Raw genomic sequence first — 70,220 nt, 5'->3', positions numbered from 1 at the left:
ATGCTGAACTCTGGCTTTTTGTTTCCCCCAGAGAGCAAAAGAGGGATTGAGAGTGGCCATCCAGAGCTCCTGTGGCACAGGACAAGGCTGATGCTGAGTCAGTGCCAAAGGTGAAAAGAGAGAGGACTGGCAGCCATGCTGGGAGCTGGATACCAAAATCACAGCAGGCTGCTTTTGAAAGCCTCAGTCAAAACACTTCTGCACCTCTGAAGGGGGCATCTGATTTACAGATATTGACAGTTAAAGAGTAAACTTGGTACCTAACGAGTCCTGCACCTGCAGGAAAAATGATGTGAAGAACAGGAGAGGATTTCCCTGGGGAACATCAAGAGGAAAAAAATGTAGTGGGAACAAACTTGGAAAAATACAGTGCCTGGGAGGGGAATCTGAGCAGGTGGGGGGTGCAAGGTAGAGGGGGAAGGCAGCCCTTGAGGAGCAGTGGTAGAGCAGGGGACAGGGTTCTGGGTGGCTGGGGCAGGTGGGAGGAGTGGAAGACAGAGGTTCAAAGCAGCAGTGGGTGTGAGGAAATTCACAGTGTTTGTGTTTGGTGCTGTGCAGACAAAGGTAAGCAGTGTAGTCTGAATGCCAAAGGATCTGATCCCAAAGTGGAAGTAAAAAATTGATGTTCACAGGATTGTGGAATGTTCTGACATTGTTTTGCACTTAGATCACCACAGGATAGGAAATAACACCAAATCAGGCAGGTATCTATAGAAATCCCTTCTCAGTAAATTAGGCTGAGAAGGGATGAAAACAGGGAGCCAAAGAAAGGCTCTGAGAAAGGCTTCACCTGATCCCAGCACTGGCTGCAGTGAGGTCAGAGTCCTGCCTCGGGATAAAATCTCCCACACTCTCCACTGTGCTGCCCTGGGAGCCCACTCCTTTCTCTGGAAGGAGTGAACATTATTCTCTTCATTCATTTTAGAGGTGGCCTTTTCTGAGAACCTCTATACTCATTCTGGCCAAGGCTGGCTTGGCCTTGGGCTTCTCCTACAACTTGATGGGCTGTTTTTGACACTACTGATAGCTGAGGAAGCACAACCCTTCTTGTATGAACACTCTGAAGAGCCTTGTGCTTTCCCTTCTTTTGTCCTCTCCTGAGTGAAGAGTTCCCAAGCGGAGCGTTGCTGCCTGCAGGTCTCCCTGCAGAGTGCCTCTGAGCGTCTCAGGCCATCACCTGGAGAGCACTTGCTTTCTGATTAAAGAGATGAGGCTCCATTAGTGGAGAGAGGGAGCAGAAAGTGAAGGAGAGTGAGAGGCCTGCCATCAGCCAGGGTCCCTGCTCAGCACTTTAGGCTGTCCCTCTCTCAGTGCCATCCATCAATTTAACCCAATATGATGCCATGGTTTTAAGTGACTCCAGCATTAGAAACTCTGTCAGGCATGAGATTTATGGGATGATGTGTGACAAAGCTGCTGCCTCTGCCAAACCACACATTTTACTCTTTTTCTTTCCTTCCCAATACTTGTGGAGCTAGAAAATTATGTCTTCACTGGCCTCTCAAACTCATTTGTGAGACAGGAGAAAGAACCAGCTTTTCTGCAGTGCATTGAAGGAAGAAAGAGAGGCTATGGAGAATGGACCAGTGTGGGGCATGATAGGGCCAGAAAGACTCAGAATAGACTCAGGACAGTTTTTAAGAATAATCTAGAGCACTTTATTTTTTTTTGGCCCCTCCTTTTCTTTGCTCGCTCCAAGCCCTCTGTATCCAATACTTATCTACAAAGATGTACTTTATGCTGAGACATCACAGCCCTTTTGAGGATCTCCTCAATAGGCTCAAAGCTGTTAGGGTTTTCTCCCTTATTCATAGCAGGAGGCTCACCAGTGCTGTCAGGAGCCTGTTGGCTCCAGCAGTGTTCTGTGATAGCTGCCAACCTGCCTGCCTCTGGGTCTCCCAGGATGGCTGAGGCCATGCGTGCCAATCAAAGCATGACATCAGCTGAGGATGACTGTAGTTGCCTCTCAGTTATTTTGCCAAAAGATATCCAGAGAGCCAGTCCCAATGACAATGGAAGCTCCAGCTTTCCCAGTATCCTGACTGAGTGCTCAGTAGGGTCGCAAAGGGAAGGTACTTTGGAAAAGGATGTGGTGGAGGTGGGGAGAAAGGGGAGGAGCAATGGAAGACAGACAGGAAGAGGGGCCTGGAGAAAATCAGCAAGCCTGAAATGAGTGTGTATCAGTAGCATATGAACCAAGAATTGTGCAGCTCTTGAGTGCTTTGCTTTCCTGATGCTCTTCTGCTTACTGCACACTGTGCTTGTCCCCTCAGATCCCATTTCTGTCGGATTTAGCAGTGGCCTTGTTAGCCTCACACTAGGTAACCAGTTTGTGGTGAAAACATGAAGAGAGGAGCCCCCAACCACCCCTGGCAGAGCAGCTGTCAAAGTAGATTGGCTTCCAGCCCCTTGCCAGCTGCCCCCAGCGCCGGCTGTCTGTGTGAGTTAAGAGGCCTCTCCTGAGCTGCTGAGAAGTGCCAGAGCCAGCCTGTATCATTCCCAGCATGCAGGAGCATGGAGCTGCTGTCCGGAGTGCAGCTCCCCAGGCTGTGCTCAGCTGGTGCAGGGGGAGCAGAGGATATTTGTGTGCACCAGAGGATATTTGTGTGCACGTGTGCTCACACACGCGCCTCAGCTGCGCAACTGTGCAGCCGCAGCCCGCGCCGCCACCTCGCAGGCACAAACCCAAGCTGCCACCTGGGCTTTCACAGGCTCGCATGAGCAAATGGGCACATGGGGAAGGAAGGTGGGCATAGGCAAACACATGCAGAGAGCCTGAGCACATGGGTGATGAGAGCTCTGAGTGCATCGGGGCACATGAGCACAAAGCCCTGCGCACACAGTGAGCAAACGTGCACGGGCACACCACAAAGTGTGTTCCCCACTCCTCCATCCAGTCACTGTAAGCAAAGCTTGTTTTGTGTAGTGTGACATTATGTCCTCCCTTGCCACATGATGGTTTTTATCATCTACTCTCTCAGCTGTATGAAATGTGTTGATTTGGCCCTCTCACAGCAAAACCTCCTGCCACCTCTGTATGCCCATGCACATGGTTCTGTTCCCCTTCCATACTCCTCATCCCCATCCTCTTACTGTCAGCCAGGTGTGTGCCCAGGGATGAGAAGACCTGGCTCTCTAGACCTGGATGGGGTTGTTTATTCCTTGTCAACCAAAAGCCCAATTCCTGAATTCATCTGAAAGAACAAAAAAAATCCTTATGTGCTCCACTTCTCTCCCTGCCTCACACCCCTGCATTTCTCACTGCCCCTCATGGGCTCTGGCTGATGCTCTGGGCTTGAAGATGTTATTAACATTACAGAAAGGGCTGTCACTTCACAGCAGTGAGGCGAAAAACAAAAAGATGTTGCAATTATGAATTTTTCAGGGAAGCCAGAGGGAGGATACACCTATAGGGTGATGGAGAAGCAGCGGGCTGCCCTCATTGCCCTGCCTGCCTTCCCCTTTCCCCACCTCTCCTGCCCTCCCTATTACACTCACCTCTCTCCCCTCTTCTCTCTCTCTCCCCTGTGTGTTCACTCCCTGCTGCTGTCCTGCCGTGGCACTACCTGCCAGGGGCAGCATCACTGCACATTAATTAGGTCCTGCACAGCTCTGCGGATGAATGCTGCTGTCAGCGGGAGAACAGCTTCAGCCTCCCCCACCTCTGCACACCCAGGCTCCTGCTTCCTCCCCATCCCCTGCTAAACAGACCTGTCACACAACCATTTATCCATAATGGCTCTCTGTGATAACAAATTTTTTCTAATGGGTGCACCGAGGAAGTAGAGGCAACAGAAATGAAGATGACCCTGCGGTGGTGGAAATTACTGCCTTGGGTGATGTCTGTGGGGGAGTTTTCTGGGAGAAAGAGCACCAGAGTAAGGGTGAGTGAAACACATGGAAGGCCCAAGGGTTTGTCTGCTGCTGAAGCCAAACCTTGTCTGACTTAGTCAGGAAATGCAGCCTTCATGCCCCAGACCCACTCTCACAGCCTGCCGGTGTCTTGCACAGTGATGGAGGAGGGAGGGAGCAGGGCTGGAAGGTTTGGGGGGGAACTCCCAGGGTAAGCAGGAGGCAGGAAAAATTGTGGTTGTCACTAGATGAGAGGGTTGGGCATGGAACCAGATGTGAAAGGCTCAGGAGCCTTCCTGGTGTGTTGATCACCCACTGATTTTGCAAGGGAACTCCTACTTCCCCCTGGTCTTTCAGTCTGGCAATTGGTGAGGATACTCAGCAAAAGGATGACATTGGGATTTGTTTCTGGAGACCACAGACACAATAGTTCTGGGAAAAGCCCTGGATGGCTCCAGCAGCCATCACAACAGCCCACTTGACATGGTGGGTGCTTGTTCTTGCTCGCAGTGGAGGCAGCCTGGGAGGAAGGATTTCAGCTGTCCCTGTGCTGTCAGTTCCCCTCTCCTGCCCTGTTTTGACCCAGATAAGTTACAGTGTAATGAATCCCTGGCTCCCCTCGGGATTTCACAGTTGTTGCTGTGCTGCATAGCACAACTGCTCACAATTTCACGGTGGTGGCAAGGCTGACGCTCGTGCCTTCCTCCCCTGGAAGAGCCCTTGGGGACAAAGGAAAAGCTCTTTAGGCTAAATTTGAGCTTCAACACGCCAGAGCATGTGTCAGCTCTGCTGTGCGATGTGCGCCTGTCCTGTGGTGAGACCCCACCATCCATCCATGCGCGCCTGGTGTGGCAGGGCAGGGGTGCAGGTGGGCGGGCAGCCGTGGCATGCTGCACTCCCTGGCTCCATCCGTGTGGGATGGGACCAAGGCACGGGCCAGCCTGTCTCTGCAGCTCAGTCTAGATGTAGAAGGGGAGCACAACTCCCATGGATAGCATAACTGAGTCTCGGAGAGGACACAGCCTCGAGCCTTCAGAAGAGCCTGGGGATGCACAACAAACCACAGCAGGCTTGCAGACCCTGTCTCAGCCCTTATACTGAAACTTTCTGTCCCATGAGCTGGACACAGCTGGGATGGCTGTGTTTAGTTTAAGCTGGGCTCTAAGTGTGATCCCCTAAGTATAACATGGCTGGTTAAGTCAGAGATTAAGCATGACCTAGCACAATCATGTGGGAGCACAAATTTTCTTTAGGGTTAAGGGTTATCACTTGTGTACTTTGCACTCCTTAGTCCCCATTTACCTCCCATAAAGGATCAGTTTCTCTTTTCAAACTCTGCACCCCTCCTTTGTCCAGACCCCCCACCTCATTTAACTCCACCTGCCTGGACCATGTTTTTGAACCCTCCCCTGCCTGCTGCCCTGGTCAGTGCTTCACCACTGGCTGAGGACAGCCTCCTCACAGCACAGGAGTGCTTCCTCCTTACAAATTATTGACACAACTCCTTGCCTTCACATACCTGTGGACTCCTCACACCTCTCACTGCTTCTCCTCATGCTGACTGTGCTTGGCAATTACCTCTTCATCTAGCCTTTCTTTTCAAAAATTCTTTTTCATCTCACAGAAACTTTTTATGTTTTCTTTTCTTCACGTGGAAGGGAGTAGGGAAAGAGGTGTGCAGGGAGGGCACTACCCCAACTACTGCTAGAAATACAAAGGCAGCTTGTGCACAGCCTGGCTCTTAATTGGCTGTTTCTGGGGCTTTGGGGCCTATCCTCAGTGATGAAACAGAGATGTGCAGTTTCCTTACAGTGGAGGACATTGCAAAAGCAGAGATTCCTGTTCAAGTGATGGGAGACGGGGTTTGAGAGAATTTGTCCAGAAGCCACAGCATGACCCCAGACAAACCCAGCTCTCTTGTCCTCCTACTTCACTGGAACCAGCTGTTTGCCTTCCTAGGACTTTTCACTGCCCACCCCCTGCATCTGGTGAATTCTCCCAGGAGGCATCATCATTAAGTGTCAATGTGAGAATGAACAGAGAGCTGTTAATTGGCTTGCTTGTAAAAATAGCTTGGTTTCAGCTGGCAGGGGAGGTTGGACCCTGCATCTTGAGTGCCCAGCCCTGAATTTGGGTAAAGTTGTGGGGGGAGTTGGTCTGTGAGACCTAGTTCCAGATACAGCCCTGGAGAGAGTCAGATTTGCCTCCTGCTGCAGCTCAGCTTGACCAGAAGCTTCTAGTGATGGACAGAACTGCCCAGGTGCTGATGTAGAGCAGGGATGGAACCCCCAACCCCCACAGATGGCAGAAAGGTGCAGCAGGGCAGGGTTTAAGATCCCCCTACCCTTTGCCATAGGTCCTGGATAAGCTCAGCCCTGATAACTGACCTGTGTGAGATAAAACTCCCACTAATCTGTGATGCAGCACATAGCAAGATTATGACAGCTTCCTTTCTGCTTGTGAGAGACAGTTTCCCCTGACTTGTACAAATGCCCCTTTAGCTGCTCTCCCAAGTCCCAGACAGGAATCCCATGTAGGGGAGAAGAAGCTGCAGCATATCCCCAAACCTTCTTTTTAGCAGCATGTGCTACCTGATGGATACTATGGCCAATCCACTAGGTAGCTTTCTCAAACCTGTAATAAATGTTTTCGGGGAAGTGACTTCAGGATGTGACAAAAGGCAAAGTGCTCTTTTGAGAGAGTTGCACACCTGAAATGGAGAAATGAGCATTGAAATACATGCAGTGTGCCTTCCATCTGAGGACAAGAATGAGCTTGGGGGTATTGGGGGTATTGTCTCCCAAGGCAGATGAAGTTAATTAATCTGTGTGTTGAATTGGGGGGGGGGGGTGGGGGCATTTGCAAGTGGGAAAGGGTGAGGGGCTGCCTAAGGAAGAGCGGGTTAAAATCTGGGGGGAAAAAAAAGGGTGCAAAAAGCAGGTGGGAGTTCACACCTCAGGGGATCAAGGCTGGGGTGTTTATATCAGCCCATCTTGCCTGGATTTTATTCTGGTGATGAACGTGTTCTGAAAACAAACAGAACGTTGAGGAAGAAACTTGTGGAGCAAATGACTGTTTTTTTGGTTGCTAAGCCATCTGTTCTGCTCCAGCAGCTCACTGAGGGCTCTGTGCGTGTGTTTCTGCGGGGGTGGCTGGTGCTGGCTGGCGTGGCAGGAGGGAGTGTGGGGCGGAGGGGAGGATGTGTGTGTGTGTGTGTGTGCTGGGGAACTCGAATGCTTCGAGCAAATTTGCTTGGGAGGGGAGGAGGGAAGTTGGCTGTGACAGTGTATGCAAACATATGTGGCAGAGGCCAAGCCTGGGAGCGTCTGTGTGTGGCTGTGCCTTCTGTGCCACACTGTGAGGCGTGGGTGTGTGGCCGGGGCTCCAGAATGGCAGGAGCAGGAGTGCAGTGGGGCTTGCATCAGGGTAAAGAGCCACAGCTGCACAGCTCTGCAGCTGTGCACTGCACACCTGCCCGCAGCTGGGGGCAAAGATGTGTCTGTGTGTCCAGGAGGGGCTGTGAAGTGACACTCACAGAGAACATCTGCAGGTGGGCAACAGCCACACATGACCCAGGAGGACAAGGAGGTGAGGTAGAGGCGCAGCCACCGGGAGAGGATGTGTGGCACTCTCTGTGAACGACGTGGCCGAAGTGCAGAAGGAGATGAAGCCCATGCATGTGGAGTTTATGGCCAGCCCATCACTGTGCAGCAACCCAGCTCTCCTGTCCTTCTGCCTGTCCATCCCACAGCAGCCTCCTCCCCTTCTGCCTTGCAGCCTCATTTGTTTTGCAGTGATGAAGGATGATGAATGCGCATTGATTATCTTGAAGCAAGCTGTGGAGATCTTTTATCACCACACCCTTTCCCACCCCTGCCCTCATTCTCATCCTTCCCCTCTCCTTGCCAGACGAGACAGGGTTGCCATAGCAGCTGACAACTTGCACTCTCCTACCTCTCCGGAGGACAGGCAGCAGCAGTAAAAAAGACGAGTTGTAGGAATAAACCCACGGCCTGTTTGTGTTCCTTTCTCCTGGGAAAGCAGCTGGGATGCCTTTGGTAACCTGCTGAGCCTGGTGGCTCCCTCAGAGCATCCAGTTGCCTTGCTGGGGCAGAGCTGCTACAGTACTCGGTGTGCATGGTGCTCCTCACCCAACCAGTTGTGTCCAGCTGCTGGGTTGGATTTCGTGGTGCCCCTCCTGAAAGCTAAACTGTGCTACCACAGCATTGAATACAGAATGGGTCTCCAGACTGCTGCAAGCTGGCAGTGCAGGCATGCTCCACACTGAATCCTACCTCTCCAGGCATCTCATGTCACTCAGACACGCTGCTGCACTGCAGGGGCACACAGGGCAGCAGGTTCCACCCCAGAAGTTGCTGCATTAAAAAGTGACCTGAATGTCTGCTCTAAGCAGCGCCATTTAGAGAATGCACTCAATTGATAGCAGAAAGAGAGCTGTTTGTACAACAGTTGGTATCTGAAAAGGTGACACTCCATTTTGAGGATAATATTTTGTATGTATGTGTTTTTAAGCATTTGTCCCTTAGGACAAAGTTCTAGATCTTTGGCTTTTTCATGCTGGGTAATTTTTACATTTTTACTGTGTGATTATGTCCTGATGCACCTTCTCACAAACACTTCAGTGGCCTTATTTGTGTGACTGAGGACCTTTATAAAGGATATTTTCCCCCTCCAAAATGACAGACCCCATGAACTCCCATCCCCAACAAAAAATCCACCAAGATCTTTGCTCTGCCTGTGGGGCAAACCACATCCCACAGACGTAGAATTAGATTTGGAAGAAGGCAGTAGGACAAGAAAATAAGTGGGGCCTGCTGACAGTGACAGGAGGGGAAAATGGAAAAAGAGTTTGGAAGAAGGAAAGTCATGAGAAGCAGAGGGAAGTGAGGCGTGCAATATGATGGGTTCTTTGTTTGAATAGAAAGTGCAATAATCTCTCCATATTTAGGTGGTGTTTGAGAGAACCTGTTTGGGATTTATTAGAAAATAAAAATGGCCTAATTGAAAGTGAGTAGAGACAATTTGTATTAATAATGGTAGAAATCATCAAATAATGGAATTGTTCAAAATCTATTAGTTTGTTCCATGCAGTGAGAGGAACGGGTTGATTGTCTCACAATAGGAAATATTAAAAGGAGAGCCCAGTCTGCTGGTCCTCTATGCAGATTAAATACATAATTTATTGAAGCAATTTCTTTTCTGTTGGGAAAAAGGGGAAAAATGGAAAAATATGATAAGAGCTGCAATCAAGTCTTGGATTCTTAATTTGAAGACCTACCTCTTATCTGCCTTTTTTCAGTCATTAGGAAAAAATTACTCATTCCTTCATTGGGTTTAAAGCTGCAGGAGCAGAGAGGGTGGCTGGGGAAAAAATAAGATCTCATGAGGGGGCCTGTTATTTACCTCTTGAGTTTTATATTATTGACAGCAGTTGCTTCAAATCCAAGGCAAATCAACCTTGGGCTGTCTGGAATAGCAGTAGGTAGAGCTTAGAGGTCAGCTCCGAAGTGTTGCCTGTCTAATCCTTCCCGAGGAGTAGAGGAACATGTCGCTAAACTAGAGGTTAATTCAGAGCTGCTTAATTTATTCATTCTGTCTGTCTGTCTCTGGGCTACTCTGGCCTTTAAAAACCAGAGTGAAGGAATGACAAATTACTTTAGTTTTCACAGTTACAGTCCTTTCCAATCAAAGGGAATTCAAGTGCCTAAAGAGGAATTAGGCACTCACAGAATCACAGAATGTGCTGATCCTGAATGTCAAGTCCAGCTCCTGGCCCTGCACAGGACACCCCAAGAGTCACATCATGTACCTGAGAGCATTGTCCAAATGCTTCTTGAGCTCTGTCAGGCTTGGTGCTGTGACCACTTTCCTGGGGAGTTGTTCCAGTGCACCACCACCCTCTGGGTGAAGAACCTTGGGAGGGAAAATTTTTGGTCTGTCCCAGGGGACTTGAGCATACCCATATGCAGAAGAAGCAGTTCCAGAATTTTTGCAATCCCAGGGATTTTTCTGTTTGGTGCCTGAACACCATGTTGATAGGAGGCATTGCAAATGCTATCTCATGCTCCTAAGATAAATAGGATTCTGCCTTTAAAAACAGTAGACAGGGTAGAATGAAGACATTGAATTGCAATTTCAAATATTTTAAGAAAGCTATCTTTGGATTCAAGATGAACTTAGTACAGCAAAGACCATGGCTAAGAGTCTTGTCTATAGAAATCCATTACATCCTGTAGAGAGGATAAAAGCCATTAGAGAAGGCATAAAGATAAAAAGTAGACGTGTGGTTGGAGTAGGTCTAAAGCAGGGGAGACAAAACTAAATGCACACTGCTAAGAGAGTTGTGCTAGGTGGAAATTTGTGGTGTGGGTCAGAGGTGGGATCTTAGTCCCAGCCTGAGCCACAAAGCAAGGCTAGGGTCCATGACAAGAGACAGCCTAGAGCTGCCATGGTATTGGGGCAGGGATGGAGCTGCCAAAGCACTCTCTGTTCTGCCAAGAAATTTCTGTGCGAGATACTGATTTTTCACACCTGTGCTTTGCTGTGGAATTATTTCTAAATGAGAACACCTTTGAAAGACTTTGTCTAGCTACTTATTTCGTGTGTGCAGCTTCCAATCAGTTCTTCTTCTGTGACTATTATCCTTTCAGACATCTGTGCATGCTTGGTACCTTAACACACACTCATTTCTTCTCTTCATTTTTACCTCTTTCTTTTACCTCTGATCTGCATAGGGACAAGGTGACAATGTCCTCTGCCTGTAAGGAGGAAATTTTTATTTCCTTTATTTCCCACTGTGAGAACTCCCTAGTATATCCTAATAAAGGAGGTCTCAGACAAAAACATCTCTCCATATTCAAGAAAACACAGTCTTCTTTTCCAACTTCCTAGCATGGCTGCAAACTCTTTAACCATCTGCCCAGCATCTTTCTAAACAGAGGTCACTCAAGCATATTTGTCCATTCTAGTACTTGCCTAGGTACACTGATGGACAGCTGCTTTGATTCAAACTCAGCCAAATACAACAGTTGAGACCAAGAAATTAAAAGGCTAAGGCTTGTCTTTCTGAAAAAGATTCTCCCATCATTAATTTATTTTAAATGGGACAATCAAAGTGGTAAAAATAACTCACTCATACTTTTAGAGCAGACCAGATTACTGGGGGAGTAGATTGAGCAGCTCTGTCAGCTGCAATTTTTTTTTTCCTTTGGATTCAGTAGTCACACAGCTTCATATAAGTATGCACAGATACACTGGGCATGTATAAATCTCTTCATCACAAACACAGGCTCAGATACATGGTGTAACTGCTGCCCACCTACCCCCAGTGACACTTGCAGTAACCAACACACCCAGGGCATGGCATTCAGTGGTGTTAAACAGGGTCAGGGCCCTAAGTGCACTAATGAGCCTCAACTGCTCTGCTGTGGCTTCCACTCACCCATCCTCTGCCCAGGCCCCAGAGGTCTATTTCAGCTCAGGCCAAGGCACCCCCTTCTGGGGCACTGTAATTGTGTGGCTCCGGAATGGATCTGAGGTCTGCTTCATCCTCGTGGTTTATTGGAGTTTGTTAATAGTTCTTGTTGCTGCCACCACCCCCAGGTGACTGCCCTACCCATGCTTATGTTACTCTTGGCTCCTGATCCATCCTTTTTCATGGGCTGTTGTTCAGCCTGGAGAAGAGAAGGCTCCAGGGATGCCTTATTGCAGCCTGCCAGCACCAAAACAGAGACTTCAAGACAGCTCTAGAGGCACTTCTTACAAGGACATGTAGGTAGGACAAGGGGGAATGGTGGTAAACTGAAAGATCTTCATCAGACATTAGGAAGAATTCCTCTACTGTGATCATGGTGAGGCACTGGAACAGGTTGCCCAGAGAAAGCTGTGCCTGCCTCATCCCCAGCAGTGTTCAAGACCAGGCTGGAAAGGACTCTGAGCAATCCACTCAGGTGTAGTGGAAAATGTCCCTGGCCATGGCAGAGGGGCTGGAATTAGGTGATCTGGAAGCTCCCTTCCAACCCAATCCATTCTATATTTTTATAGTTCTGTGATTCTGTTTTTGGGTGCTCAGTAGCCAAGCTAGTGGAGGCATGACAGGGGTGGCTTTGACAACTCATTTTCACAGAGCCTCAAAACCAAATCTTGGCAGAGGATTCTGCTGAGTCCTGCAACGCAGCCAGGAGGGAATGCCAGCATTTGTATTTCAAACTTCCTTCTTCCTTTGCTCCATTTAGTGCTTCCTATCTGTTTCTTGGAGGCAGAAGAAAGGAAGTTTTGCCTTCTGTCCTTTTCTAGGTATGTGTCTGGATATTGGTCCATGTGCATTGCACAGAGAGATGCTTTCCTCAAGATACAAAAATCCTTGAAAATGAGCAGAGTAAAAGATGGAACTGACAGATTTGTTGAACAAGGGGGTTGGACCTGAGATGACTGATGTTGTCAGTACTGGAAAGAGCAGTCAGGCTGGGCTGGGGAGACAAAAGGAGGGATAGTAGGGCTGAGGCTAGGGATCAGGGATGGAACAGTCCATGTATCTTAACTAATGCTCTCTGGCAGAGTAGCAGCGCTAATGGATATTAAAAGTGTCAGCTTCAAGATTTAGCAAAATGGTACCTCTCCTGATGCATCTCATCCTGGCACACAGAGCCCAGAGCAGAGGAAAAATTAGGGCCAGGAGGCTGTATGCACTGAGTGCAGGGTTGCCCTTTCCCCTTGTGAGGGACCTTACTCCTGTGACTCCCAGCCTTGTGATGACAATCCTGTGCTGTTTGCTAACAGCCTGCCTGTTTCTAGGTGGGGAACCACTGTCCAGCACCCACACAGACCTGCTCCCCTTCTCTATGCCCAGAGGTGCCTTTCCCTTGAGAAGAACAAAGGGAGACATGTCCATCCCTCCAAGGGAAGGAAGAAGCTGGCAGGAGTGGCTGGATGCTGGCTGAGCCCTGCTGGGTATTTCCAGCCTGTTCTGGTGGCAGCACCATCCTCAGGCAGGTATGACTTGCCTCTCTGCTCTGTGGCAGAACTCAGGAAAAAAGACACTGTGATCCCCAGCCCTTTGGAGACTGTCTGTAGAGAGGTGGTGTGAGAAAGAGATTCACCTGCCTTTCCTCACTGAGCAGATGGGAAACAACTGCATGTGGGGTACCATAAGGAAAAAGGGAAAGAAAAGAGCATTCAGGAAGAGGCAGAGCACTGTAGCCTTTGCTATTTCCATGCATTCCTCTTAATCTGCTCTGCTGTTCCCTTGTATCTGTGGTGGATCTTTTTTTTGGCACAGAAATGGTGGCAACTGGTGTCTGATTTGGCTGCTGGAAGGGAAGGCTAATGTAGGGTTAAGTATGATGCCCTGACCATTTCCTGCTGATAGGAACATTAGGTTTCATTCCCATCTATCCATACTCCTGCCTCACCCTCCAGAGTGCTGAAGAAACGGAGTTCTGTCCTTCTGCTGCTTAGCAGACTCAGCCTGGCCTCACAGAGTTGGCCTCCATGTCCCTCTCAGGTTTTCCTTGGCTGCATTCTGCTTTGATCCATCTTTTCCTCAAGTGGCTGACTGCCACACTGCCAGCACTGGAGATGGAAGACCTTGTTACCCAGCCAGCAGGGAGCATTGCCCCTGGGGCACACAAGTTGTCAGTGACCCAAGTAATGCAGGTTTTTCACAAGCTTACTCACAGCTGAAGAGCAAGTCCTCAGGTCCCTTCTTGCCTTCCTCTGGGCTAGAAAAGAACAATGTGTATAGAAATGTCTTACAACTTTCTTGAGCTAATATCCACTGTGTCAGAGGTAATCACCCTAAAAACTCCAAATTAGTAAATTATTGTCACTGACAGATCTTCCTTTATTTAACTCACACCTCTTTCACTTCCAGTCAGGCTCTTCTGCACCTGAGCTGCACCCCAAAGTCAGCTCTGTGTGACAGAGACCACAGCAATGCCTGAGGTCTTCTGAGCAAAAACACAGAGAGTGAGGCAGGAACAGGTGCACTACCTGGGTTTCTCCTCTATCATGCAAACCCTCACACTAGCATTTTCCTCCTGATGCAGAGGGTTCTCAGGCACTTGCCCTTTGTGTTCCCCTGTGCCAAGTCTGGGTCTCACCAGAAGACTTGGGTGGCTGTGAGTTGGTCAGGACACAGGCCTGGGAGGGAGCCCCAGGCTTTCCCTGCCCTCACCCCTTCAGGGCAGCTGCAGAGCTGGGCAGATAGCACAATCCACCTGGGACTGTAGCACACAGACTTGGAGTCCCAGACGAGATGGATGGAGGGTCACTCGTGCATCCATCTGTATTTCTCATCTTTTCTTCCCTCTAGGTATTAGAGCCTGAACAGGGGAAGGAGGCAAGGGATTAAGGTCTCTGCAACAGTAGGGAAACAGCTTTGCTAAGTGTTTGTCCTTCAGAAGGCATTTGACCTCCTCACCTCCTCCAGGGCAGAGGATTTAACAAGATGAACTCTCTTAGGTGCTTTGCAGAGGAGAGGCAGATCCAACAGAGCAAATCCCAGATTCCACATTACAAAGTGGATTTTTATAAAGAGAATATACCTTGTGGTGCATATATCCCCTCTAAATGCCCACCACCCTCCTCGTGCTCTCCTGGCAGCAAATCCTTGTACAATCCCAGTGCCTGTCCTCCCATAGCTCCATCTCCTGGTTACACTTCCTCCCAGATCCCTGTCCACATCCTACTTATTCTGAAGGCATCCCTCCCCCAAACCATTCCCAGCTCTTTCCCTGGAGCATCCCTCTTCCTAGTTTTCTGCCATGCCCTTCATTTGTGTCCCATCTGACAATTGACCTCTCTCTTCCCAAGTGTCCTTGACCCACCTTCCCAGAAACTCACTTTCTTTCTCCTCTTCCCAGGAAGCAATCCTGCCCTCTCTCCCTTGCTGATGATGTATTCCCACCTATAAATTATGCTTGGCACACTCCTAAAAGGAGCAGATGAAGAAGCCAACACGCCTATGAGACTTGTGTGGTGCCAAGAGACAAAGTCCCCCCTTCCTCCTGTACAGACAGACATTCTTCTAAAGCCTCATGGCTGGGACAGGCACTGCAGGTGCAGGGAGGGGGGCTGTTCTTGGAGCAACAAGAAGGTATTGAGAGCATCCCTGACAAGGTGACATGCTGAGCTGGTTTGGGTATTCTGGTCACAGCAGCATGCAAAATCCCATTATGGCTTTACTATGGTGAGTTTAATACACTGAGCCTTCATCGTGCCAGCTGCCCCTGCCAGGCATCTCTGGAATTCACAGCAACAAGTTTGCAATCTCTCAGCAATTCCTGTCTCATAGGAGCAGCCTGTCTGCCCTGAGGAGGGAAAATATACAACAGCTCCCAAGCCTGCCTAGAGGACAGCGGCTTTCTTTTTCTCCTTTTTCCCTTATAGCAACAGTCCCCTGGATTTGCAGAGGATTCCCAGTGCCCCATGGATTCACCTGCAGTTCTGGCTGCTCAGGCCAACAAGCCTGGCTCTGAAGGGTGTGAGATAAATGTCACCATGGGGCAAGACAAACATGACCTTTCCATGAAAAAAAATACAAACCAGACCAAAACACAAGGGTATTTCTGTGTGTGATTGCAAAGGACTAAGCAGAGCTGCACGTGGTGCAGGGATATTTGGTGCAGGGGAACACAGGAGGGCAAACACTTGGGGAGATGTAAGGACACACCTAACAGCAGGAGTAGAGCTGGATGACGAAAGCAGTGCATGGAAATGATACAGATTCTCACCATTTTGTCCTAAGCATCCTAAAAATTAATAATTTCCTTAAAACTCCAGCACCTGGAGTCAAGGTAATGAAAAGATAATTTCAATTCTCAGACCAAATATGAAAAGGAATGAGGGAAGCCAGATTCTTTCTCTTCTCCAGACAAACAAATACTCCCAAAATGTGACTAGGCAACATTGAAATACAATCTTGGGATTTTTTTAACAGTTCAGTTTTATGTTTGTGGAAATTGATGATACTTTGACTAACTTGGGAAAGATGACGGTCAAATGGTAAATGGGTATAATGAAGTACTGTAGTGGAAAAAGAATGTGTTCATATGTGCATGTGTTTATAGAATGTTTTGGTTTGAAAGAGACCTTTAAAAATCATCTAATCCATCCCCTGCTGCTGTGGGCAGAGACATCTTCCATTAGACCACGTTGCTGGAAGCCCCTCCAGCCTGGCCTTGAGCAATCCTGGTGATGGGGCATCCCCAGCTTCTCTGGGCAGCCTGTTCCAGTCTCTCACCACCCGCATCACAAGAAGTTTCTTCCTTACGTCCAGTCTAAATCTGCCCTCTTTCAGTTTAAATCTGCCACCTGTAAAGAGCCCTCTGGATGGCATTCCTTCCCATGGTGTGTCAAATGCACCACTCAGCTCAGTGTCACCCACACCTGCTGAGGCTGTACTCAATGCCACTCTCTCTGACATTAATGAAGATATGAATTAATGTGGGTCCCAGGACAGGGAAACCACTCAGTACTGGCTATGGCTGGTTGACTGCTGGTGGTCCACAGCCCCCAGTGTGTTGCCTACCATGACCTGAATTCTACCTGCATCAGAGTAGAGGCACCACTGCAGGGGCACCAAGCTGTGAGGGGTGAAGCTGTGCACGCCTGGGCTTTAGGGCCAGCTGGCATTCCCAGGAACCTGGCAGATGTGCATTTCTCCCCCACAGCACGTGGCTCTGAGCTGCCTGCTCCCCTCTGTCCCTTTCTGCTGCCTCCCTTGAAGTCTCTCTAGCTTTTCTCTGTGCAAAGCACACTTTCTTCTGCTGAATGACCTCTGGAGAGGGGACCAAGCAGGCCATTAGCTCCTGGATATTGAAATCACAGCTCCAGGTGCAACTGCTGAGGAAAGTGGAAGGATGCAGCAAGGAAAACAGTTTTACACAAGAGAGACCCTGTGCTCTATGATAATGATTTCAGACTTGCCAACCCTCCCTTTTTTCCCCTCCCTTCTCTTTCCTGCCCTGTTACCATGCAGTTTATTCTGGGTCTATTATTGGCTCCCACTTTTGGGGCTTTTTTCTCCATCCTACCTATATTCACTCAAGGCCAAGCACAATACCACGAGAAGAAGGGGATATCTCTGATGAAAATTCTGAGGATCTTCTCCCACCCAGGCACAAAAAATTCACAGCATCCTTTCCATGCAGAAAGTGAAAATGTGCAGAACTGTCTCTGTCCCTCTCCCTCCACTGAGGGTTGGAATTTGGGGTGTTTTTCTCAGTCAGAAGGCAGCAGGCAACAGGCAAATCACTGTTATCTGTGTGTCTTCCTTTTCAGGGAGGGCTGAGTGTCTTTTTCATTTAGGTAATAACAGGCTTTTGGCAGCACCTCCAATGCAAACCCAAGCTGCAGGTGAGCAGCAGGAGCAGAAGAGTTTGGCTGAGGTTTAACAGTTCACATTCCACTGGATAATAGGGGGTTTTCCCAGAGCTCTGCCAAGGCAGGCTCAGTCTGTCCAGGGAGCAGGAGGGCAGGAGAGGCAGCATCAGGAAAAACAGGGATTTGTTAAGGCAAGTTTATGGAGAGGGATGAGCAAAGCCCAGAAGGTGGAAGGTACCTTGGGAAAGAGAAGCCAGATGCAGAAGTGAGGTGAAAGAATTTGAACAGACAGGAAATAAAGGAAGAAAATGGAGGATTCTGGAAAGCAGCATAATTTTTGACAAAGTTGAGAACAGTCAAAATTTCTGATGATGACAGAAAGACCCCAGAGTAGTATTTTTTGAGGAAACAAAATACTAGCTCTCTGCACACTTTATGCCATTTTGGGGGAAGGGTCAATTACAAGCTCTGAGACATTCCTGACTGTTATGTGCATTTTCACACAATTGCAGGGGTTTATATTTCTCTCCCTTTTATTTTCTCTCCCATGTTGCAATAGAAGATAAATGAGAGAGCACACACACAAAAAAACTCCCAACAAACAAAAAAGCAAACAACCAAATCCAACAAAACCAAAAGCAAACACCCAGGCTCAAACTCAGCCATGTGTTGTTTGTTAATATATTCAGACTATTTCAAGGTGTCTCTCCCTTGAAAACAAGTCAATTTTAAAACCTCAGTTTTTCTATCTCCCCAAAAAAGGGTTGAATAAAGTTTTCCATGTTCACAATGCACATGTGCCTCCCATGTGCTGCTGGATGGTGATACCATTGTGAGCTTTTGCCCCACTGGGAGGTCTGTGACCCCCAAAGGAGGCTCTGACTTACCTGTGAATGTGATCCCAATCAGATGGGGCTTCACTGTCACTCAGAAGCTTGCTGACTAGCAATAAATATTCATAGAACTGATTAGATGTTAATTGCACAAATCACCACCTCTTCAGCCAACTCCAGGAACCTTGCTGCCACCCACCACAGTTAAAGAGGCAGCAGAAAATGTCTCTTCTCCAGGTTCCTTAAGGTTAATCTGGTAGCTCAGATGGAGGTTAAATGAGTCACCCTGCCATGTCCCTTAACACAGCCACAGCAGGGCTTCCCTGGTTCTGCCCCAGGTGAAGGGCTGTGCTCCTGCTAGTGCAGCCCCCAGGTCCCTCAGAGACATCTCTGCAGCTGTCCTGCCCCCCTCTCCCCACACACTGCTTGCTGTCCAAGCCCACAGGGATTGCCCTTCCCTGCTCCTCTGTTATCCCTGTTCTTCCCATCCAGACAGTTTTGCCAGGTCCCTTCAGCAAGGCACAGGAGCAGAGCATGCTGTGCTGGCAGGACAGGCCTTGCACAGCCTGTGCCTTTGAGGGCCCATATGTGATGGCCACCTTGCACCATCCCCACTGTGTCCCTGAGGTGTTGGGCTGGCACCTCTAGTGACACGACCGTCCCCACGGCAGAGGACAGCTGTCAGACACGAGGTGTCCCCCCGTGGGGTGGCACAGCATCTGTGGCAGAGGGTGCAGGCTGCTCAGAGGGTGTTTGTACCTTGCATCCGCCTGACATTTGTGCTGCCCCTGCTCTGGAGCTGAGGTGGAAGCCCTGTTCTTGTCACTGCCAGCCCTTCCTCGGTGACAACCCACAGAGACCCAGACTCCTGCACCCTCCCTGAGTCATTCCTTGCACCCCTTTGCCCCGCCATGCACAGCCTCCTTGAACTTGGCCCACCAGCCTCCAGCACCAAGCTGCTGTCTGTACACAGGCTCACACACATGGGAAGGTGATAACCTGGGACAGGCAACATTCATCTTCATTGCAGAGAGGCAGCAGGATTGGAAATGGCATGGCAAGATGAGACTGCTGCATGCCCCTGTCACAGGCACTTAGAGCAGAGACACTGCAGATGTGACAGCAGTGACACTCCAAGAAATCCTGGCCAGGTCTCAACCCCTGTCTGCCTGGGCTTCCTCCAGCCCTCCAAATGGGCCCTCTGCCAGGCTGGAGGCAGAACTGATCCAGAGCGAGGTGCAGCAGAGAGGCCATGGTGCCTTTAAGAGCCATCCTGCTCTCTACCTTTGTGCTCTGGCCTTTCTGTGTGAAATGCACACTCAAAACAAAAAAAAATTAAGAAGGAAGAAGTACCTCAGTACCCCTGCCTCAGTGGGTCCCCCACCCTCAGGTACTGAGTTGCTTTCTAACCACCAAACATAAGTGGTGGGAGACAGGAGAAACTGCTCCTGTTGGGCTCACAAATCTGACTGCACCATTCCAACCAGCTCCAATCAGTGGGGCTGTGCTTCTTTCCATACAAAAGACTGGCTCCTATCCCTCTGAGGCCATTGCAATAGCATTTCCAATCCTATGGATTTATGGTATGAGCTGACAGAACTGCTGTCCCCTCTTGGTGTGAATCCCTGCACTGCTGTGGAGGGGTGAGGCACAAGTGCTCACACAGAGGGAGTTAAAAGGCTGGCAGTCCTGGTGCATATAACCCTGTTTAGCTGACAGAAAACAGCTCCTTGATTTTCCTGTTGTGCTGAAGGCTGTGTGATGCACAGCTGAGCAGTTTCAGGCCTGACAGGAATAGCGTCTCTAATGGGTGCTCTCACCTTGCCACTGAACACCATCCTGACCAACTTGGATTCAGTCTTGCCTCTATTTGCTCCTGAGCCCCCATCACCAAGAGCATTCAGCCCCTGGCAAAGGACAGGTTCAGCTAATGTCCTTTGATCACTCTCACTCCATAATTCAGCCCAATGTGCCTCCATTTGTACTGTCCTACCCCTCCACCTCACAGAGATTTTCTCTACCTAAGCTGTACTGCAGGAGGCTGCTGGCTCTCCTCACAGCTGCTCCATCTCCATCAGTGCAAACAATTTCTAGAATGCCTTTTAAAAATGTATTAGCCTTCCAAAAAAGGAGCTAATAAACAGGGGATAGGAGGACAGGAAAGAGTGGGGAAGAGGCAGAATGCAGCAATGTGCTCTATTCCATACATCTGCACTATTCTCCTCCCAGCCCTTTTATGAAAATAGATGGACATTTATTATGAAAAAGAATGGCTGGGTGTGTGCAGGAATCCTTAGGCAGGCAGGGAATAAGTGTCAGTCCTCTGCATGTATGTCTGTGTGAGCCACACATGCTGGCTATGGGGCTACCATAGCCATGCAGATACCAATCTGTCAGATTGAGCACCTGAGGGGCTCTGGGTATGTGTGCCTGTGTGTCTGTACCTGTGTGAGCTGCTGCAGCTGCCCTCAGCACACAGAATGTGTGATGGTGGTCAGCAACACGTTCCCTGGTGATGCCATTCGAGTTGCACAAGTCATTCCTCCCATAAATGTCTAAGGGCTCCAAGAGAGTCTGTCAAAGCACACAGACATGAGTGGGGGGGTCAGTTTTAGAGACCTGTCCTCAGACACCCAGGCCAACACCAGACACATGAGTACTCAGCAGGCATGAGGTCAGGCCACACTCAGAGAGAGGACGTGTTGCATTGCCGGTGGGCAACACCACGTGCCATTGTGTTCATGGCACTGAGGAGGCCAGGGCATCACATAGCAAGGAGTTTAGAAATGCATTTTCTCCACTGGAGCCAAGGAAAGGCAATGGAAACCCAAATTTACTGTCTGTCTCCCTGCCTCAGTTTCTAGGAGAAACAAAACATGGTCCAACCCTTCCTGACTCTTGTGGTTAGCTTGACAGATGGAAGTTACACAATTGCCTGTCTCTGTGTATTGTTTTGCCTCTCTCAAGTTGTACTTCCCACCCTGTAACCCCTGGGAGTAATTTTTCTCTGCAGTATGGGTATCCAGGGGAAGAAGGGAAGAGAAAGGACATATGAAGCCTGAAGAGAATTAGAAGGGCTGGGGATGAGGAGGAATGGGGAAGAGCTTGGATAGACCCTGCCGCCACAGGAATGATCCAGGTAAACTGTAGGGAAGGCTTAGCCTGGATTCCCACACCAAACACCAGATAATTGTGGGTAGAATAAAGAATCCAGACTTCATTTTGATGGCTTTTGTCACACAGAGTATAAGCCTGAGAAGCACTAGAACACTCAGTCCAGTCCTAGGCTCTGGGGCATCTCTCACCAACCAAATGCATATTTGTACTTCTCTTACATATATGGGAGATGTGGGCCAAGATAAGGGGCCATATTCTGCTTTCTCTTCCACCTCTGGACATGAGCCTGCCTCTGCACTGAACCCAAAGCAGGAGTGACTGTGTGTGTGCAAGCACGTGTGCTCCAGAGCAGTGGGCAGCAAACTCACTCTGCATCACATCAGCAACAAAGATATTCAGTACAGGAGACATTTGCAGGCATGAGCAGAAGAAAACCTTCACGCTCCTTCTCCAGGGTGAGCGCATGCTTCAGCTCTGAGATACGCTCCCTGCCTCTTGAAATTAATTCAGCATTCCTGAGGCTTGGGCAAAAAGAGCTGGAATGAATAATCGGGCTCTGCTGGCCTTGCTGCAGATTGCCTGGTAGATACAGCCCTCTGCAGGAAGGAAAAAGCCAAGAGACTGCAGCAGTGCTCAGGCTGCTCTGCTGGGCACAGGAATGTGATACTCTTATCTCACATCCTCTGACTTTATCATGAAAATGACCACGTTACCCTCAGTTTTGGACTTGTTTTAAGCACTTTTATTTCTCTCTTTACACAAGAGACAAAACCCATTGTATGAAGATGGGAATGAATGCCTCTATCTGTGTGTGCTGGTGGGGAGGTAGGTGTATGTACCTCCATTTTTTCATGCCATCTGACTGCAAAACTTTCAGATACAAAACCCAGGCCTCTGAGCTGCTCAAGGAACCAACCTTTGTCAGGGAGCCATCAGCCAGGAGGAGAGCTAGAGTTTGGGTTTCTTCCCTAAGGAAATCTGTGGTGGTCCCTGAGTCTCAAAAAAGAGAGACAAAACACCCAGAGCTTCCTGGTCCCACAGCATCTCTATGCTCAGTTAGCCCTTATGTTGAATAGGGATTCAATTATCTTTAACTTTTTAACATTTATGGCACAGTTACAGAGCAGGGACTTCCCAGGATTACAGCCATCACTACAGGTTTTAGGAAGGGGGAGAGAGGGATTTCTTCTGAACTGAGGGCTTCTTATCTCACCTTGACCTCTGGTTTCACAGCGAGTTTCTAAATATCAGTGGCCTCCACCCCACAATCTTTACACATCTGTTCATGGAAGAGAAACCACTGAGGCCTTTCTGCTCTGCAACTGACTGGGAGATGCTCAGCTCCAAGAGAATCTACACGGTCCCTCACATAAAAACACCCTGGCCTGGTGTGACAACAGGAGTGGCTGGAGACACTGTGCAGACATTCCTTTTTCCTCTCAGATCCTGTCCCACATGTCTGGGGCTACATGGGAGAACCCAAAGGCCAATTGTTGTTGAGCCTTTATGTTCAGACATGGGCAACCCCCTGCCCACAGCTCTGAGAGTCCTCAGCGGATTGCAGCCTGCGCCTCTGCCTTCAGTTTGGAAGGGGAAGAGGCAAAGAGGGCAAGCTGTCCTGTCAGTCATCTGCCTGCCAAGTGGGAGGCAGATGGAACCAAAGCTCCCAAATTTCTTCACTGGAAGAGCCCAGTGTGAGAGGGAAGCCGTCCAATAACCTCCACCTTTCTGATGCTGTGACCAGGTCATGGTTCAGTTTTTGCTGGCAATCTTTTTCTTACGGGCAGAGACCAGATCATAGAAAGGATCCTGTGTGATGCTGGTCCTGGAAATTAGAAGAAATGGGAGCAAAAGTAAGAGATTTAATGATGGAGAGCAGCACAGACAACCTAACTGAACTTGCACAGAGACACCACTTATCAAAATGTAGGACTGGAGATCTGCAGACTTACAGCAGAGAATTTAGCTGTGGCTAGAGATTCTCCAGAAGGGACCTCAAAACTCTTTAAAGTCAAGGAATACCATAGCTGTTGTACTGCAAACATTTCTTTCCACCCCCCTTTTCAAGCTCTGATAAAAGATAACCAAATAAACTTTGTGACCACTTGATCCTAGGGCTGAAAAAAGGCAACTCAAGCCTCAAGCTCTCCTCACCGTATTGCCTCAATCCACTCATCACGCTCTGCTGGAGTGGCTGCTGAAATCTTGTAGGACTGATGCTTGCCTTCAACCACCTTCCCATCCCCATCTGTTTTGCAGGCTTTGATCTTCTGCCCTTTGCAGTTGGGAATGAAGAGTTCAAAGCAGTTCTGATGGAAAGGAAACAAAGTGGAGCAGGAGGATTAGACAGGGGATCAAGAAGACTGCTGCCTTCAACCATGGGTAACAGGCTCAGAGAGCTTTCAATGGGCAGGAGTCTCCAAAATTCAACAGACCTTATCTTCCCCCATCCCAAAAATTTCCCTATGAGTTAGATGACCTTCCTTCTTACGTAAACACACCCCTCCTCTGAGCAACTGGACACTAAACCAGGCTTTATGGAGAGATGGGGCATCAACACTTCTCAAAACACACTTTCTAGGATCTGTCACTCCACTCCACTCCACTCATGAAAATCCCTCCCCCTCTTAAGTAGATGCAACATCCTCTTTTCTGCCTGCCACCACGCAGATAGAAGGCACTTTTCCCAGAGCCATGACACATTGAAAAGTGGGTATCCACAAAAGACACAGAAGAAATGAGTCACTTCCTGGGCAAGTTCCCTAACACCAACAGTTCTGTTTGGTCTACATGAGCTGTAACTCATTATGGAGAATCCCGAGGAGAGAAATTAAACCCACATCTCCTGGTGCAAAATAAGTAGGGAGTCAGCTGTATGCATTCATCTCTGCCCCCCTACACACACATACACACATGAAAACATACAATACAGTCAGCCAAAGCACAGCTCTCTACTCACACCAAAAACATAAATTAAAAACACAGCCATGTCTAGATGGGGGCACAAGGCAGTTTGCAACGGCACCTTCCCTCTGAGAAGGAAGTAGAACATGAGCAATTTGTATAGGGTAGGAGTAATCTGTGTGCATCTTCTCTTCCCTCCAACCATCTGATAGCCTGTGTTGGCAGGGTGCCAGCCAGTGGGCACTTACTGGCTTTTTGGGATCATCCACCTTCCGGACTGATAGATTCTCCAAGGGGATGATGCCCAGAGGCTCTTTGTCCTGAAGGCAAGGAAACATGAATTAACACCCAACATACTCCCCAAATGTATGCCACTGTTCAGAATCTCTCTGATTCCCCCTGTGTGGGCCTTTGTGGAGGTGACAAGGGCAGAATAATGCCATAGGACACCCCTTCCATTGACACAATGGGAAGTTTAGTCAAGAGGAGACCACAGCTGCAGTGTCCAGCCTCTCTCCTCCTCCACAGGAGAGAGTGGAGGTGTGAGATCAGTCTGGGAGCACAGGGAAAATGGGGGAGACTTGCCTCCTACCCTCTGCTCCTCCCTGGCCCCTCAGAGGCTCATAACCACCCAGCCATGAGTTAAGCCCTTACCGTGGTATATTCAAAGTAATACAGGCAGTTATCAGTCAGAATGAACCAGCGGCGTTTCCAGGTTTTCACACGTCCTCCTAAAGGCAGTGAGGTTCAGGAGCCATTAGTCACACATTTTTCTGTCCTTCCCCCAAGCTCCTGACATGCACACAGTCACACCCTCCCAGCTCTCCCTGTAGCTGAGCCCCAAGGAGACACCATGGCACCACTGTGATAGACACTCACACGCAGAGCCAGTTTTGCTCTGATGGGTCTGGGAATGGGGAGGGCTATGTTTTTGAGTCCCTTTTTGAGCAGACAGAGGCTGCAGGAGCTAGGACGAGGGAGCAGGCAGCTGGTTTCAACAGCAGGTGTCAGCCTCAGCCCGCGGCAGCAGACAGGAGTGAAGGACAGCAGAGAGGAGATGACGGTAGGCTCCCGGGGCAGATTTGTGGTGGGAGGCAGGCAAACGGGGAGTCAGAGGAGCTAGGGGAGTCCCCCCCCTTACCTAGTTTCAGCAGCCAGCCTTCACGGTTAGGGTTGAAGAAAGTGTGGGTGAGGTCGTTGCCATCATCCTCTGGTATGGAGAACGGCTCGTTCTTTATGCTCTCAAACAGATTCTGCCACAGAGCATGGGTGGGGAAGGACAGAGAGAGAAAGGCTGATTTCTGATAAAGCTTGTACACACTATCCTAGGTCCTTCTGGTCCACCACTCTGTTTTTACAAGGCAAGCTGGGTGAAGGGCAGGAGAGCACACGATGAGCACTGGGGGTAAAACAGTCCCCAGTCTGCACCTCACAGGGTCTCCAGGGGGGTCACCAGCTCTTTTCTGCATCTTGTGCCATAAAAAGTCTCAGTTTGGAAAACCACAGCCATAAAATGGTGCTCCCGTAGCAAGACAGGCTGCAGTGAGCAAACCCAGCATGTCACAAGTGCTGCTGTGGGTAGTATGAAGGCACTAGGATGGGACTCAGCAAGGCAGAGGTGCAGCCCCATTTAGAACCTGGGTTGGCGGTGCCAAATGCTGCCGGGAGACCAGCACGTAGACCTACATGGCCACAAGGAGGCACATTTCACAGAGCCAAAGCTTTGGCACTGAGGGGCACAAAGGGTGACATTCATACAGCAGTGACAGGGAGGCAGGTTACTGCTTTCAAAGGATACTGAAATGTTGTTCACATCATTATGTCTGCCACCATTTACTACACAAATCCTAACCCAAGGGGGAAAAAAAGAGACTACAGGCTTCTGCACCTTCCCTAAATTGCCTGAAAGAAATAACACTCTGGAGAAAGATCTAAAGCCTCTACCCTGAGGGGATGCTGCTCAGCAAAGCCCAGGTGTGGGATGTAGGCAGCCCCTTTGACACAAGACAGAAGTTTTTCTGCTCAGGCTCCTTGGGTGAAGGCAGACACATCTAAGCAGGCTGCCCACCTCTACCTTGCCTCACAGGGCAGGTCCCATGCCTGCTGAGCCTTCAGGAAAATGCCAGCTGTAGCTTTGCTAATGGATGCATTTCCTGTCTCTGCACCTTTGCTTCTCAGTGGACCCAGGGGATGAGAGAATGGGAATTCCTCTTACCTTTAGAAGCTCTTCTGGCAGGTCCCCTCCATTGTCAATGCCTCTGTTGATGGACACAAACCTTTCAAAGTGGGGTTTGTCTTTCACATTGGGGTTGTGCAGGCTGGTGTTAAGCATGATGATAGAGAAGGACAGTACATAACAGGTATCTAGCAATGAGAAAGAAAAGCAGCATGGGTGGAAATTGTCTTAGAGGGCAGATCAATCCACACCACAGGTGGCTTGGATTTTAGTCACTGAAGAAGAGAGTCATCCTCTCATTTGTAGGAGAAGAAGGGTTCCCTCTGCTAGGAGAAAGAGGGACACAGTTGATATCCTATGAGGGAGGTGATTCCATGCTCTTAGGATAATGGGGAATGTTGGGCAGATGCAGTCTAATAACAGCTCTGCCAGCAGGAAAGTTTCTGCAGACCTACATCTGTCAGTGCTATCCCTGCTGGGATGAGGTAACACCTCATGTGAGGCTGGGAGCCCTTCTCAGTCTGGTGCCCATCAGGAGGGCCTGGAGCATGGTAGCAAAAGGAGGACTGAAGATGCTCAGTTTATTGAAAATCTTCACAAGAACTGGGCTGCCTCCTTTAGCTTAAGGGGAAACACACTTCCTAGTGATGCTGCCTGTGCTTTGTGAATGGAAAAGGAAGGCTCCTCTCCCTGGCAAACAGCCTAGCTCAGCTGTACAGGCCTTCGTCCCCTAACTACCTGTGGACTGGAACACTCCTGGGTTGCACTTGCAGTACCAGTTGGCAAAGGCCTCCATCATCCTGTCAATCTTCTGCGCTTCCCCAGGCAGTCGGAAGCTCCAGAGGAACTGTCTGTCAGGAGCAGAGTGTCACAGCACCAGTCAGATGGGGTCCAAGGGACAGGGGTGCCTCCCCTCAACCCGTGCCACACCACAAAGATAAGAGAAGTCACCCCATCACACTGGGGAGACAACACAGGGCATGGAGCAGGAGCTCTGCGCCTCTCTGGAAATTGCCTGGATACATCATGGTCCAACACCCTGAATGCAGGAAGGAGAACTAAGGCTCCCAGAAATCATGGCTCTGCTCCCCTAATGAGAGCCCTGCAAGGCAGCAGAGGCCTCAGGAGAAAGAGCCTTGCCAGGAGGCAGCCTTAATAAAACAAGTGCCCTAAAATAGAGTCACTTTGTTATTGATGTAACGGGCACTGAGGACAGATGCTTCCTGCTGCCAGAAATAACCTTTTTCATCCCCCAGACACTGAAATCACAGTGACCCACTCTTCTGCACATGGGCAACCGAATCAAGGGGCAATGAAAGTGTTTCCCACCCCCCTGAGAAACTGTTGACACCTCACAGAGTAACAGCCCTGGAGCCAACACACACAGCAGGGCCTTGGGAAGCTCCCACTCCAGCCCAAGAGGGCTTCCTGACCTTCCTGCGTGGTGAGAGCCAGTGGCTGAGCGGGTTCCAGCACTGTCCCCTGCACGCTCACTCACCTCAGCGCCTGCACCAGGTTGAGGTTGGCAAATTGGTGACATGCCACAAAGGCCTGCAGGATCTGAATGTTTGTGGGGTTCCTGGGAGAGGATAGAGGGAAAAGGTCAGAAGAGAGCTTTGACCCTGCTCTGCCTGAATGTCCCTTGGTGTGACAACATGCACCTAGCTCCATCCCAGTCTCACTTCCTCTCTGACCAAGAAGAAGTCAAGGTGCACGCTCCATTCTGGGATGACTGATCCCATTACAGGCAGGAGAAAAGGTAGCCCATACAGCCAGCCTTAGTCACATTCTAAAGACCCTCCCAGGGGTGTCCAGCCCACCCAACCCACTGTGGTTGGAGATATGCTCAGTCTTGGCACCTGGATGAGGTCTGCCACAGGTCATCCAAAATGGTAGCTCAGAGGGGCCAGGCAGGACAGGGCATCCAAGGGGTCTCCTCATCCTGGGTTGCTCACCTCCCACCCAGGTAATCCCCAATGGCTGTCTTGTTCAGGCCTTCACCCTTGTGGAGGAATCTGGCAATCTCCTGAAGGTCTGAGGACAATACCTGGTGCTCTATCAGGTACTGGATCCCCTGGGAAGGAGAAGCAAGATGGGGAAGTAAAGCAGCTCTATGGTCTATTGAGAAAACAGGATCCCAACACTCTGATATCAGCCTTCCTTAGCTTTAGTGTACTTGCTCCTCTCTTACTCCCCACTCCCTTCATGGGAAACCACAGCCATGTTCTCATCTTCATTCAATCCCTCTTCATCCACTATGGGTTGTCAGTCCCATTTTCATTTCATCCCTAGATTTGGCTAAATGTTTCACTGCAATGGAAACTCAAACAAAATAGGGCAATGTAGATTTAAAGTCCAAAAAGAAAAAGTCAAAATAATAAATTTTAATATTTTCAATCAAAATGTCTTCGTGTTCTGTTCCTAAATGTCTTTTTTCCCCCTAAATTAACTTAACTTAAAAGAAAAACTGTTTATTTTAAAGAAGAAGGCATAATAAAAAAAATGTACTCAGACAAAAATATGGGCTTGAAACAACTTGAGACAGTTTTTTATTAGATTTTTCTTCTATGCCACAGAACAGAGAAGTCTGCAATCTTTTCAGCTTCATCCCTCCCAGACAATAAGGATGGAATATGCCTTTTAAGAAATATAGAGGTTGTGAGTTGGGTTGTACAAAGAGTCAATATCCTATTTTAGAGAGAATTTCATGACTTTTAAAGCCAGAGGAAAAGTTGAGGCTTTTTTCAAAAGATTCTTGACAATATCTCACAATGCTGCAGTTCTCTAGACCACACTGCAATTCTCCTTGCAATATAGAATAAAAGAATGAAAATTGTTTTAGATCCATCAACATGTTCTACTTCAAGAGAATAATTTCACTTTCTTTTGCAATATATATGAAACTATTTTTAAAATGCCCCAAAGAAAAAGCAGTTTAAAACAAAGAAATCAAAATTTTTGTGATATTTTTTCCACTCTATTTTCCTTTCTTTTTCCCCAGACAGATTTTCAGTAAGATCAATTTAATTTTGGAAAGCATTGCAGTGATGATGGGACCCCATTTTCCAGAAGAAAATGTTTCTCCCCAAAGCTGTTTATCAACTGGATTCCTAATGCTTACCTCCTCCAGCCTCAGGAACTTTCCATGGGATCTTGGAGAGAGGAACTCATTTATAAGTATCAGCATTGCATGGATGGAGTGTAACCTTAGAAAGGAGGGGCAAAGAAATTTCCTTGCATTGCAGCACCTCCCACTCTATGGCATGTAGCAAGAGGGAGGCGATAATCAGAGATCTGCATTATACAGACACAGAGGATGTAACAGTTTGATCAGTCTGAGTGGCACTGAACTCAGAAAGCTAAACTGGGGTTAGAGTTAGTTTAGGCATTCCTGCACAGCATGGTAGAGAGAGATGCCTCAGGGGCTGCAAACCAAGGTCAGGCAGAGAGGCAAAACAAAACCAACTCTCACACAGGCTCTAAGTGCTGACATAGCTGCTCTGAGACAACTCCACGGGTAGAGGGACGTCCAGGGGACTGGCAAGCACTCCAGCTGGGCTGTGCACCCTGGGGAAGGCACCTTGGCGCTCTCAGCAGGGCACAGAGGAGGCATGAAGAGCTGTCACACAAAGCAGCAGCCACTCAAGATGTTGGCTGTGGTGGTGAGCTGATGATCAGCTATTGTTTGATCACAGCTTGTAGTTTTCCTCAAAGAGCTCAAAAAATGCTCCACTAATGAGAAGGAAGGAAGAGGGAACTTTCTTACATCTTCTCTAGTTAATCATGATAGTTTTAGAGCTTTCTGCAGAGGGCTGAAGGCTATGGAGCCTTGACACCAGTCAAGAGCTCCAGAGCTCCAGAAAGTGGAAGAGCTATGTTCACTCCTGAACAGCTGGTCAGAGCTCCAGAAAGTGGAAAAGCTATGTTCACTCCACAATTCAACCAAAACTGTTTCCAAAATGACAGAGGCATTCTGTCCTCTCCTGTTCTGAACGAGCCCAGGAACCTGACACACTCTCAAAACTTCTCACCTTCTTAGTTCATCCTCCTTTATCACATTATAGCAAGCTCCTAGCCTCTGACAGTCAGAAGGGCTGTGCTGAAGGAAGTCCAGCTCTCATGGCATGCTGGCAGCGTCACAGCATCCTCCCTTTACTTCTCTTAGGTTTGGGTTGAATTGCATGGTGTGGCCTCTAAGCCCATGGTGGGGGGAGGCAACACAGCTTGATCATATCAGAAGACCTCAGTCAGGGGCAGGGTGGATGGAGGCTGCTCCCAACAGGAGCCTCAGTGAGGCGGGAACCCATCCCCACAGTCCCCTGCCACAGTTCCTTTGACATCAGTGGCTGCAACTGGAACAGCAGCCAGCAGAGGCTCTTCCTCCCAGCTTTACCCTCACAGGTGAAATGAACAAATCCTACCTTTTCAGGATCCATGTTGAATTTCTTCCGGCCCAGGGACAGAATTTTATCCCTCTGTGACAGCTTGCTGTGAACACAAAAAAGAAGGAAAAGTCAAATTTAGAATAAAGGACCATGTCATTTCACTCACAAGGTGAGATATCACATGGACAGGTGTCTGACTATCCAGGAATAATGAGAAATCTGAGAATAGAAGGGCCTCATTTCCCTGCCCATTTCCCTGACGTTGTTGTGAACCAAATCCAATCAGAGTTTTTGTTTTTTCAACTTATAAAGAGAGACTTTGTAAGCAAAGGAATACTCATTCCACTCACCTGATCTGCTCTCCAGGATTACTGTCTGCCACTTGCTTCTCCTCTCCACGTTGGAAACACTCAATCTCTGCAAACACCTCAGCAATCTCCTCCTTTAGCTTCTGCAAAAGCAGTATCAGGAAGATGAAGGCAATGGAGGGGAAAACAGCAGACACAGCCTAAGGAAGCGTAAGAGTATGTCTAACTTCTTCCCTCAGTCACAGGAAAAGGACAGGTCAGGTGGTCATGACCAGCCAAGGATGCCTACGAAATGGGCACTGCTCTGGAATGACCCTGCTGGATTCCAGATGAAAGCAACTGGAAAGAGAGACAGAAGGATGTTCTCATGCCTATTGCCAATCAAGACTGGAAAAATCAAGCTTAATCAGTGTGGCAAGTGTCAGAGAACTCGCCCCACTGTCAATTCCAGTTCCTCAAACAATGTCAGATGCAAGAATCCTTCCATTGTGCCCAGTCCTTTTGAGCTTTTACTTTGCATAGCCCTGCTACACATCCAGGAAAGGAGAAGTGGAACTGGCAACTGTGCGATCAATATGAACCTAAAGTGGCTGTATTGTGAAACACAGAATTTTTAATGTACCTGTCATTTAAATACCATTGAGCAGACAATCCTGTTCAGTGGAGAAAAAAGAGAAAAGGAGTAAAGTAATTACTGCCAGATTTTAAAAAAATCAATTGTGGAATTTACTTTCCTTTAGGCCCATGACAGACCATGGCTGCCTTGACTGGATATTCTGTGTTACCATGGAAATGAAAGTGTCTATATCTCCTTGTTTCCATCCTGCAGTTATGTTCTACTTCAAAGCCAAAGTGCACCACAGCTCTCTTCTAGGAATCACCCAAATTCTTCCCCATACCAACCAGAACAGGGCAAGGGAAGAAAGGATCTGTCATAAAATAATCTTTCTCATCAAGGAATGAGGATGTGGATGGAGCACATAATCAGATAGAGAAACTGAATTTCTGCAGTATTCCATAACTTAAAAGAGCTTCTGGGTTTCAGTTTTGCTCTGGCCACCTTCTGTTGTGCTTCATTGGTCCCCAGAGCTGTGAGTGATCCTTACTAAGTTTTAGGTGTTGCACAAATGTAACAGAACCATGATCTTAGCTCATTACTTTCAAATGATTATCAATTTTGTTATTTTATTCACTGCCGTCTTTTGGCAGTGTTACTGGCAAGCCAAGACCCATCCTCTTTTCTCTTCCCTCCTCTCCTTCCCCCAGATATGCTCCCAAGTCTTTGTCCTTAAGGGTACTGATAGATACATTGTGAAAAAAAAAATCCCCTGGGGAAAATGTCTCTTGTTCTATGGCACTCTTTTCATCCAAACTCACTCTGCTCCACTGGCCATTGTGTATTCCATTGCTTAATGGCTTTGGGTTTTAAAGCATGGGTTTGTGCAGTCTAGCAACCCTTCTCTGTCCATAGTGGGCAAAAAAAATGTAGTATTCCTGTTCAAGTATCCTGCTCTTATAGTGCCCATTGCCTGTTGTGAAAACTGAAGAGAAACAAACACACACAAGCAAATCCCAGGCACGTACATTCATATTCTGTTCTGCAGAGAGGGATGAGAGACCATTCTGGTTTGCAGCAGAGAGAGGAGGTCTGGAAGCCCAAGAAGTAACATGTAGTTTGGCTTAATCCTTTATTCCATTCCAGGAAATATTGCAGCTATTCCCTAGGCATCTGGACAGCTTCATGTTGTGGAAAAAAATCAGTCCAAGTCCAATGATTCAGTGCTATAAGCTCTCTCAAACGGGAAACCACATTTCATGGTGGAGGCAGAACGGAATAGAAAGGGCACAGCACCATGCAGGGCTGTGATGCAGTCTTAGTGACTGATTTTGAATCTGTTACTTTCAGACATTTTAGGAGCTGCTGGAGAAATGGTTGAGTCTGCTAAAAAAAAAAAAAAGGAAAACAAGTCCCAGCCACAGACACTTGTGTGGAAGGTCCTGCCATGAGACCTCTTTGGAGACAGGATCCTTCATGGAGGACTTGCTAGAGGTCCACAAAGCAAACAAAAGTTTGATAAACACAGGGGGATGCTGCAGGTAACTAGGACTGATATGCCATTAGCAGGTAATCAGTAATTAAAAAGAATCATAAATGCTGAGCCAGATGCCTGCCAGTACGACTTAGTGAAGACATTTCTTTACTCCTACATATACAATCCCAGCTCAAGATTGCTCAAGCATCCCATTGGGGCAGCTGATGATTCATGCAGCAGAGAGTACCACAGGCTGGATGTACCCTGGTGGCAAACAGGCCAGGGCAGCCTGAAGTTTAAAACTGAAGCTGGAACGTGACTGAGAAAATGTCTCTTTTGCAAGAACACTTCTGCATGGCCTGGACTGTTAAGCAAAGATGCTCCGTGGTGAAGATACATTTCAGAAGGCTAGGCAGGCACAAGGGACAGGATGGTCCTTACCTCAATGTCATCCAAAAGCTCCTGCTTGTGCTTCCTGATTGTCTCTATTTCAGCCTCTTCAGCCCCAGTCAAGCCAGTTGATTCTGAAAGAAAAAAGATTCCTGTGAAAACTCTACTGGGGCCAACATATCATGGAAAAAGCTGCCCCAACCTCTCAGCACTTACCTTCTTCTAGTGTCATTCCACAGCAACTCTGATTTCTGTGCTCCCTGCTGTTGCAACCACTGCACCTCACCTTTGCCTTGCAAATGGTTCTCTCCAGAGTGTGCAGTACAGACCATACCCCCTCTCCTTGCAGCCAGAGGCTCTGCACAGCCCTCTCAGCTGACCCTGCAGGCACCCACTGCCTATTCAGCCAATTCTGCTCACCCTGAGCACGGTGAAGAGGTCTCACTAAGTGCTCTCTGGTGGTTATGTCAGTCATCTTTAGGTACTGAAAATCTACAACGTAAAAACTTCATCTACATCCAAACCTCCCAAGGAAACCACTGGCTTCATGAGTTGATCTGCCACACCTAGAGTCAGAAATTGCTTAAGAGAGAAAATCAAGGTTTTTCAAGTATGAGGGCAGGATCTAGGGGATGAAAGCCTTGCTGAAAAAGGAATGTCTTTGAGTGGCTGCTGTTCTGTGAACAGTTGTTCTGTGAACAGAAAATGCAGAAATATGAGTAGGCTTCCTTGTAATGTACAGGAATTTAAACAAATAGCAGCAAAACCAAGGCAACCACAATATGATTCACAAAAGACCTAAAAAATGGGGTGACAGTACTGCTGCTAAATATAATCCAGGTGAACCACAGCCTCTTCTGCGAGGAGAATGAGAAGGCTGTAGCCCTAGAGGGGAGACAAAGCAGAAGATGAGGCCCCAGGAAAAAAGCAGAGCTTGCAGAAGGCTGAGAGCACTGGAGATCACTGGTGAACTTGCAGACAAGGTCCTTGCTGCACCTAAACACGGTAAGATAAAGCGTCCCCAGGAAGCCAGGTCAAGTCACTGGATGCCCTGCTCCACTGTTTCATAAAACAAAATCCCCTGGGCCTCCTGTCTTCCCAGAAAAAGGGGAAGTAGCACCAGTTGCATTGGAAATTCTCTTAGTGTGGATCTCACATGCAAAACAACTGCTATAAATGTGAGTGGAAGAAAAAAAGGGAAGGAAGCAGCCGTGACAGACAGAAGGAAAAGCAACAAGAGCAATCATCTTAGTATGCTTCTTTCCTGTCATGGCCACAACAGCTCAGAAAGACTCTCCTTCCCCAATCCTAATCTCTCCCTTATCCTCCTGGCTGGTTGGGTTTCCATGTGCTAAGTATGTTCCTGTTACTTTTCTCAGACTTCAGCCTCTTTCCTGCCACTCTTTCTGATGGTTTCAAGCATTGCATTCCCTGCAGAGAGGCTGCTGAGTCTGTGGGGGTAAAGCACAGGATAAGGAGCCAGCATGAAGCCAGGCTGGGAAGGACCCACGTGCCCTCCCAGCCCTGCAAGCAGCCCTTGTGAAGAGCAACAATATTGATGAAGCCAGTCAAGAGGGAAGGAAAAAGGCATCCAAAAGCTTGCAACAGTCAATCTGTAGGTGAGGGGAAAACCAAAGCAGGCAGGAAGGTTAGCAAACAACAAACAAACAAATGAGAAGAAACCACAAAGAAAACCAACCAAAAACATGCAGTGGGTCTGGTGGGTTGCTGACTTCCCTTTAAATGTCAGCCCTACGCCTCTGAGCAGTGCCCAGGCTCTTCAGCTTAATTTCTGTATCCTGCAGTTGTGGTGTCTGCAGGAGATCAGGCCAACCTCTCCATCTCTCCAGCTGTATCTCTCTCACTCCTGTCAGGGCTTGTAATCATGGAATCACTGGGGTGACTCCCTGACAAATTACAACAAAGACCTTTTGCCCTGTATTTCTTTCCACAAAAGCACCATAGGAGGACAACCCTGAAGAACCTTACCTTCCCCGCCCCATCAGCAAACTCTGTGGTGTGGCTGGTTGCTTTGCTTCAGTTGTTCTGTGTCTACTAAAGCATCTCAAAGAGTCATGAGGCTCCCAGGGGATGCCATCTCACCCACACGACCCCCAACAAGGCTGTAATTAATGCAGGCCCCCTTCCTCCTGAACATCTGAAAACCCCAACTCCCGCCTGCCGAGTTTGTCAGAATGAGAAAAGTGTGGGAAGGACTGTGTGTGTGGCGAGGGCAGGGGAAAAAAAGAAGGAGTCATAGAGAAGGGGAAGGAATCAAAGGGTAAAAACATAGGAAAGGGTGACAGAGTTTGGAAAAAATGGATGGATCAAACTTTTAGGGCAATTTAGACTGAGCTGCAGAGACGGTCTTTGTCAGCTTAAGTCCTTGGTTGCTTTAGAAAATGGTCCATGCCTTGTCAAAGTCCTCAGTACCACCTCAGTTCTACTTCCCTCTAGGACTAGATCAGCACACAGATGAAGCATAGCCCTGGTCAGGGTTCTCTGCACAGGGGGAAATTTCACCCTGATGAAGAACACACCACAAAAACACACACAGGTTTCAGAAGGATGTTGTCAGCCCAACCAACACTGAAGTTTTCCAGTTCAGACACACAAAAAATGGCTAGTATCCTCTCCAGAGAGAACATTAGGTTGTTGTTTGGAATTTATTTTCAGAGAGCAAATGTTGAAAGGAAAGTGCATCAGCATCACATTTGTGGGTCTTACACCTGCTCCTGAGGTTGTTTCCCCACTCTCAGGGCAGACCCACATAGAAAGACCTGCCAGTTCTTCACAAACTGACCAGGACTGTATTTTCAGTGCTGTCACTCAGGACACAAACTTCAATTCCAGTTGTGTGGTTTATGCCTTCAGCCTCCCCATCCAGGGGGCAGCTCAGAGTTGCCCAAACATCTGGGTACTTGTGTGGCGAGCAGAGAGTTCTGTGTTTGCTGGTTTCATTTCCCATTGCAAAAGGCTGTGCTGAACCACCCAGGTGTTCAGTGGCTTTCAGTTCCAGGGAAAATTATATGAATAGGGAGATGGCTTTTGAAGCACAGAGGTAAGTGGGAAATGACCACCCAGGAGGGCTGGAAGGACGAACTGCAGGAGCAGCAGGGGAAGGTTAAGAAGAATGATTGTGTCACCGCTGCAGACCCATGTTACACACTGGTGGTATGAGAGCAAAGGTTCATCAGGCTCATTTGCAAGGCACTGGAGGGCTTTGAGTATCGCTGCTAAAGGGTTTGGGCACCTCCACCCATGGCAGCACAAAAGCAGAGCAGCCCAATAGGCAGCTTCTGCTTGAAGGAAGCTCCCTGGTAGAAAAATTTCACCTGAAATTCGTTTTCTTTTTTGATATGGCTGCTGTGTAATCTCCAGTACAGACCACCACCTCCACATATAGGTACCAGTCTAGTAGCAGAGAGATGACAAAGCCTTCCACTCAATTCCCTCCAGCCATGTGCATCTCCCTCCTGCAGCACTCCACAGTTCTCTGCCAGCTCGTGTGAGAAGAAATTCAATATAAATCCCAACAGATTTAATTTGCACATTTCAGCTATGGGGAGAAAGCTGAGAAGAATAATTTATATTGTCTACTGGTCCCCTTATCTCACATGACAAATTACACCCATCCTTCAGGATAGCTTTCCGTGACTTTTGACTACACATCCCAGCACAGGACACCACAGCACCAGTCTGCTCTCCTTTGTGTCATACATCCAGCTCAAGGGCTTGGCACACCAGCTCTGTGGCCTCACTCAGACAGTCCTGAGAGGGTTCTGAAGGAAGCTGGAAGACGAGACACACTGCAGGGAGAACAGCCTCCCCAAGGCATCAAGCCTTACTTGCAAACAGATGTGCACGTAACAGGACCATCACGTCTCCAGGTACCAGTGGCCCCAGAGAAAGGTGTACAGGCACCTCTGACCTTCAGGACAATCATGCCACAACTGAGCAATTCCAAATGCATTCAGTACTCTAAAGCTCACTGGAAAATGCTTCTGGTGGCAGCCTTGGCTCCCAAGGGAGTTCAAGCATCAAACAAACCCACTTTCTCATCCAGCTGTGGAATGACAGGATGGGATTGAGCAAAAACATCAGTCAGAGCCAGCACATCTTTCCAGGCATTGCCTGTCTCCCGGCTCTGCCCCTACCCAGAACTGAGCAAACCCTCACGGTGCCTGACTAGGATTGCATTCTGCTATTGCAGTGTGCATACTTTCTTGAAAGTACACTTGCTCGAATGTGTAACTTTCAAGACATAATTAATACAGTAACACATACCAGTTAGGAGACCCCCAGTTTCTGTCGAAGGCATACCCCAGAATAAATAGCAAAATATCAGTTATCCATCCTCCTGCCCAGTTTGTCCTGCAGAACCTTTGTCCACAGCTGCTTTCAGATAGTGAGGGCTGGGTGATCAGAAGAAACCCATTTTCACCAACATTCAATACCAGTCAGATGCTGGCAAGGACTCAGCTCCTACAGGTACCACCAATTTCCCTGGCAAGCAAGGCTGGTATGTGGTTTGAGCATGCCCTTTCCTTGGCTACGCACCTTAGAGCTAAAAAGCACTCAACAGTTGTTGAAACCAGGCACTGCTTTTTGATTCACTCTCCATATCCTATACATAAAAGCCTGAGGGGACAGAGTCAGAACGAGAAGAGATATTGCGAGGTGATCCTTTTTCTTCCTTTGTTCAGCCTGTTCCCACTCAGCTCTCCCTCTCTGACACACTCAGAGCTTCCTGAGCCAGAAGCTGGAAATGTTTGGTCTGGTGGCATGCCTTTCCTTGCTGAATCCCGACCACTTTATCCACCACCTGCCAAGGCAGGAAATAAAACCTAAGATCTCTCTCAGTTCCTCAGATGCGGTTCATTTCCCCTCACTCACATCTGCCCACTGAGATTATTTCAGGACCAGGCAGGCCCACCTGCAGATCACCTGGAGCTTCCAGAACCCCAACACAGTTGTCTACCTCTAACATGGCCAAAAGCAAGGGAGGCCCCAGTACCAAAAGCCTTGCACAGGTGGGATACCCATGCACTGGGATACCCAACTGCATGAGAGGCTCTGCAAAGGCAAGCCAGCTCCTGGCATCTGTAGAGAAACACCAGGGAGGAGCTTGCCAGAGTTCAGTGAGAGCAGCCAAAGCCTACAATGCTCACCCCAGGTGTCACATATGCCATTGACACCAAGGAGTCAGTTCCCAGCTCAGCCCAGCACCGCTGGCCCAAGGAATCAGAGCAGGAACACTCTCAGCACAAAGGCCATTCAAACCCGTGGGGAAATTTCTCCCGATGGGAAAGGAGAGCAAGTAAAAAGAAACCCATGCCTAATGCTGAAAACTGACAAGCAACTAACTGTACCACCAGGGATCTTCCAGCATGTCATTCCTCCAGCCACAGCATCCACTCTGGCTGCTGGGATTTCATGGTGTGCTCTTCTCCATCAAACTGAGCACAGAGCCCTCACCCCAAAAAAGACACACAATGGTTGAGGCTTACCAGCAGGACAAAGGTCCATCCTGAAGAGCACGATATATTTGCAACACAGCTGGTGTTCCTCCTTGTATTTGGTTTGTTCAGATGCTTAACAGAACTGAAACAACTTGGAGGCAGCAAACACAACCGCAGCAGCTTTGGGGGGGCGGGTTTCCCTGTGACTCCTCCTTCCCCTCCTTGTCCTCCCCCCCGTCATATGTGACAAGCTTGTGGCAGTGCAGGAACTCTGTTTCAGTGAGCCAACAGGGGCTCATCATTTACTTTTAAATGCGAATGCACAAATGCATTTCCATCCCAGCAGCTTTTTGGGAATCTTTGTTTGAGGAGATTAAAGTGAAGGGTGAGAGGCTTTGGCCTGAGATACTCAGAGGAGAGAGAGGGAAAAAGGAAGTTCTTGATTCAGAAAACCCATCTGCTTGGGGAAGTGATTTCATTTTAAAGGGAAGATTCTTCCTATGTTAATTCAGCAGCAGAGAGGGGAGGGCAGGGATGGGAATGAAGGCTCCAGAAGTGGAGGATGGTTGATGGAGAGCAGGATAAGGTTGTCTGACTCTTCTGCCTTGCTCAATGCTCAGTGTATCTTAAAGGCTTGCTCCCTTCTCCCCCCAACAAAGTGTTTTTCATGTGAAACCTTGTAAGTAAGGATAGAGAGAACTAAGAAGAAATGCAGTCCTCTCTCAGGTTTAGCAATATTCCTGATGGTGAGAGAGCTGGAATTAGCAGCCATTCGGGAACAGGAATGAAATATTGAAATTGGAGGACAAAGCTGAACAAACACTCCAGAAAGGAGATACTGTCAACCAAAAATGAAATTGAAAAATCCAAAAAATTTGAAATGGCGTAACTACAACCAATGGTACTGAGATGAAGCTAGGTGTAGGGAAATAGACTAAAGGTGCCAAAATTATGGCACATTTGAAATCCCTAAAATCAGGCAAGAAAGGTAAACAAAGAGACAGAGGTAGAAAAGGGAAAGAAGAGAAACAGAAGAATTGAAATAATAATAAAAAAAAAACCACCTCAAAACAAAAAAATTACCCCTAATAGGATGTGAAAACCAGAAAAGCCAACGGGATGACCTGAAGTGCAGGAATACAGACCAAAGCCTACCCAATTGATCCTCATTTAAATTGCAAGATTCCATTCCCTTTCCTGAACGAAAATTCTTCCTTTCAGGAAAGGGAAGGAAATCTTGAAATCATAGGTCAGAACTTGAACAAACACTCCCAAAAGGAGATATGGTAAATCAAAAATGAAATTGAAAATACCAGAAAATTCACCCAAATGAAATTGAAAAATCCAGAAAATTTGAAATGGAATGACTACAACCAATGGTACTGAGATGAAATTTGGTGTAGGGAAATAGAGCAAAACATGCCAAAATTATTCTCTTTGAAATCCCTAAAATCAGGAAAGAAGGGTAAACAGAGACAGAATTGAAACAGAAAAATTGAAATAAAAAACCCCCAAAAAACAACCAAAACCACCACCAACAAAAACCTGATAGGATGTGAAAACAAAAAAAGCCAATGGGATGACCAGAAGTGCAGGATTATGAACCAAAGCTTGCCCAGTTGATCATCTTTGAACTTGCAAGATTTCATTCCCTTTTCTGAAAGGAAATTCCATTCAGGAAAGGGAATGAAATCGGAGGACAGACTTGAACAAACACACACAAAAGGAGATATGGTCAATCAAAAATGAAATTGAAAAATCCAGAAAATTTGAAATGGAGTGACTACAACCAACGATACTGAGATGAAATTGGGTGTAGGGAAATAGAGCAAAACATGCCAAAATTATTCCATATGAAATCCCTAAACTGAGGAAAGGTAAACAAAGAGACAGAATTGGACCAGAAAAAATGAAATAAAAAAAAAACAAACTACCCCCCCCCCACCCTGCCCCGCCAGGATGTGAAAACAAGAAAATCCAATGGGATGACCTGAAGTACAGGAATACAGACTGAAACTTGCCCAATTCATCCTCATTTAAATGGCAAGATTTCATTCCCTTTCTTGAATGAAAGGAATGAAATGAATGGAATTTCTTGAATGAAATTCCCAAAGGAATGAAATAAGAAATTTTGAAAAATTTAAAACAAAGAGACAGAACAGAAACTGAAAAATTGAAAATAAAAAAAAAAAAAAAACACAAACAAAAAACCAAACAAACCTGACAGCATGTGAAAATAAGAAAATCCAATGGGATGACCTGAAGCACAGGAATACAGACTGAAGCTTGCCCAATTGATCCTCATTGAAATCACAAGATTTCATTCCCTTTCTTGAAAGGAAGAATTTTCTTTCAGGAAAGGGAATGAACAGAATTGAACAAACACTCCCAAAAAGAGATATTGTCAATCAATAATTAAATTGAAAAATACAGAAAATTTGCAATGGATGATTACAACAGATCATACTGAGATGAAATTGGGTGTAGGGAAATAGACCAAAACTTTCCAAAATTATTCCCTGATTTTGTCCCTTGCTCTGGGGCCATTCAGCCTCAGAAAGAAAGACACAGATTGCCCTCCCTTCCTCCCAGTGTCTTGTACTTGCTCTAAGCTGTAGTTATGCTCAAACTTCAGTGCTGATTTTGGATGAAGCTCCGGTGAAGAGCAAGAGATATCCCCAGCTTATACATGTCAAGCAGTGGCAGAAATCCAGAATTAATTTACACAGGCAGCTGTGGGTAGGGTCATAACCTGTGATCCTTAGGAAGAGTTGATGGTGTGCATTTAGGACTCACTTTCTATAGCCAGTTTAAAAATATTTACTAAGAAGCAGTTAGAAACTTGGGAGTGAAAAAAGAGAAAGGGAGTGAGCTACATGAATGCAAAGTCATTTCCAGCTGTTACACCCATGTCTTCACCCAGATCTTCATTACACGAAATGGCCACACCTAAAAGCTATTAGAGGCTTTGTGACTTGGGCTATAAATTGTCAATACCCTACTCTTGGCAAACTAAATTTCTGTCTTGAGACTCTGGGCTGCACAGAGGAGAATTCACTGGCCCACAGCCCCCAGTTTCTTCACTGGAGCTGGTTCTGGTGTATAACCTCCAGTCCTTCCTTCCACCACCCTTTTCTACAAAAAAGTAGTTTCAGCAGTACTGCAGCTGACATCAAGCAGACACGTCAGCCTGAAGCACTCACTAGAAAGATGTGATCTTGTCACAGCATACATCACAGCTGAGATGGCCATGATATACAGAGCAACACCATACAATTTCAGACTGCTTCAGCCCACACAGAGTAACACCAGCTCACTCCACAAGGCTGCAAGCATCTGCTCCTGTTGTTCTTTAGCCCAAACTTCCATACCCCTCATGTCCATGCACTGCACCTGGGTGCCCTCTGCTCCCTTTGGTGGTTGGTCAGTGCCCCTGGGCGCTCCATGGCTCATTGCTGTCAATGCTGCTCACAGCTGCAGCCCATTGGGGATGAGGCTTGGCCACAGCCCCACTCCCAGTCACCACAAGCTGTGACCCTACATGATCTTGCCTGCCACAAAGGCAGGAGCCATATACAGGCAGCTTGATCAGGGCTGTTCTTACACACTCTGTGAGCAGGTCAAACCACAAAGACCTGCAAACACCAGAATGGATCCCTCTGTGCACTGCAGAAGTACTTCCAGCCACTCCAGCAGAGTACAAAACCTGGCCCTGTGTCTCTCCTCCACGTTTCCTTCATCTTTTAGCTCCTTGATGTTTCTTTCTCAAAGCTTTTCCCACTTGTCTGTTGGAATGCCTGAATGCCCTGTTTGGAGACCTTGCTCCTACTTCAGTTCAATGATCACCTCCACTACTTGCATTCCTCTGGGTCTGGTAGCCTTGCTTGTAACATTTGATGGACATTAAATGCTTTCAGTTATTTCAGCCAGAGGAGTCTGAATGGGGAATGCACTGATAAAAAACTGCATGAGTCTATGTCATGTGAAAGCAAAGCACCTGTGAGATGTTTTCTCATGAGGGTACACAACAGACAAGATCATGTAAATAAGCTAACTCTAGAGCGTTTCTGATTCTTTCCAAATTCAGGGAAAGTATGCCTCCCTGTCATGGTCCCTAGTCCTCCACTAATTCTCATGGTGGACAAACTACTTCAGTTCTAGGCTTACCCTGGAGCAATACAACCAGTTCCTCTCTTGAGGAAACCTAGAACCAGTTGAGAAGTCAGTCTACTTGAGCATCCCAGACAGGCAATACAGATCTGTAGTCAACTCAGATGGATACCAACACTACCCTAGCCAGCAATGTGTCAGAAAATGCCCTCAAGGTGTCACATGTTCTGTGGGCATGGCATGAGAAGACCATGAATGGACTACAAAACAGAACTTTCATTATTTCAAGTAAAAAAGGTAGGTGACAACACCCAAAGGAAGAGGGAGGGAGGAAGGAAGGGAGGAAGGAAGGGAGGAAGGAAGGAAGGAAGGAAGGAAGGAAGGAAGGAAGGAAGGAAGGAAGGAAGGAAGGAAGGAAGGAAGGAAGGAAGGAAGGAAGGAAGGAAGGAAGGAAGGAAGGAAGGAAGGGACAAGAACAAATGAAAACTAATTATGCCCTTGGGATACAGGATCAAATGTATCCTAGGAAAAATGAGGTTTAAATGCTGTATGGTGTGTCAGAGTTGCCCACAGCCAGTGGCTCAGAGCATGTGTGTTCTCCCAGGGGGGTTGTCAGCAGGGCCAATGTGTGCAAAGGGGGTATCCAGCCTGGTCCACTGCTCTCACCTCATCAAGCATGGGCAGATTAGGCAGACTGCTGCAGATCAGTACTCCAGGCATTACTCCCTGTGCCAGGACAAGTTTTTCTCCCCACATGCTCCCTGACTGCACACAAAAACTTAAATTTGAGCTAGAAATATCTGTTGTTCTGGTGGTCATGATGGAAAATATCAAATTAACGATGTGCATGCACTTTGCTGCTGCTTGGTACAGGCTTAAAATATTTGTGTAAATAAAAAGGACATATAAATATTTCCTACTGCTTTCAAGGGCATAAAGGCAGGGGCAAAGTGCCATGTATTTCTCTGTGCTGAGCATATCAGCTGTATTCCCACAAGGCTCCACAGAGCGACAATGTACAGGCCTGTTCAAATTCAATAGCCCCTTCAGGAGGCTTAGGCTGCCATTCAGTATGGGTTTAGGGACTGGAGTCTATTTTAAAGGTAGAAAGATGGTGATTATAAAAGGCCATAGGAAAGAAGAAACCCTCTTATAAAGATTACAGAAGGGTCACTTAGAGTCTGATAAACTTGAATGAAGAGCCAGAGGGATTTTTATTTTTTTTTTTGTTAGACTTGAAAGTGCAGCAAGATTGAAGCTTTATGCCTTTGAAATAAAATGGTGGAAGGGAAGCACAAGATTTTACTTTGGTGTTTCAGGAAATATAAGTCTTGTAAAACAGAGTAGCTATAGATTTTCTTAGTACTCTAAACAGCTCTTTTCACTTCCCTGGTGCAGCCTTCCTAGAAGACATCATCTCTTACGAGTAAAGATATGTATTTATGAAACACAGTGTATCTAAAATCTGATAACATACAGAGGGTGCTAGCAGGGAGGGGAATCAAGTCATGCAGCTGACACTCAAGTTTGAATTTACACATATAATCTTTAGTCCCTGTTACCTTCCTTCTACAACAGGAAGGTGAAAAATGTTGTTCAACTGTCTAAGCACCTTGTGGGAAACAATGCACAGTCAGATATTGATCTGTATTTATTGATATTAAAGTGGCACACTGGTATCATCAGCAAGATGGGAGTTGTCACTGGCTGATAGCAAAATGTCCCTGGGAATGAAAACCCACATCAGCATCACTGGGACCTGCAGAACTACAGAGAACCAGATAAGGTCAAGCCACAAAACCGTGGTATGATTAAGTGTCTGTGAACAATTTCTTGACTGAGGGGAGTACAAGTATGAAACAACTATCACAAAGAACATGAAGCCCAAAGATTTGTGCCATGCTCTTCTGCTTACCCAGATCCACAAGGGAAAAGATGAGGAGGAGGAGGTGAACCTCTTTCAGTGCTCCAGGTAGGAAGATGGCAGCAGAACTGCTGTTTTGGCCCAAAGTGGAAAGGCTGAGAGCAGTCACACTCAGAAGACAGAGAAACCTCCCCAGCACGAGGTCAGGAATGCACCACCTGCCCCTGATTGCAGCAGGGCTGGTCTCCAGAACAGCCCATGAGTAAGACAGGAACAAGACTAAGTAAGCACCTTTTGCAAGCTGAGTTGCTTATGATGCATGCAAGTGTTGGTAGCTTGTCTTCAGTGAGGCTGGATTAGAAACTTCATTCTTTTTCTAAGCTTTTGTTTTATAGAACAAATTTAGGCTGGAGAGGAGGGCCCCATCAGAAAAGAGACTCTGTATGAAACAACTCCACAGCCTCTCTGAGAGGGACTGCAGAACATCATTGCCCACTTCAGTTATGATCTGAGCCCTTAAGTCAGGGCAGGCTTTTCAAGCAACTGTGGCAGTCTGAGAAACCGCAGCAGTGACGGGGGAGGGGAAGCAGCAATGGGGAGGAGTGGGAATTTTGGAAAAGAGAAGCAGCAAAGTAAGAACTAAAAGCAGGAGACAGATGATATGAAGCTGTGTCAAAGGGGAAGTGGGAAGGTGCAAAAGGGGAATATAGGAAGTGGGGACAGTTTGCAGCCCAGTCAGGCTGAAGCAAATTAATATCTACCTTGGTGAGCACCCAATACACAGAGAAAGATTCTCATGGCCACTCAGGACTGCCTGAGAGAGAGGTCACATCAAAAAATATCCAGGGTGATGAGAAGACATGCTGTGACCATGTCCTGTGTATGCAAAGAAATGAGCATTGTGCTGCCTCCATGAAAGAATCCTCCCTGCTATCCTGTCTGTGCTGAAGGACAAGCCTCCTGCTCAGCTCCTGCCCTCCTGTGCAGGGCTGTGATGTGCAAGCATCATTTCTGAAAGAGCCCCCTTACTTTTATTCCATCATCCTTGAGGGGCCAGAACACCCCAGAAAGGGAGAGATAGGTGGTCCTCACTGCTTTGTATCCTTGCTGGGGAAAAGCAGCATCATGCATTTCATCCCTGCTCTGCAGTCTCACGTGGGTGCCATGCAAACCCAGCACATCCAGGTCGCTCTGAGGTGACCCAGCTCAGGACCCTGAAAGCCTCCCAGAACAAAAGTGTCTCACTGAGCAATTAATTCCCATTAGCATCTCCCTCAAACTCAGCAGAGGGAACAAGAAACCCCAGATGTGTGCCCTGCTGCACATGCAGAAGGAAACTCATGTCAAGAGCACCTCTTGGTGGTTGTGAGAGGACACCAGAGCAGCAGCAACACATCTGTATATGCTCAGTCTGGGGTTATGAGCCTGTTTCCTGCAGGTTCCTTCCTTTTCCTGCAGCATGTACAATTGAAAGGTACTAATGCAGCAGGTGCCAGTTGTTCTTAGAGTGATTACTGTATGTGTTATTTGAGTGTGATATCCCATTATTAAATAATCCCATTTAATCCCGTTTAAATGTGATGGAAAGAAACATCCTGAAAGCTTTTATGTAGATCCCTGTTGTCCCTCCACAGAGACACTGGTAGAGGAAGGATGTTTATAGATTCACAGCACAGACTTCTGACTGGACAAGAACTGACTGTCCATTGCAGTTGCAGGGAATTATCTTGCAAAAGTAATTTGCCCAGAAATGGGCTCTTGACAGGACTTCATAGCTCATTGCTGGACATGCAGATTTACAGTGTCTTTGACATGGGGCCCACCTGTGTGTGGGTTCTCCGCAACAATCCCTCTTCCCTGACCAATTAAACTGGTCTTCACTGATCCCTTCCACACTGCCAGTCCCACAAGTCCATATGCCACGCTACCAGGACTACCAGAAAGCAAACACTGGTGTTCAGGTGTTCATTCAGCAGGTCAGTGGTCCTTGTTCATGGTTTTTGTCTTTCCACCAGTAGCATTCTCTAGAGCCTGATACACCTGCCTTCTAACTGAGTTCATCTATTCTGTGCCTGCGTGTCCTTTCCAGCTCCCCTCTGTAAAAGCCTTTGTCCCTCTCTCCCTTTGTCCTTCTCTGACCTGGATTCCTGTGTCCCATTCCTGGTCTCACCTGCAGAGGTGTCAGTGGGTTTCCTTCCTCCCTTTCCCTACCACCCACAGAGGGAACACCTCGTACAGCTGGTCACTTTGTGCTTCTGAAAGAGCGGGAAGGCTTGGAACCATTCCATGGCTGAAGGTTTCTGGGCTGCAGCCAGCGCTGAGGGACAGCTGGGAGCACTCTCCTCCAGAGCAGGTCAGTCACAACAGCCTCCTGTGGCTGCAGCAGCACAAAGGTCATCAACCTTTGGAGAAACACTTTACTCAGAGTTCCTTCCTTCAGGAACATCCCAGCTGCAAAACCACTGTTCTTGCTCTAATTGGCCTCCAAATTCTTAATTAATTCTGTGCCACCGTATCCCATCTTCTATAAAACCCATCCACTCATGAGGTCAGGCTGGAGCACACAGATGTGCACACATACACTCTTTTCAAGGCTTAATGTTGCATGGGATGAAAAAGAAGGAAAAGGAGGCAAATCCTCATTTCAATAAAGAAAGGAGTAGAACTTCCTGGGATCATTCTGCTCTTGTCTCTTCTTTCTTAGGGTGATTGCTGTCTTCTTCTCGATGCTTAGCTATAAAAATCTTTTCTTTTCTGAGGACAATGAGGACTGCCTGAGAGAGTTGGGGTTGTTCAGCTTGAGGAAGAGAAGGATGTACTAGTAGTCTGGGCAGGTAAGTAAGTGCAGCAATACCTTATCCCCTCAGTAGAGGAGGAACAGAGCAGCCATTGGGTTGCAGCTGCTTTCTAGAGGCTGCACGACTTCCTTGTTCAGCCTTCGCAGGGTATTGTTCCTTATGATGTTTCACCCTTGACACTTGGGGGCATTGGGAAGACCTGAAAAACCTTCGTTACCCCTCATCACCCTAGTACTCCTACTTCAGATTCCCTTCCCTGCTAACACCTCCTCCAAAGCTTGGAGGATAACGGAGGCAGGAGAAAACCCACCCTTCCACATTCTCACCCCGCTTCCAACCCTTGTCCAGCTGCCCTGGAAAAGCAGTTTGGTGCCCCCCGCTGTTCATTGGGATGAGGTGGGAAGGGAGTGGGTGAGACAGGCAGGGAGAACGAGAAATATTACAGCAGTTGTCATCCAAGGAGTCAGAGCGGCTCCGCCTTCAGCCAGCGGCCTCTGCCACAGCGCTGCGGCTGCGGTGGAGGGGCGGAGGGACCCGAGGGTGATCGCCGAGAGAAGTTCCCTCTTCCACTTCCTCCCTCCTTGCAACCTGCTGTTGATACCCACATTTGCCCATCCCTCCCTGCTGTTTGCCTTGGCCTGACTTCCCTTTGCCTCGGGCACCGTCCTCGCCACGGGTCCGGAGCCATGCAAGCCATCAAGTGTGTGGTGGTGGGAGACGGGTACGTACCCTGGGGTTTGCTGGGGAGCGGGGCGGGACAGCCCCTGACCGGGGCACGGAGAGTGGGGCGTGCTGGTGAAACTGCCCCGCTTGGCTTCTGACCTCCCGCTGCTACTGCAGACATGCTCTTCCTCCCTCCCCGGGGCAAGGGACATACCTCTGGGAGAGCGTGGAAGAGGGCATTTCACAGGGCATCTGCACGGAATGCTGATCATGCGTCTGCATTTCCATCTGCATCCATGGGAAGCAGAGCAGGTCTATCCCATGCATCGGAGGTGATGGTGCTCCTGCCAGATTCAACTTGTAGGCAGGAGTTAGATTTTAAACCCATTAAGATTTAAAACCCATTAGGTGCAAGTGCTCTCCTGCAGGTGAATGGCTCTTCAAAAGCTGTGTGCTCACTGGGAATGACTGGGAGAGGGCATGGCACTCTGGTCCTGGCAAGATGTCTATCAGGATCTCCATATTCAGCTTTTCTCAGCAGGTTAGCCCTGTACTGGGGTGTGCTGGAGACTGCTGGCAAGGGCCCTCTGTGGGCACAAGGAAAAGAAGGTCTTTCCACTGAGATAGACACAAGTACAGGCCACTTGGGGAGTGGGAGCTAACAAAACCTCGCCTTCACAACATGGTGGCTTCTCTGCCCATGTCCCCTGATGCCTGGAAATGGCCTGATCCACGCTGTCAATGAGTTTAGCAGTCATCACTGCCTGGGGCAGGAAGGGTACAGTGGACAGAGCTTCTTCTTGCCCTGTGGGATGAGTAAATGCAAGGGAGGGAAGGAGGAGAATCTGTGCTTGGAATGGAATAGCTTAATTCCTTTCCACCTAGAAGCTGGCCAGACTTATCTGGGGCAGCTGTTAGGTAGCAGATGAAGAGACATTTACAGCAGTGCTGCTCCCCACAGTCACTTCCTCCTTTAGACCTCGCCTGGGAAAGAAGATGTCTGCACACATGCGTGTCAGACATGTTCTCAGGGGCTGGGGCAAGGGGGCGAGGAGAAGGGATGAGGAAAGACAGAGCCCCAAATAAAAGGCATAACCTCTAAGAAAGGTCCCCTGAACGCTTTAAATTGGAGCTGGATTAACAACTCCACTGGGCATTTATCTGTTACCCAGCTCCCCAGCCCCCATTTTGCCCCTCACACACAGCACCAGCTCTGCAGCCTTCCCTCAAGGTAGCGTCCCCTCACATCATGGTTAACACCACCACACGTCCTTGTTACCAATAGTAGACTGTTATTATCAGTAATAGTCCTGCTTTCAACCCCTAGGACCTCAATTCCTCTTAAATGTCTTCTGTCTCATCATTTTGCTTCTTTGCACACTGCACCTCTGTGCACCTCTCACCATCTTGCAACATAGCCCCCATTGCTCTGAGCTCTTGGTTCACCACCCCTTACCTCCCTCCCGGCATGCCAGCATTGTCACCCTCTTGGCTCAACCCTAACAACCACAGGACCTTCTCCTATCACTCAGCTCCTGTGTTCTCCCATAGCTGTTCTCCCCCCATATCCCCTCCATCACACATCACTGACCTCTCAACATGCCCTGGTTCAATGACAGAAGCCTGCAGATGCCACTAACCCCCCGTCTGCGTTGTAACCTTCTCCCCTTCGCTGACCCTTTGCACAGTTCTCTGTTCAGCCGCACCAGTTCAGAACCTCCCCCTCGTCCATGACTGATCCACTGGCAGGCCCACAGATCTCCTGAGGCATTTCATCTAGAGCTTCACCTCCCTCCATAACTCCATGAAAAGAAGGAAGCAAGGCACCTGGGGAAAGAGCAGGACTGAGAGAGGAGGATCTAAGAAAAGGGGGTGGCAGGAGGAAGAAACAAATGTCAGAGCATGCTGAAAAGCTCAGCTTCCTCCTCAGCTGCCCCACAGTCCAGCGACAGAGGCAGGTGCCTTGTGACCAGGGTGCCTATCAAATACAGGATATACAAAAAGGCAGAACTGCAGCCCTGTGGCTGGGGACTTTGTAGGTACAGTGAGATGGTCTGAGAGTCCCCAGCAGCAGAATTCCAACCTTTGCCTAGGAAAGACCTCTCCCTCCTTCTGGGCTGTGCTGGTTGAGGGAGGTTGCTGTCACCACCTCCATTTCCTGTGTTTGTAACTGAAAGAAGGCCAAGCTTTCCTGGGCCACACAAACCTGAGAAACAGCATCCCAACAGGAGAAGGATTTTCTTTCCAACACCTGTCTTGGCTGATTTATTTTCTTCCAATTTCTCTGCACTTCTTTCCCTCAGCACAGGCTTCAGCTTGCCCACAACACCTTCCCCAACATGATAGCCTTATTGCTTCTTATCCCACCAATGTTCTCACCCAGTCTGGACTGTGCTGCTGCCTTGCACTCCACCCTGCTGCAGCAGGCTGTGGGGGAGGCTCAGGGGAGAGGAAGCACCAACTTCCAGCTCAGAAACATCACCAGCAGCTTCCATCAGCCATGGGGGCAGGCACCTTTCTGGCTCCTTACAGCTCTCTGTGCAGGTTTTGCTGCAGCTTACTGCAGGTGGGAAAGACTGGGTAAGTCAGTAAAAGTTGCTACCAGTCCCTGGCCACAGCAGCTGAAAAGCAAGCAGGAGTGCCTGTACTTGAGTGCTGGAGCTGGCATGGCAGTTTTGTCATGGCACACCAAGCCAATGAACCTGTCCTGGCTGTGAGCCTACAGCACTCTGCATGCACTGCAGAATGGGCTCCCACCTCCATCTCAGAGTGGTTGTGTTTTACCCAAGTCATCTCTGTACTAGACCGTAAAACAAGCCTTCATACTCAAAGACACCAAACATTTCTGGGCGACACCCTCTCTTTCTTCCTGCCAGGTTTCTAACCTGTGGTTGTGCACTGTCTGGCCCTGTGAATGTGTTTCTGCTTCCAGAGGTCTCTGGATAGGTTAGAGGTGTGGAAGAATTGCCCCATCTCCATCTCACCCTAGCAAGGCTGCCTGCACTTCCATGAATTCCTGCAATTGTTTTCTTTCTTTTCCAGGGCTGTGGGAAAAACCTGTCTCCTTATCAGCTATACCACCAATGCCTTCCCAGGAGAATACATCCCCACTGTGTGAGTAATTCATAAACAGGTCCTGGAGTGGGTGGGAGGCATGAAAAGCAGGATGTGAAGGGGCTCAGTGACCCCTTCTTGGGCACTCCATGGGTCACAGTCTCCATGCCAAGCAGAGGAAATCCGGTGAAGGTCTCTCCAACTTTGGATCTGTCACCTTTCACGAGAAGCAACTTTATAAAACCCTGGTATAAGTGGCATATTTGGGAGACTCCAGCCAACTCAAGGTCTGTCTGCTTGCTAAGTTTACAAGTAGCAGATAGGATCCTGCTGGCCAAAACAAACAGGCCCTAGGCTACAACAGCTGGGCCAGACCCAAGAGAAGGCAGGTGGATGGACATGGGACCCCACTTCCTTCCCTGTCCAAAGAACTTGCTGTCATTGGAGCAGTCATAGATTCTGCATGGAGCAGAATTGCAGAGTTGGTTGAAAAAGGCCTCTGAGATCATTAGGTCCAACCACTAGCCAAGGCCTGCCAAGCCCTCTACTAAATCATGTCCCTTCTAATGTGCAGATGCCACGAACACGTTCAAAAGACCTTTGTGTTGGTTCCTCCCTACCACTAGTTTCCCTTAATCTGGGAAAAAACAGTACCAAAAGGACCAGGAAGTAAAATTTTCTAGGATGAGGGCAGGAACTTCTCTGTTGCTTTATTATCCTTTTTTTTTTTTTCCTACCAAGACTTTACTCCTAAGCATGCAATCCTGACAGTTGTTCTAAAATATTTCAAGCTTGGATGTCAAAGAGTGATGGGACGCATTGTTCCCAGTTCCAGCAGGGCTGCTGAGGAGTGCAGCAAACTACAGAGACATGGATTCTTCTTCACTTCTAAGAATAAAACTAGGTTTTAGAACACAGAAGAAAGGCAGGGGCTTGGCTCTAGAGCAGGCACAGTTGTGGGAAGGATATTGGGGGAAAAAAATGGGAAAAGAAAATGATTTGTGAACTTGCATGCAAGGTATCAAAGGTGTAGCTGCAGCCAGGCACTTGTCCAGGACAGCTGAATGATGGGGAGGAGGTTGATGAGTGGGAATTCCATGAAGTGGAGGTTAACAGGAAACCAGCGTCACCCAGGTGAGCTGAGAAGAGGAATCACCAGCCTTTGCTCCTGGGTGCACATAGTAAATGAACCCCACCTACACTACTGGAAGGGCTCCCTCTTCTCTTGTTTGAGCCATGGCCTATGTCTCTGAATTTCAGATTTGATAACTATTCTGCCAACGTGATGGTTGACAGCAAGCCTGTAAATCTGGGACTGTGGGATACTGCTGGACAAGAGGATTATGACAGGCTGAGGCCGCTCTCTTACCCGCAGACGGTGGGTCACACTCCATGCCCCTCCTCCCTTCCTCCCTCAGCTACATCTCCATCCCTCACTGCAAAACTCAACATGTGCCATGGAACGGTGACAGGGTTCTTACTGCCTCTCTCTGGCCTTTTATGAGAATATCTCTGTTGATATACAACTGCCATGAAACCAAAAGTTGAAAGATACCTTAAGGATATTTTGGAGCCTTTATCTAAACTCCCGTAACTGGGCAAGAAAACGAGACATTCAAAGATGCTCTTGAGTTCAGCTGACACTGACTTTGTGTGAGGCAGATGCCTTACACAGCTCTGGAAAAAACCTTCTCTTTGTAAAGTTAAGGTAGTTCATGGAATTTAAGAGCTGAGGCAGGAGCTTGTCACATTTCTGTGAACCCCACTCTCCTGACTTCTGCCTTTTAAAAGAGATATGATTTGTGGGCATGTGTTTGATCTGCGGCCTCTAGCAGAACAAATGGGTGCCTCAGATACTGTGTTCACCAGTCTTTCACCACACTGACAGTGATTTCAGGGTTTGAGGATCACCTTTCCTGGAGAAGGTTGTTTCAAGCAGGGTTTTTGCAAGCTCAGAAAGACCTTGCTGCATCAGACATTAGTCTGAATGTTGCCACTGCAGTCAAAAAGGTTAGGAGTTGATTAGAAATGATTTGTTTGAGCCAGGTTCAGCCATCTAAGAATCAGACACCTGGTATAAGATGGTTTTGCCTGCAGTCAGTGCAAGCAGGTCTATTTCTCAACAGCATGCTTGCATCCACCCTGGGACATATCTCAGGGATAGGTGGAGGAATGGTTCTTCAAGGCTTTTGTCTCTGATGGCTGTAGAAGTATGGAAGTGGATAGGCTGGATCTGGCACCACTGCTCCAGCTAGGTGAAGCTGGGTGAAATAGATATAACCCTGATGAGCTGGTAGGGTTTTGGTTTTGTTTGGTTTGCTCTGGTTTTAAAGGATGTCTGAATTCTACCATGCCCAGGAGAATCACTTACCTGGAGAGCTAAAACTGCCTCCTCTGAGTCCTGTGTGTATAATTTTTAGGCTGAAACTAGGTCTGTCTCAACTGTAGGCGAAATTACTTTGTCCTGAAAGCCCTCTGGTGTTCCGTGAGAAATGAGCAGGACGCTGTCAGGCCGTTTCCCATGAGGATGAATGTGCCAACCACAAAAACCCCGTCCTCAGAGTTGGCCATTTGGCTCTTCTGATAATGGTGGCTATGGTTACCATGACTCAGGGGAGCAGAGGTCCTTCTCTCCACTGGAGGCAAGAAGCAGCAGTCAGGACTTTTATATTATAGAGATCTTTCCCAAGCACAACCCTCTGCCGCAGAGGAAGGGTGCTGCTCACACAGACCTTCCCTCCCCTCCCCCCTCCTTCCTGCTTCATCATGCCATCCCATGCTCCTATCCTAACTCTGCACCATGGTTGTATGCCTGCAGGATGTCTTCCTGATCTGCTTCTCCCTTGTCAGCCCAGCATCCTACGAAAACGTCCGTGCTAAGGTGAGACCCTCTCCTGGGTCACCAGGGGCTGAGGGAGGTGATGGTGGTGGTGGCCTTGCAAGAACAGTGATTATGGGTGGGGACTACCAGTAGGACATCTAGGTTTAAGAAGTCATACCTCTTTTCTGTTAGTCAGAAACCTCCTTCAGATGCATTTTCTGGTTCATTTAAAGAAGGCAGACAACTCTACTAATGGGCTAGTTTTCATCTTGCTGGCTATTGTGCTGTCATATCACAGACTTATATTCTGGTGGCATCTTTCAGCCAGGACTGTCAAAGCACAGACACACAGGACTGGTCCATAGGGTATAGAAGCAGGTATCCACTGCTATTAGATGGGAAGTGAGGAAAAAAGGGAGAGATTGGTGAACAGAGAACAAAAGTATGTCCTTCCTACCGCTTTAATGTTCTTCCCTGCGTGGGAGGGTCGAGGGCTGAGAACAGCTGGTGCTTTTGCATAACAAAATTTGAGCTCCCTGTCAGAGATTTTGCCTGAGGACCCAGCAACAGGAGTTGGCCTGGGCCAGGCTATAGTGCCAACAATGGATGTGAGAAAGGACAGGCTGTTAGCTGACATTATTTTCAGGAGTGCCTCTTTGTTTCCCATGTGCATGCCCATACATGTGACTTCTTCTCACACCTTTGGCATTTTGTTGCCTTGCTAGTGGTTCCCTGAGGTGCGGCATCACTGCCCAAGCACCCCCATCATCCTCGTGGGCACAAAGCTGGATCTCCGGGATGACAAGGACACCATTGAGAAGCTGAAGGAGAAGAAGCTATCCCCCATAACGTATCCTCAGGGTCTTGCTCTGGCCAAGGAAATAGGTATGTGTTTGGGAATAATTTTGGACCTACTGAAAGGAGAGAGGCAGAAGAAAAGGGCTTCACCTCAATTTAACGAGGCTTTTGTGGTGGTATCACACAGTGGTGTCTCCGAGGGACACAAGGAGACACATCCAGGGTCATGGGACAAAATGCACTTCAGGAGACTCAGGAAGGACATCTGCTTCTTGAGGAAGGCTCAACTCCTCAGCTCTCTGTTTTCTGCCTTTCTCTGGCCATCATCCTCCACATAAACACATAACCACACACTTTCACATTCTCCTCCCCTTTTACTCTGCTTACTTCTATCTGGGACAGTATTTTTTCTGTGCAAGCCATAGCTGCACAGTGGGTAGAGGCCACTCCTCCATATCCGGAGAGGCAGAAGAGAGGTTTTTAACCACTCTCAGGAAGAACTGCAACTGTAGTTTCCTGTCTCTGCTTCTGTCTGCTGGGGCGTATACGTAAAATCCCAGGTATGGGTGTCTCACCCCACCATCCAGCTCTTCTCATCTGTGGCACACAGAAATGGGAGAGAGGGTGAGAAACACAGCTTGAGGGAGTTTCCAAGAAGGAGCTCAGCAGGGGGAATGTCTGGCCAGGATGACATGGTCAGACTCACAAAATGGCTCTGCTCTGGCTTCATGGGTAGCCAGTAGGCAAACCTAGGTCTAGTGCAGCTGGCAAGCTTTGCCCTGAAGTCAAGACTGTCTAAGTGAGTGAAATGTGTCCTGACAATGTATAATGTCTTTGATCACCTGGGATGTGTTTATTCAGCTTGGGCAGGAGCCAGGTGCTGTGCTTTCTATCATAAGGAGCAGAAACCTGGGTATCCCCACTGCCTACCCCAGCTGCCTTCCCCCCCAGTGCAACACCTGCTTTCCTCCCGACAGACTCCGTGAAATACCTCGAGTGCTCGGCTTTGACGCAGCGAGGCCTCAAGACGGTGTTTGATGAGGCCATCCGAGCAGTCCTGTGCCCGCAGCCCACCCGGACAAAGAAACGGGCGTGCAGCCTCCTCTGAGCAAGTAAGTCTGACAGGCATCCCTGGGAGGGACACCAGTGGTGCTTTCCTGCTCCTGAACCCAGTCAGGGCCACTCTGTTCCTGGTGAGGCTATTGGAATGGGTCACCTTCAAGGAGAGAGAGGGAGAAGCTGATCCTGCTTGGGGAAAGGACAGGACGTTGTATGATGCACCCAGGATCAACTTCCCCCTCCTTTCTGCTTGACTGTGGGCAAGTTTGTTCCCATCTCTTGATGTGGGGCAGCCTAGGATTTTCCACATGTGCCCTTACAGAGAAGAACTGTCTGTCAGCTTCTGCTGCAGAGGGAACTACATCCAGGCTGCCCTGGGGATGACCTGCCCTGAGAACTATGAGGCCATAGCCTTTGCCTGTAGAAAAAAAAAAAAGGAAAAGAAAAGGTTGTTCATTATTCATGGCAGTTGCCAGTGGCCCTTCCTCTTACCAAGCCCTGCTCACCTAAAGGGTTTTTTTATGTTGTTCATTGGCAAGTGGCAGCTTCTCCTACAGGAGTCCTTTACTCCTCATGTTGTCTCTACCTGCCTTCACTTCAGTACAGGGCAGCAGAGGGAGGAGAGAGGCCTCAGGACAAGAGTCAAAGCTGCTCAGAGCCTGATGAGAGAGAAGAGTGAGAGCCTGCTAGTTTGAACCCTGTCCATTCATACTCCCACCATCACCAGAGCAGAGGGAAGGAGAGCAGGAAAATAGTTGAGCTGGTATTATGAGGTCTGTCATGTTTTTGGCTATAGATCCCGGTCTCATCCTGATACCAGGAGCTGCCCAGCACACAGGAGAGTGATGGCTCCAGTAGCCCAGAGCTCAGCACCTTGGGGTTTTTCCTTCTTTTTCCTTCTGCCGGCTTGAAAGACTGCTGTGGGTCTGTAGCACTGGTTTGATGTTCGCACAACGTCCCCGCTCTTGCCTCACCTGCCCAGCTGCCCCTTCCTTTCCTTCCAGGCCCTTGAGGTTACAATGTAGTGAATAAGACAGTAATAAACAGACTGTACATTTGTGTCATGTCCGTGATGTGTTGCACCTCGGGGGACACAGCCCTGGAGCCGTGAGCAATGGGGCCGTGGGGCTGGAGGCACCGCCCAGCTGTGCCCCTCCTCTGGCAGCCCCACGGGGAGCCTGGTGGCTGGAGGATGATTGCGAAGGTGCTGAGTTCTCACCTGAGCCACCCGCATTCCTTTTGCCTTTCCTCTTCTCAGTATCCATGCTTTGAAAGGAAAAGTTGTCTCCCCTCTGTGCCACACAGAGGATGGGATGCAGGCTTTGGGAGGGGACACCTGGATGCAGACTCCTCTCCCTGGGGACTGCCCCCGCAGGTTGCTGGGGACATCTTTTCACCAAAACATTGCTGCATTAATCCTTCTAAGCTCTGGCACTCTCTCACACTGCCAGACACAGGCAGAGTGAGAATAGGAAGGGGGAGGGCAGGGAAAAAAATTAAAAGGGAGGAATGAGTCACCAGCCCAGACAAATTGCCTCCAAGACACTAAAATTAAGCTGAAGAGAGTGGTCCCAGCGGTACCATGGATCTGGCAGCTGTGAGCACCTGCTTTCCTGATGCATTGCAGGGACTTCAGAGGAAGTGTTACAGGGTGGCTGCTACTGCCACTACTTGCAGGAGAGGGGAGGGCTCAGGGTGTGATGATTGGCACTGCAAAATCCTGCAGTCCTATAAGGGCACAGAGAAACTATGGAGTTGAGCCAGATTACTGCTCCTGGATGCAGCAACACTTCTGAGCTTCAAAGGCTGCTTCCTGCACTGAGGAGGAGCATTGGTGATGCCAGGTGCAACCAGACGCAGGGAAGCTCCTGAGGTACCCTGCTGCCAGGGAGATTTCTGCAGTTCCAATTCACAGTCAGATCTGAATGAGGCAGTCAATTCAGTGATGTGACACATTTCCTACTGATAAAGTTCAGAGCAACCCTTGGCAGGCACCCTGTGGCAGGGAGTTCCACAAATATATGCACTGCACGTGGGCTGCTGGATGAATTTCCCAGGCCTCACCCAAAGGTAATACAAATTATGTCAGTGTGAGTCCAGAAGAGTAAAAATGAAGCCTCTGGTATGGGCATATACCTGTGAAAGGGCAAGGGACACAAAGTACTTGAAAATGGTATCTAACCTCCTTTAAGCATCCTAAGCATGACTCAAGGCAATATATTCCCAGTGGTTTATTACTTCTCTCCAGTTTTCAAGCCTTGGCTTTTACCTTTTCAGTCTGCCCCACCCCCTGTAACATACAGCAATGCATATGATGTGTGTGAAACAAAATTCATGTATCTGCCTACCTGGGGAGATGCACAGGCTGAGCTCTCCTCCCAACACAATTTAAGCAGTTTGCACAGCCCCCCACTGGAGCTGAGGCAGAGAATGGGACACCTTAGAGCATTCAGGGAGTGAGCTGGAGACCTGGAATTTGTGATGCTATGACTGTTTATGCAAGGTTAGCAGGCCTGTGTAGAACTCTGCTGTTTCATGGCTGTTTCTTCTAACAAAGGAGCTTGGGGGCTTCTGCATGGTGCTACAGACACCTGCCCTGCCATGGTAAAGAAAACCTCTGGGTGCTACGAATGCCATTCCTTTCACAATGAGGATTCCTCTCTCTTCTGTGTCTCCAGACAGCAATGTGGCCAAGTTCTGGTCTAAAGAGGCCTGGCAGCTTTGAAGTCCTGTACTGCCTTCATCAGCTCACCTTTGAGCAGAACTGGCTGTATATTAAGTTCCCCAAGTAGGTTTGGATGCCAGACCCTGGCTTTGTTGTGCTCAAAGAGACACTGCTTTCTTTTGTTAAAGCTGGAATTTACCCTAGGGGCTCAAATGTTCACAATAGCAGTGCCAAATGTCAAGAACTGGGTGATGCACAGTACAAGGAGTCACTGATGTTGGTTGCAGGGCAGGAAAGGGGGTGAGAATGACAAGGGAAGCCCTTTGTGCAGGGAATGGGATGGAAAATCCTTCATGGGACAACTGCTCTCACAAAGATTAATTTCTTTCCTAGATCCATTTCTTCTGGGTCTATGCCTTCCAGCAGAGAATAAATTTGGTAGGAAGGTCTGGGGCTGTTAAACTGGAACATTTTCCCAATGAAGGTGCAAAAGACAAGAGCTCATGTGTGGAGCCAGGGAACGGGAAAGAGATGAAAGAGACAGTCCCCTATCTGCCCATCTCCATCCATCTGGAGGTGCTCACAGGGCAGAACAGAAGGGAGAAGGGTTTGTGTGCTCAACATCCACCTGATTTTTGAGCACCCTGCCAGACAGAAGGATTTGCTGTGTGCCTGCAGCTGCGAGCAGCACCAGTCCTGCCTGCAAGACCTTTGGAACTGGAGCCCGTCTCCTGGGTGCCCCTAGGAGAGCCGACCCGAGTCGCCCCCTCCTGCGTGCCACTCTCCCACCACATCGCTGCTCTCTGAATCCCTCTTTTCTTCCTCTCCCTCTTCTCCTCACTGTCCTCAGCTTCTTTTGCCGCGCTCCTCATTCCTTCATCCTCCCCTCTTCGGCGCTCCCCTCATCCCTCTGCCCATCTCCTTGCGCCTCCCTCTCCCGCTTTTATTCTCCATCCCGGTATCTCCCCCCGCTCATCTTTGTTCTCCTGCCCTGCCGTCCATCCCCTGCTTCTCCTCCTTCTCCTGCCGGTGTTTCCGTGCGTGGCACCCATTGGCTCCCGGCGCCCGGTACCGGCGCTGCGCTGCCTCTGCCCGAGCCCGCGGATGGCGGGGGCTGCGCGGGGCAGAGACGCGGGGCCGTGGGGCTGAGGGGCCGCGCATCCCGCATCCCCATCCCGCATCCCCCTCCCGCGCCAGGCACGGCGGGGGCGATGGGCAAGCCCGGCCAGAAGGACTCGAGCCTCCGGCAGCGCCCGGCGGGGCTCGCTCCCCACGGGAGCGCTTTGCTCTGTCGCGTTTGAGAAAGGGGAAGGGGAAAAGCATGACACGGATTCTCCCGGGGAAGCGGAGGAAAATGTACATCCCGACGACATGTAAGTACCCGGCGGCTCTGGCCTCTCTTCCCGGATGTCTCCCGCGGGCATGAGTCCACGCAGAAGTTAAGTCTGCAGTTCCAGAGAAGAAAACCTGCCGACCACCCCTCGCTCTCGACCCTCCAACTCTGCCAGTCCAGCCTGGTCCTTACGAGAGAGCTCAGCCCCGAGGTGAGACGGGAGAGTCCTGAGCTGGAGCAGGGCCGTGGGAAACCGGGGGGACAGGAGGGGAGGGGGTCAAGAGAGGTGGTACAGGTTATTTGGCTTTGTTGTCCCTCCCAGCTGCTATTCATGGTTTGTTACCAGGACTAGGCTCAGCTTTCAGCATCCACCTCCTCCTCATTCAATGCAGAAATACATATATATATATATATATATATATATATTATATATATACTTATCTTTTTCAACCTAAGAAAAGAAGTAGTGCCAATTTCCCATCTCCTCCTACCTCTATGCCTCTTCCTGCTCTCCAGCTGCATGAACCAGGCATGTTCTGGTAGCACCTGTTAGAGGATCCCAAGCCTCTTGCAACAGGTGCTGTGCACATCAGGAACAGATCCAACTGGATTCCAGCACACTGTCAGTCTGAGGCCAGTGTTCCTCACCAACTCCTACCTATGCATGTGCTGCCAAAGCCACCAGCAGAGTGGACCCAAACTAGATGGAGCACTGGTGCCCAGTGTTTTTTCTGCGAAACTAGCCAAAATGTGTGACATGGCATTTGAGCTGGCCCGTGGTACTTGACAAAATTAGAATGGCAGCAACAGATCGCACCTGCTTAAAGATCAAGCTTCTCCCCTGCAGCTGCCTGAGCAGGAAAATGAGTTTATAGGAAATCCATGCTTTTTGTTGCACATCTTAGCATTTTTGATAGGGCTTCCGAAGCTACCCTGAAGCTGGATTACTGTGTTGTTAAGAAACACTCTGAACAGCTGGCTTTGAGGTCTGGATCCCAGACACTTCTCCAATGCTTTACAGCTCCCCAGGAGTATCTCCATCCATATTTGGTATTTGTAAGGCTCCAAATGTTTGGCCTTTTTCTTCTTTAAACTCCTTTGCGTGCAGGAGGAATGTGAAAAGAGATTCCTGTCTATCTGATCACCTTTCAGAAGATCATCCTTTTATGAACATACTGTTCTGGCTTCTGCCACCTTTTGTGGAGATCTTTGTCCCTAGAGCAGCCATTACCCTCCTATTTTTCCAACAAGTGATTTGTGTCACTAGAACAGAATTGGAAAAAATCTCAGAGGAAACAGCCTTTAACTCGGAGTTTCAAATCACTTCCTATTCGGCTCATTCATTACAGCCACGTGTGGGACTGCAGGACGGTGTGTCACAGCCCAAGGCACCTGGAAATTTAAAAAAATCTAAACAATCCCAGTCCTTCAAAGCTCAAATGCTCTAAAGCAGGAAACATTTATACAATAGGCTGTAGAAATGGCCTTAAGATATAGTTGCTCAACTGTGTTTTTATGGGGCCTCTCAGATGAGGTTCCTTCAGTGTAAAATTTAATACATCTGCGGGGTCTATTGGGTTTGCCTGTCTAGTGTTCAAGGAATCCTAAAGCTCAGGTCTCCCCATTCCAGAACTTGGAATGGCATCTACAAAACAAACAAACAAAAAAGCAAGTAACAAAAACCCAACTAAACAAAAAAACCCCAAATACTGTAATATTAGACATTTGTGAAGAAAGTTGTGGTGCTACAGAAAATCACATCTGAGAGAAAAGTCTCTGGAGTGTCTCTGGCCTCATGAATGTAGTTAAGGTTGTGAGTCCTTTCCTTTGACATCCTCAGTTTAAATTTCAATAGAAAAAGAAGCTTCAGAGCCCTAAGAGATTTGTTGAGATGTGAAAAGGTGAGCCTTAATGTCCCCATTCACTTCCACCAAGTCATCTTCCCTTCCAAGGACCTAATTCAGGGGGATAACCCTGTCAGTCCACACCTCCAGAAATTTTTCCAGAGCTGGAGAAATCCTGAAAGAAACACAAATCTCCCCTGCATTAGGTTTCCAGAGTGTCTCTGGTCCACAGTACGTGCTGGGCTCTGTATTTCACATATGGAGCCCTGACAAAAGGCACGTCCATCCCTTAACTGTCCCTTCTCTCCCTGCAGCTTCTCTCCAGTGTCAGCAGCGAGCTGGTGCTGGATGGAGAGCTTGTTTGCTCAAGGCTGTCTCTGAGTGAGCTGAGTGCTGTTTCCATGCCAAACCCTCGTGTGACACACAACTGGGCTCCTCAGCTTAGGGAGGCTGGGACACTGCTTTGGGGTTGCAAACAGGTGGGGTAGGCAAAGCCTCTGCCATTAGCAGTGTGTTGCAGCATGTGGAAGGGGAGGGAGAGAATGGCAGGGAGAACAGGAGAAAAAGAGACAAGAGGGATCTGGACTGATCCCTCCTGGTGTACCCAAAATTATCTTTCCTTTACTCTCAAACTGGCATAACACAAACCAGCTGCCCTTCAGCTCAGGTGCTGAGTTAAGCCTCTCTGCTTGGATTGAAAGTGCTTTTCCTTCTCCTGTGGGGCTAACAATAACCTGGCCAGTCCAAAAAGAGCTTCAGCAAGCAGGAGAATAAATACTCAGAGAATAGGAAAGTCAGAGTTGGAAAGGCACTTTGTCAATGGATGCTTTTCCCTCTTTTGCTTGTAAAGCACCTGCCACTCATAAATGAGAACCAGGCCCCCGGTGACCATGTCCTCAGTATTGGAACCATTAGCAGAAAATGAAAACTTTCCCTGTCCTTATGCCAGTCTGTTGTTCTTTCCCCAGAGGATCTTTTGCTAGAGGAGGGGCCCACATTGAGCCCTGTTTGTCCCTCCATGTGCACTGTGCCTTGCAGGCCTAGATGGGTTTGATATTGTCCTAGATTTTCTAGCATCTGCTAGCATCCACAACTCCCCTTGATTTCCCATGCCTATACCTAACACAGTTAACATGATGATTTTACCTGTGGCTTGTTCAGCTGTCATATCCCCAGTATCAATGTTTTTTTTCTCTTCCCTTCAGCTCCAGATTGCTAACTGATCCTGCAAGGACACTGCCCCCTGCCCTCTTCCCTGCCTCTGCTATGGACACTTCTGCTTTTAGCCTCCCCACGCCGGCAGTGTTGGAGGAGGGGAATGCCTCCAATAGCTGGGCAGGCTTCAGTACCCCCAACAGCTCCTCCACTGTCAGCCCTGGTGTAGTTGTCAGCGGTGTCCTCATCCCCGTGGTCTACCTCATTGTCTGTGTGGTGGGGCTGGCTGGGAATTCCCTGGTCATTTATGTAGTCCTACGGCACTCCGTGAGCGAGTCGGTGACCAACGTGTACATCTTGAACCTGGCCTTAGCTGATGAGCTCTTCATGCTGGGCCTGCCCTTCCTGGCTGCACAAAATGCCCTGTCCTACTGGCCATTTGGTTCTTTCATGTGCCGCCTGGTGATGGCCGTAGATGCCATCAACCAGTTCACCAGCATCTTCTGCCTGACGGTGATGAGCGTTGACCGCTACCTGGCTGTGGTCCACCCCGGCAAGTCCTCCAAATGGAGGACAGCACGGGTGGCCAAGGCCGTGAGTGTAACCGTGTGGGTGCTGTCTTCCATAGTGGTGCTGCCCGTGGTTGTCTTCTCAGATGTCCCTTTAGGGATGAGTACATGCCACATCCAGTGGCCAGAGCCTGCCTCGGTGTGGAGAGCTGGCTTTATCGTCTACACTGCCACCCTGGGCTTCTTTGGACCACTGCTGGTGATTTGTCTCTGCTATCTCCTGATTGTAGTGAAGGTTCGCTCCTCTGGCAGGCGGGTGAGGGCTCTGTCCTCCAAGCACAAGCTTTCAGAGCGCAGAGTGACCCGCATGGTGGTGACTGTGGTGGCTGTCTTCGTCCTTTGCTGGCTTCCCTTCTATGTCCTCAACATAATCAATGTTGTGTGCCCGCTGCCAGAGGAGCCTTCCCTCTTTGGAGTCTACTTCCTTGTGGTGGTGCTGCCGTATGCCAACAGCTGCGCCAATCCCATCATCTATGGCTTCCTCTCCTACCGCTTCAAGCAGGGCTTCCGCAGGGCCATCTTCAGGCCATCCCGCCGAGTCCAGAGCCAGGAGGTGCCAGCATGCCCCCCAGAGAAGATTGATGATGAAAGGGAAGAGGGTGAGATCAGCAAGATCACCAGAAATGGAAACGACAGGCAGGAGCGCCCTCTAAGCAGTGGAGAAGGAAAAAGCAATGAGCAAAAACCACTCCCCGAGGAGCCTGCGGGATGTGAAAAGAGCAGCAAGTTGCATGTCAGTTATTTATGATGAAAGGGGTGGTGCAGGGGAAAGAGACATCGGGACATGGGATCCCCTTCACCTGCTCTGCTTTCAAAGGCAATGGGAGATGATGCAAAGGAATAATAAAGTCCAAGAGTAGGCTTAAAGATGAATAGGGCTCCATGATCTTGTGGAAAAAGCAAGGCATTGTTCTTGGCTTTGGAAGAGACACCTGAGGTTTGTGTGGTGCCAGTGTTACCAGAAATTGGTAAAAAATAAAACCTCCCTAACACTAATGTAGCGTTAAGAAGCAGGCATTCTTTATTTGGCTGGATGCATGAGGGGATATCTCCTTCAAAGTATCATGCATGCTGAGTACAAAAAAAAGCTCCCATTTATGTACTATATTTTACATATATGCTCATTGATTTTCCCAGTATAAACATACATATGATATTAATTTCTCCAAAACCATTAATGTATTTTCCCTCTCCTTTACACATGTGTTCTTCTGTCCTGGGAGTCTCCTGGTGGTTCCCTGTGGTTGGTGACCTCAAGTCATACCTGACTGCCTGGTGAACTGGTAAAAGTTGGCACAACTGGGCTGGTTGCTTTCAAGTTCTTCTTCCTACAGAATAAACATTGTGCAGTTCCATAGGCCTTTTGAAGAATAAGCATCATATTCGCCACCAGGAGCAAACAATTTTTATCTGTCAACACCAGGTAAAGAGCAGACTGCATTTAGGGAGAGATGAAGAGGTGATGGGCACTGAGAGTACAGAGAAACAAGGTCAGCCCTAGAGCAATGATCTGCCCTTAGATGATCCTGCTTTGGGAGGGCATAGGCTGCCATCTCATGGTGGCACCTTGAGGAAGTCCCCAGATAGCATATACCACATGTAGGCAACCCAGTGCCTTGACTTATAGACATGAGAAGTGGTCTACCTTAAAAGATGAACAGGAAAGAGGAATGTCTGCAGCAAAGACATACCAGCCAGTTGCATGCATGGCTGGCCCTCTCTAGTTCTTCGAAAAGTATTGGGAACAGATTTCCTGCCTGTGGTGATCTGACTGGAGACCACTGACTGCTCAAAACATCCTCTTTCCTTTCAGAGCTTGGACTCTGGGCAGGATGATGAGACTTACCTGGGAGAAAAAGTTTGAACATTTCTTTCCTACACCTCTCATTCCTCAGGGTTCTCCTGGTGCCTCTGAACCCTGATGGGAGGTGTAACAAGAGTAGAGAAGAAGACATGAGTTGGAGGCAGCTGTTTTTTTTCTTCTCCTTAAGCTTTACTATAAATAAAGAAAAAGCCTTTGGACTTAGAAGGCCAGGTGGGCAAAACCATTCTATGTGTTTAGGGAAGGGAGTGCTATAGATTTGGCTCTCCTGAGAATACACAATATCTTTGAGCTGATTCAATCTCTGTATGGAGTCATGTTTGGCTGATACAGGAGGTGAAGGCAGCTCTCAGTACAGGATGGGGGCAGGAAGCAGACAGAGGCCAGGGGATCTCCAGTGTGTGAGAGCTGTGGTTGTAAAGAGTCAGGGCAATACTAGGAACCAATTTATCCTGTAGGAAGTGGTAGAGTATTTGGCCCAGAATTGTGAACAAATTATGTGTCTGCATGTGCACAAAGGTAGTTGTAGGCAAAACTTTATTCCCTGGACTGTACATGTAGGGGGATGGCTGAAGAGGATCAGAGACCAAGGAGTCAGGGCTGGTGGGAGGCTGGTGCCAGTCCTGGGCACTGATGCTCATCTGCTGGGGGTGTGCACATGTGTGCAGGGGTACCTAAGGGGGTATGCATGTGTGTAAGTGTACACAAACACAGGTGAGGGAGTGTGTTTATGTAATTGCAGGATGTTTAAGTACAGATGTGAGTGCTTGGATAAAAGTTGGAGAGCAAATGTGCTGCTGTGGGGTTGGATGAGTGCTTGTTCCTGCACACTGCTTGGTGGAGGGAAGTTGTGGATGGGCCCATCTGAGTGTGCAGGCTAGAGGAGCAGCACTGTATAAGGGTGGGTGGGATGAAGGTCTCCCTCTCCATTTTGGCTTCATTCCTGCAACTCTGCTAAAATGTCTGTTAAATATAAAATGTCTGTAAAAATTACTTTTAACTTCTCTATGAATGCTGTTGCTAAGTTACAGCCACTGAGATGACCCTCATACCACAGCCCTTTGGGCAGTTTTCTCTAAAACAATTTTGGGAAATGGGAAGGAGGGACCCACCAGAAGGACACATGCTTCCCTGAGGTCAGCAGATGTTGCAGGAGGTGACTTGTGGAGGATCAATTATGGGAGCTGGCTGGGTAATGGAAAGATGTCTCACAGGTCACTTGAGAAAAGGTAAGAGAAGGGAAGGGGTGGCATGTGGTTGGGTGTGCTGGGACAGAATCCAAAAGCCCTGGACTGGGAAGTAGAACAAGCTGCAGCAGCTGAGGATCGTGGGAACAGAACCACTTTATGAGGAAGCAAGAGTCAAGGTCACACAAAGGCAATGTGAGAAGACCTGGAGGCCTGGCAGGCCTCAGAACTGTGTTCTGCAGTGCAGAACACCCAGCTTTGGAAAAGGACTGCCACAGGGTGTCAGGTGAACGGACATCTCCTAGCCAGGTGAGAGAGCAGAGGAAGGGTAGGCAGGGACTGCAGACACAACCAACCAAAACACATTCAGCTGTGCTCTCAGCCACTGGTACTGCCACCACCTCCACAACAATGATTGTCCCCTGAAATCCTACATCCTCATGTTTCCTCTTTAAGCCTGGGATGCTGGTGCCAAGCTTTCCATGCCTGCAGGCTCAGCCTCGGGAGCTGAGCTGCCTGCCAGACCGCACAGGAACTGATCAGCTGCCCTTACAGCACTTCCCTGAGCACGGGCAGTCAGACACCCAGGAGTGCAGGCTCAGCTCATGGGGAAAAGAAAGAGCTTGGTAGCCAGTTTCCATCTTCTGCTATGTCTTTACATCTTTTTCTCCTTCAATCCATGCATCAGCTTCCCACACCATGGGCCCCAGTCAGAAAAGCAGCCAAACTATTCATGGGCATGGGATAAAGTTTGTTGGACTAAAAAAAGCCTCTGTTTTAGCTTCTTGGGGAGCTCCTGCAATATCCACCGGATGAAACACGACCAAGATATCCTGGCAGAATAAGGATGGACTGCCAAAGCTTCTGCCTCTGTAAGGGGCAGCAAGTGGTGGAAAGATTAAAAGGGCTGACTACCAAATGGTCAGATAGATGGACAACACAGCACTTCAAACTCTGGTCTGTGTTGCTCCTCTTGCAGAGAAGAGCAAAGCCTGGTGAATGCTGGACTCCCCTAGCAGAGCAATCCCTGTAGGACAGAGCAGAGATTGTATTGTCTGAGGAGCTTGTAACACTGCTGGTGGTTGATGACCAGGCACTGAAGAAGGCATGTGACTGTGATCAAGGACCTTGCGGGAGGCAGTTCAGGAGGATGGGGGGCAGATATAGGATGGGTTTCCTTATCCATGGAGTGGCAGCCCAGCTGCTGTGGGGAGATGGGGGGAGGGAGTTCCCCAGCTGCCAACACACTTAACAGAGACAGTCTCCTTCCCCACCAAACTGAGCTGAGACTTCATTTCACATGCCTTTGCAGCTCCATCTGCTGCAAATCACCATGCAAGAAACTCTGTCGACTGGTTAGCTTCTTAAAATACCAACATTCCTTAAGAGCCCAAGCACTGTGATGCCAGCACCAAGCAAGCGTGCCAAGGAGACATCATTTTGACACATGGAATCTGAGCTCCCACCAAGGCAGCTCTGCAGGGCAGCCTGCTGGGGCAAATAAAATGTCTTCCAGAGAGATCTGCAAAAAAAAAAAAATCCCAACAACTGGAGATCTTTAGATTAAATAGGGGTTTAAAAGAAAAGAGACACAAGCATCACGTTTTTCTGTCTTGTGTTTTCTTTGCCCCCCTAGGCTGTATCCTGTTTTGCAGTGACAAATTAGGGAAATAAAAAATGAAGATGAACAGAAAATAAGACTGGGCGAGGGGAAGGAAAAGGTATTTCTTGTCCAAAATTCAAGAGGAGAAAATGAATGCCACAAAATTTTTCAAACTATGACCACTGATTTAAAGGCTGGTTTTCACAGGAACAGGCATTTGGAACGATGATCAGGAGGTCACTGCCTCCTGACCCCTGCTCTTTCCTCAGCACTGTCTCCCTGTTAGTGAATCCCCAGAGTTGTCTGTGGTAATGGCATTAATCTGACTGCCCTTGTGATCCCTCTCTCTCTCCTTAACGATGCTGTGGTTGACTCTGGGCAGCCCAGAGGCCATGGGGACCATGTGCAATGGCTAAATGAAAGTCTGGATGTGTTCAGGGGGGATTTGCTCCAGTCAGCTATGGAAAAGAGCTTTTCTATTCTGGGTGTAGAGACACAGAGATAAGGGCTCCATCAAGCCCTGCGCTGCACAAAAGGTTTCATTCTTGTCACGTAGTGATCAGAGCTGCAAGACTAGAAAGGGCTGCAATGATTTCAGCAGCATTGTGCAATCCTCTTCCCAGCAAACGTGTGATCACAGATGGGGTGATGGAGACATGGGGAACCCATTATGTCAGAGAGTTTGTGCACACACATCAGAGCCCACAAGAGCAGATAGAGAGAGGCATCTGTGTGTGTTGTGCATGCATGCATGCATGCAAATGAGTGTTTATTGCATGATTGCATGCCTCTCTGTGTGTGTGTACATGGATGTGTATAAACACACAGACATGTTCATGCACGGATTCAAGCACAAAAATGTGTGTGCATGAGACCATATGGGGCCACCCACACAGGTGCCCACACACCCAGACCTGTGTGTGCTGCTCAGCCTAAGCACCAACGCCAAGAACTCAGCACATTCACCTTAATGCAACAGGCTCAGGCTGGGAGGGGGCAGCTGCACCTTGCCAAGGGCCCTCCACACACCCACACACACCCACACACACCCACACACCCACACACACACACACCCACACCCACCCACACCCACACACACCCACACAAACACACAAACACACACCCACACACACCCACACACACCCACACACCCACACACACACACACAAACACACACCCACACAAACACACACCCACACACACACAAACACACACCCACACCCCCCCACACACCCACACAAACACACACCCACACACACACAAACACACACCCACACCCCCCCCCACACACACACAAACACACACCCACACACACACAAACACACACCCACACCCCCCCCCACACACACACAAACACACACCCACACACACATACCCACACCCACACCCACAAACACACACACACACACACACACCCCCCACACACACACACACACACAAACACACACCCACACACACACAAACACACACCCACACCCCCCCACACACACACCCACACACACCCACACACACATACCCACACCCACACCCACAAACACACACACACACACACACACCCCCCCCACACACACACACACAAACACACACACACACACACACACCCCCACACCCCCCCCCCCCCCACATACATACCCACACACCCACACACACACAGCCACACACAGCCACACACACACACACACCAAACCCAACCACACAACAGTGGTCTGGAGCATCTGCTGACCCACTCAGTGTGACCTTTTTGCCCTGCAGTGGATCTTCAGGAGGAAAACTGGAAGGGTGGTGAATGGTGGTGGCAGAGGGGCTCCAGTGTGCAGAACCGAGGGTGTGTTTCCAGGCTGTTACCAACACAGCCCACACATAATGTCATTCGAAGCTGTTGTTAGGGAGCCGCTGTATTTGTCATCAGCAGGGAATCACAGCAGCTCGGATCAGGCAACAGCAAAACTGTCCAGGCCATGTTCTGCTTTCTGCTATTGTATAGGGCTGTGGAACAAGGGGGTGTGTGGAGGGGGCAGGAAGCATTGTTGTAATGGAGTAGCCTCCAGAGAAAAGAGACAGGGGAATAGAA

General features: G+C 48.6%; 3 protein-coding genes across 4 annotated transcripts; 2 read left to right on the top strand and 1 right to left on the bottom strand.

Moving 5' to 3' along the window:
- Positions 1-21,878: 21,878 nt before the first annotated feature.
- Positions 21,879-39,144, bottom strand: CYTH4 (cytohesin 4). Its single transcript, XM_066549942.1, has 13 exons — positions 38,853-39,144; positions 33,394-33,476; positions 30,962-31,062; positions 30,648-30,714; positions 28,182-28,300; positions 27,725-27,805; positions 26,965-27,077; positions 26,266-26,414; positions 25,192-25,303; positions 24,705-24,781; positions 24,299-24,370; positions 23,301-23,455; positions 21,879-22,971 (listed from the first exon to the last, which is right to left on the bottom strand). The coding sequence occupies exons 1-13, from the start codon at positions 38,869-38,871 to the stop codon at positions 22,899-22,901; spliced, it is 1,221 nt and encodes a 406-aa protein (XP_066406039.1). The 5' UTR covers positions 38,872-39,144; the 3' UTR covers positions 21,879-22,898.
- A 9,022-nt stretch (positions 39,145-48,166) lies between these two features.
- On the top strand, positions 48,167-57,030 carry RAC2 (Rac family small GTPase 2). Its single transcript, XM_066549684.1, has 7 exons — positions 48,167-48,297; positions 51,282-51,353; positions 52,554-52,671; positions 54,112-54,174; positions 54,840-54,999; positions 55,890-56,024; positions 56,768-57,030. The coding sequence occupies exons 1-6, from the start codon at positions 48,263-48,265 to the stop codon at positions 56,018-56,020; spliced, it is 579 nt and encodes a 192-aa protein (XP_066405781.1). The 5' UTR covers positions 48,167-48,262; the 3' UTR covers positions 56,021-56,024; positions 56,768-57,030.
- Positions 57,031-59,268: 2,238 nt separating this feature from the next.
- SSTR3 (somatostatin receptor 3) lies at positions 59,269-64,533 on the top strand. 2 transcript variants are annotated; one of them, XM_066550514.1, is made up of 2 exons: positions 59,269-60,009; positions 63,019-64,533. In XM_066550514.1, the coding sequence occupies exon 2, from the start codon at positions 63,080-63,082 to the stop codon at positions 64,283-64,285; it is 1,206 nt and encodes a 401-aa protein (XP_066406611.1). In that variant the 5' UTR covers positions 59,269-60,009; positions 63,019-63,079; the 3' UTR covers positions 64,286-64,533. The 2 variants fall into 2 exon arrangements, with proteins under 2 accessions (XP_066406611.1, XP_066406610.1); XM_066550513.1 differs by having other exon boundaries at positions 59,271-60,180.
- The last annotated feature ends 5,687 nt before the right edge of the window (positions 64,534-70,220 follow it).

This window comes from Molothrus aeneus, chromosome 5 (assembly GCF_037042795.1).
Source record: "Molothrus aeneus isolate 106 chromosome 5, BPBGC_Maene_1.0, whole genome shotgun sequence".
Lineage (NCBI taxonomy): Eukaryota > Metazoa > Chordata > Aves > Passeriformes > Icteridae > Molothrus > Molothrus aeneus.
This window is presented reverse-complemented; position numbering and strand designations above follow the sequence as displayed.

Bases quoted from the DNA above. Each gene is read 5' to 3' on its own strand.
- RAC2 (XM_066549684.1), top strand. From the start codon at position 48,263: ATGCAAGCCATCAAGTGTGTGGTGGTGGGAGACGG. The intron at 48,298-51,281 runs GTACGTACCCTG...TTTCTTTTCCAG, and splicing joins TGTGTGGTGGTGGGAGACGG to GGCTGTGGGAAAAACCTGTC. The intron at 51,354-52,553 runs GTGAGTAATTCA...TCTGAATTTCAG, and splicing joins GGAGAATACATCCCCACTGT to ATTTGATAACTATTCTGCCA.
- SSTR3 (XM_066550514.1), top strand. From the start codon at position 63,080: ATGGACACTTCTGCTTTTAGCCTCCCCACGCCGGCAGTGTTGGAGGAG.
- CYTH4 (XM_066549942.1), bottom strand. The intron at 27,078-27,724 runs GTGAGTGAGCGT...TGCTCCTGACAG, and splicing joins AACCTGGTGCAGGCGCTGAG to ACAGTTCCTCTGGAGCTTCC. The intron at 24,371-24,704 runs GTAAGGGCTTAA...CCTTGCCTTCAG, and splicing joins ATTACTTTGAATATACCACG to GACAAAGAGCCTCTGGGCAT.